The sequence below is a fragment of the Salvia splendens genome, chromosome 10 (genome assembly GCF_004379255.2).
Source record: "Salvia splendens isolate huo1 chromosome 10, SspV2, whole genome shotgun sequence".
Classification (NCBI taxonomy): domain Eukaryota; kingdom Viridiplantae; phylum Streptophyta; class Magnoliopsida; order Lamiales; family Lamiaceae; genus Salvia; species Salvia splendens.
The window spans coordinates 20,050,451-20,111,398 of record NC_056041.1 but is presented as its reverse complement, the minus strand read 5'-3'; the positions used below and the strand labels follow the sequence as shown (position 1 = coordinate 20,111,398).

The 60,948-nt window shown below is 37.2% G+C and overlaps 5 protein-coding genes across 11 annotated transcripts; 4 read left to right on the top strand and 1 right to left on the bottom strand.

Annotated features, from left to right (window-relative positions):
• Positions 1-13,736: 13,736 nt before the first annotated feature.
• Positions 13,737-19,695, top strand: LOC121753140 (stomatal closure-related actin-binding protein 1-like). 4 transcript variants are annotated; one of them, XM_042148331.1, is made up of 13 exons: positions 13,737-13,862; positions 14,852-15,145; positions 15,332-15,460; positions 15,597-15,689; positions 15,775-15,915; positions 16,436-16,504; positions 16,837-16,920; positions 17,707-17,887; positions 18,165-18,281; positions 18,362-18,420; positions 18,766-18,900; positions 19,142-19,291; positions 19,355-19,695. In XM_042148331.1, the coding sequence occupies exons 2-13, from the start codon at positions 14,864-14,866 to the stop codon at positions 19,385-19,387; spliced, it is 1,473 nt and encodes a 490-aa protein (XP_042004265.1). In that variant the 5' UTR covers positions 13,737-13,862; positions 14,852-14,863; the 3' UTR covers positions 19,388-19,695. The 4 variants fall into 4 exon arrangements, with proteins under 4 accessions (XP_042004265.1, XP_042004264.1, XP_042004266.1 ...); XM_042148330.1 differs by lacking the exon at positions 13,737-13,862 and adding an exon at positions 13,910-14,141; XM_042148329.1 differs by lacking the exon at positions 13,737-13,862 and adding an exon at positions 13,911-14,145.
• Positions 19,696-24,199: 4,504 nt separating this feature from the next.
• On the top strand, positions 24,200-26,149 carry LOC121750172 (probable serine/threonine-protein kinase PBL3). The gene is made up of 5 exons (XM_042144652.1): positions 24,200-24,389; positions 24,608-24,891; positions 25,084-25,219; positions 25,300-25,436; positions 25,514-26,149. The coding sequence occupies exons 1-5, from the start codon at positions 24,326-24,328 to the stop codon at positions 26,021-26,023; spliced, it is 1,131 nt and encodes a 376-aa protein (XP_042000586.1). The 5' UTR covers positions 24,200-24,325; the 3' UTR covers positions 26,024-26,149.
• Positions 26,150-27,348: 1,199 nt separating this feature from the next.
• LOC121751419 (protein MAIN-LIKE 2-like) lies at positions 27,349-28,592 on the top strand. The gene is made up of 2 exons (XM_042146156.1): positions 27,349-27,399; positions 27,878-28,592. The coding sequence occupies exon 2, from the start codon at positions 27,878-27,880 to the stop codon at positions 28,580-28,582; it is 705 nt and encodes a 234-aa protein (XP_042002090.1). The 5' UTR covers positions 27,349-27,399; the 3' UTR covers positions 28,583-28,592.
• Positions 28,593-28,704: 112 nt separating this feature from the next.
• LOC121751481 (serine/threonine-protein phosphatase 7 long form homolog) lies at positions 28,705-30,192 on the top strand. 2 transcript variants are annotated; one of them, XM_042146231.1, is made up of 4 exons: positions 28,705-28,737; positions 28,813-28,900; positions 28,987-29,430; positions 29,525-30,192. In XM_042146231.1, exons 1-4 carry the CDS (start codon positions 28,706-28,708, stop codon positions 29,870-29,872), a joined length of 912 nt encoding a protein of 303 aa, XP_042002165.1. In that variant the 5' UTR covers position 28,705; the 3' UTR covers positions 29,873-30,192. The 2 variants fall into 2 exon arrangements, with proteins under 2 accessions (XP_042002165.1, XP_042002164.1); XM_042146230.1 differs by having other exon boundaries at positions 28,987-29,433.
• A 6,158-nt stretch (positions 30,193-36,350) lies between these two features.
• LOC121752106 (CBL-interacting serine/threonine-protein kinase 3-like) lies at positions 36,351-42,090 on the bottom strand. Of its 3 annotated transcripts, none has more exons than XM_042147002.1 (15): positions 41,923-42,090; positions 40,667-40,889; positions 40,444-40,506; positions 40,105-40,176; positions 39,594-39,701; positions 39,441-39,521; positions 38,958-39,011; positions 38,754-38,879; positions 38,566-38,655; positions 38,253-38,375; positions 38,050-38,157; positions 37,439-37,552; positions 37,247-37,303; positions 37,069-37,143; positions 36,351-36,670 (listed from the first exon to the last, which is right to left on the bottom strand). In XM_042147002.1, exons 2-15 carry the CDS (start codon positions 40,835-40,837, stop codon positions 36,596-36,598), a joined length of 1,317 nt encoding a protein of 438 aa, XP_042002936.1. In that variant the 5' UTR covers positions 40,838-40,889; positions 41,923-42,090; the 3' UTR covers positions 36,351-36,595. The 3 variants fall into 3 exon arrangements, with proteins under 3 accessions (XP_042002936.1, XP_042002937.1, XP_042002935.1); XM_042147003.1 differs by lacking the exon at positions 41,923-42,090 and adding an exon at positions 41,703-41,849; XM_042147001.1 differs by lacking the exon at positions 41,923-42,090 and adding an exon at positions 41,267-41,344.
• Positions 42,091-60,948: the final 18,858 nt, after the last annotated feature.

Here is a 60,948-nt window from a genome sequence, read left to right as displayed (position 1 = left end):
GCTGCAGAAATGTACTACAGCAATCCGTCAGCTTGCGACTGGATAAACGACCGACATGTTCGACGAATACCTCCAAACTGGGCGCACGTGCTTGCTCAAATTCTGCAAAGGCGTCCGGGCAGCCTTCACCGACGAATTTCTCCGGAGGCCAAGCACGACCGACTGTCAGTTTCTCCTCAACCTGCACGAACAAGTGCACGGATTCCCCGGGATGCTTGGCAGTGTCGATTGCATGCACTGACAATGAAAGAATTGTCTGGTGGCTTGGAGGGGGTCATACACGAGCGGCCACAAAGGCACCCACCCAACCGTTGTACTCGAGGTCATTGCCGACTACCGGCTTTGGATCTGGCACGCGTACTTCGGGGTCCCTGGCTCGAACAACGACGTAAACGTGCTCCACCAGTCCGACCTCTTCGTCGAAGTTTTGGATGGTAAAGCGTCGGCCATCAACTTCATCGCTAACAACCGGCGGTATAAAATGGGGTACTATCTCGCCGACGGCATCTACCCGAAGTGGCCGACCTTCGCGAAGACATGCAGCAGGCCTGCGAACCCAAAGCAGACTCTTTTTGCGCAGAAGCAGGAGGCTGCTCGCAAGGATGTGGAGAGGGCGTTCAGGGTTCTCCAAGCGCACTTCAACATCATCAAAGCCCCGGCTCGTTCGTGGTTCATGGAGAGCATGGTCGACATCATGTATACGTGCATAATCTTGCACAATATGATTGTCCGAGACGAAGGACCCAATGCGGGAAATTGGTTCGACCCCGAATCCCCCGGAAGCTCAACCGCAAGTAGTCCGCCGCGAAGTGGAGCGCATCCGTCTATACAAGAACGGTTGGCTATTCGGACAAGGACACGCGACTCTAGCGCCCACGCCCAACTCCAAGAGGATCTAATTGAGCACATTTGGGAAAACTTTGGCGGAGAAGATTAAATTATGTCATTTTTATTTTTTTAGGATTTTAATTATGTATTTTTTCTATTTTTTTAGTTTTAAGTTGTAATGTTGTTTTACTTTTAATGAAGTGTGTTTTTTAATTGAATTGGGTTGGAAATAAAAATAAAAAATGAAATTGAATGAATAGTAATTTAAGAGACGGTTTAAGGGACGGTTAAGGGACGGAGCGTTGCAGGTTCCGTCCCTTAGTTAAGGGATGTAGTAAAAAAGTATAGTGGGGCCCTCAAATAGTAGTTTAAGGGACGGTTAAGGGACGATATGGAGACAACGTAGTGGATGCTCTTACGTTACTCCCTCCGTCTTCCAAATTTTGTCACGGTTTGATCAGACACGAGTTTTAAAAAATATAATGGAAAGTGGATTGAAAAAGTTGATAGGATGTGGGTCCTACTTTTAAAGTATTAGTTTTATAATAAAATGTAAGTGAGAACAAGTTAGTGGAATATGAGGTCTATTATAAAAATTGGTAAAAAGTGAAATGTGACAAATTTTATGGGACGGTCAAAAATGAAAAAATGTGACAAAATTTCAGATACGGACGGAGTATTTCGTAATATCATATTATCTCGTATAAGTGCTTACTTATATTTATATCCTCACTCATGTTCTGCAAATAATATTTCCTTATTTCTCGCACATATTATATTCATTAATTATCATACATAATTTTTTGGACATCCAAATTTATAGCTTATGATAGTAGTTACAAATTAATGTTACGATGTACCGATAATGCCGAAAATGTTCTGTAGGTCAGAATAATTTAAAATTAGCATGGTGCTTTCAAATCAAATTGAGTAGTCAAAACATTGCTAATCGCTATGCCACAATGTACGATGGATTGTAGCCATTCTACGTTATTTAAAAAAATAATTTATTATGTTTCTAGGGTTATTTTTATATATTTATTTATTTGTATTCATAAGATTTTCTCGCTGCTTATAAATAGCGGATTTTTCTTATTATTCACCAATTCAGTAATTTTTTATACGTCTCTGCATTATGTTGTATTTTTGTTGATCAAACGCTATATGGTATTGAAGGGCAGCATAAGCGATGTTACTTTTACTAATTTTGATATGTAATTACATGGTTTGAAATTTTTTTAGTAAAAATGTATATTGCACAAACAAAATAGTCGAACAAGTTTTTAGTTAATATGGTTGTATTTAGAGAAAGTAATATCCAAAATACCTTTAATAACGAAAGTGTACTAAATATATTAATTTTCTTCATTTCAAAAAAGGGGTAAACAAAACTGTACTATAAGTTTAGAATCGGCAAGAAATATATGACGAAATTTTTATTTGCGTTTTAACTTTTCCTACCAGATCTCAGTTCAGTACTGTTTAGTAAAGTTGCACTTGTATTTATTTTTTACTCCATAAATTAAGATTTTTGTCTTTGTATTATTCTTTTATATACTCTCCCGTCCAATAAAAATATGTGCACCTATCATTTTCAGTCCGTCCCACAAAAATATGTGTATTCCATTTTTGAAAAGTAAATGTCAATTTAATAATATAGGTCCCACTATCGACGAACTCTACTTTAACTATCATTCTCATCATCTCTCTTACTTTACCATACTATTCTCTTTCTCTCTCTTACTTTACCAATTTTGTCTTAATTCTCGTGCTATCTCATCCGCCCATATTTTTATGAGACGGGGGGAGTATAAACGAATGGGAATAATACTATCATCACCATCTCCAAGAATATATACTCTATCTTTATTTACAGTAGAATATATACTCCGTCTCCTATCATCTACTCTATTTTATAGCATAAAATGAATATTACGGAATATTTATTTGTTTGTTTAATGACATCTAAAACTCAAGTAAAACTGATTTTATATAGAACATTAACTGAAGCTATTTTTTGGGATTAAAAATATTAATATTAGAAATTTGTGAAATTAAAAAAGTTGTTGATGCAAAGGTGGCCTCATAGTCGGCAAGGCGTTGAAAGTATATGTTTATATCACATTATTCACATATATAATGCACAAAAAATCACCTAAGATATATTTGACACAGACATGTCATCTTCTTTGAATTTGCTAGTTTATAGAAATTGCACTTCTCCAAAAAAAGTAATTACACGGGGACAGTCATGAATTAGTCATAAAACATACAACAATGGAATAAACTTTGTGCAAACACATCATTAGAGATTTAGAGCACAAGAATGAAGAGAAATACCGCCCTCCGTTCCTTTTAAAATGTCCACCTTTCCTTTTGAGTTTGTCCTAATTAAAATGTTCACTTTCTATTTTTATAAATAAATTCCTCTCTCTTTTATCCTTACTAAAATATTCAACTAAGGTACTTTTTTTTATCTATTTACTCCACCTAACAACTACTCTTAAAATCTCGTGTCATTCAAGAATGTGGACATCTTGAGTGGAACAGAGGTAGTACCTGTCAAAGACCTCGACTTTGATGGGATATATGAAGTTGGAGGGAGTTAGTTAAAACTTCAAGAACAAGAACGCCACTTTCAACCGAGAGCAAGAAAAGCATGCTCCAATCAAGCTTTTATGAGAGCTATTTTCTTCCAGTGTAGTAGCCGTTTCTTCGTGGTTTTTCCAAATAATTCTATCTTTTTGTAATTTCTTGGTTGCTTGTATCCTTTCAATTAAGGATCACCATTTTGCCCATGGATGTAGGCATTACTGCCAAACCATGTAAACAAATTGTGTTAGAGCATCCATAATGGTTTTCGCCCAGCCATATCCCAGCCATAGCCTAGCCACAAACTCCTCCTGCCACATCATCTGCACTAAAAATCCTCCTGGCATATCATCAAAACAAGCAAATAGCCCAGCCATAGCCCAGCCACATCACTCAAAATTATATAAAACAAATAATGAACAATCACACAAAATACGGAATTAAATTTACGCCACAGATACGGGAAAATGCAACAATTTTATTTAAATTTTAAAAAAATTACATTTTAAAAAATTACATTAATAAAAAAAACTAACTTCGAGTTAATAATAGAGATAGTACTCGTTAATACAAGTGATGCGAATGAAAATGAAGTGCAAATCGCGTATATATAGTGTTTCAAAAATTAAAAAAAAAAAACCGCTAGGCTATGCGCTGGGCGATCCGGGCGCTGCAATGGCGCCGAGCGGATCGCCCAGCGCATAGCCCAGCGGATTTTGACCGCCTAGCGCTAGGCGAAATTCATTTCCGAAAAACCGCTCGGCGGTTTTCGGCTCCTGCAATGGTTCGCCTAGCGACCGCCTAGCGCCGACGCTCGGCTAGGCGGTGCGCTAGGCGCCATTGTGGATGCTCTTATTGATTGTTTCTTTTACAAGGGAGGTGTTGAGTCAGATCAAAAGTAAGGGATAGAGTTCGAGATGAATGCTCAGACGACACCCGCTATGACATGTATACAGAAAGATGAATTTGTTTTTGGGGTAATGGTAATGAGGTTTTGTAAGGTCAATGGCGGACACAGGATTTTGGTACTGGGGGTCCAAATTACTACTCCCTCGGTCCATAGAAAATAGTCTTATTCTTCCATTTTCGTCCGTCCAAAAAAAAATAGTCTCATCTTTCCATTTTCATTCGTCTAAAAAAAATCTAATCTTTCCATTTTTTTCGTTAACCAGATTGGATAGTCACTCCCTAATTATCATTCACTTTTTAAGTAATATTGTAGATAAATGAATTAGCTATGAGAAATTTTTTTAAAAAAAAAGTAGTTATGAAAATCAATAAACCACAAAACTCAATCCACAAGAAAATAGTCTTATTCTCCCATTTTCGTTTGTCTAAAAAAAAGTCTCATCTTTCCATTTTCATTCGTCTAAAAAACTAGTCTAATCTTTTCATTTTTGTTTGTTAACCAAAATGGATAGTGGATAATCACTCCCAAATTATCGTTCACGTTTTAAGTAATAATATAGATAAATGAACTAACTATGAGAAAATCTCTAAACACAATAATTATGAAAATCAATAAATCCACAAAACTGGGGGCTAAGGATATTGATCCCATATTTTGCTAGTTTTCAGTCCGCTTCTGTAACCAACTGAGCTAGCGATAATTTGTAATGTATTAGTTGAAACTCAAATGGTTGGGGTGCCAAGGATACCTCATACCTCAACGTAGGTCTGCCTTTGTCTAAGGCGATCTACGAATTGGATTGTCATACACTAGCTCATATAACGAGTTCTTTAGTCTATAGGAAAGTATTGGTTGAACTGAGTTCTACTTCTCATTTGTAATGCACTCCCTCTGTCCACTAAAATCGTCTCATTTTGCTATTTTCGTCCGTCCATCAATAAATGTTTCATTTACTTTTGTACTACTTTTGGTAATGGATCTAATAAGGCTAATTTCATGCATCGGTTATGGGGCTAAATTATGTGATTTCGGTGATCTAACAAGTGTTTGTAAGTTCAGGAAATGCAGGCAAATCAACCGGGCAGACAAAAAATGAGGAAAAGTGAAGTGAAAAGCGCCAGCGATCTACCTGACCGAGGAAATGACGAAAACGCTGGCAGGAAGCAAAAGTGGAACAAGGAGCAATTTCTAAAGGATCATTTTTCGGAGGGTAAAAATGACAAATCATGAAGAAGGAGAGCCCTAGGGATTCGTGCCTCCACTATATAAAGGGACAACAACTTTGAAGAAAGACACTTTTACTTCTATTCAGCTTCATCACTCTCCTAGTTTCATTTAGTTTTAGCTCACTTCACACATATCTCACGCACTTGGTTTCAATGGGGTAATTCTGGGCACTGTGGCAATTTAGTTTAGTTCTGTTGTGTAACACCGTCCCTAAGGGGGCGAGGATACAATCGTTTTTACATTTCTGCTGTTTTTGGTCTAGCCGTGAACTTCTTTGCTGGAAGCTCGGCGACTGCTATTCTGTTAAACCTATTTTCAGTAGCTATGGAAGTTTATGTTTTTCTGTTTTATTTTGGTTTGATGCTTGGTGTTGGTTTTTACTGATTTGGATGCTTTTCGCAATTGGTATTTGAATCGGAGTTGAGATCGGTTGAATTGGAGTTGTTTTTGTTGTTGAATCAGTTAAATCGGAGTTGATGGATGTGGATCTGGTATGAATTGTGGTTTGTAGTTGTGAATCTGATACGTACCGATTGGGATCTGCATGGTTATGGTTGTTTTTACTGTTGCTTTCGATTTGCTCGACCTGATAGTTTAGATCTGGTAGTTTCAGCTTAATCGTAGTGTTCGAAGTCTGATCTGAGTTTGCTCTGTTTCTCTGTGTTTGATGTTCTGTTTCGTTCATGTTCATGTTAATTTGCTGAAGAAGATGAAGATCGTTGGTAGTTAGATTCAAATACGTTTATTTGTTTGCTTTTGCAGCTTTATCTATCGCAGTAGCTAAATCGGGAAATCTGTCACATAGCCTTTTTCTTGCTTATTTTTCTAACTATTTTGGGAAACAATTTACTTGACCTGGTAGTTCGTTTAAACTTTCCTTTGTTAATTCATTTCTCGAGTCATGCATGCGTACATGGTTTTCTTGTTTCCTAGGTCTAGTAGTTAGTTTAGTATCTTCAATTTTCTTACGTCTAATATTTTTAAAAAATCTTAACCCATGAGTTGTGTGGCAGCAGCCGACCCCATTTTTCCAAATCCTTTGAATACTTGCTAACACCTCCGTCTCTGTGGGATCGATCCTTACTTCCATATACTAGCCAATAGTATGATGGGTTAAGGTTTTGAAGCAGTAAAAGGTGTATCCAACGACCATTTCTGATAGATTCATTATCTCCTACACCTTGTGATCTAGTGAATCATCTGGACCTGTTGGATTGAGATTTACCTAGTGCACACACTTTTCTCAGCTACTTCAGGATCCTACAATCCACTATCTTTATCTCACTCACATTTTATTATAAAACAATTATATAAAAGTATGAACCACCTTCCACTAGCATTACATTTCTTAAAATTTGTATCCAGTCAAACTTGACCTTATAATCGTGGATAGATGAAGTAATTATTTTGGATTTGTTAATGACATAGCTAAAATTACATTATATTGCAAGGTGAAATGTGATCCCATTTGTTTAAAATTTGAATTTAATACTACATTGAGAGTCGTTTGAAATTTAAAATCGGGTATTTAGCATCCGGCGACTTTGTTCGTTCATATTATCGCGGATTTCCAATGTTATCACCCATTTAGGTTTAAATGTGTGAAGCCGTTATTAATTGTGTGTCTGTTTCTTTAATATTCCATCACAATTAAAATTCAAATCATGATCGGAGACTCAACCGGACAAAGAGAGTAGCAGCAACCCCAAAATAGAGTGATTTTCCTATCACAACAATGACTAAATCCAGCCGCAGCAAACCATAGGGAGAATCAGTGCCTTGCATTCAACCTGAACCTCATGTATGATTTAACCTTGAATCATCAAATAACAAGTTATACATCGAGTTATGGAGAGTAATTAAGTTACTGAATGAATTTGGTTGCTTTAATTTGATTGTTTAGTTTGAGAATTTAGGATATTTTATGTGAACTAAAAATTATATAAATTTCATGTATTCGTGTAACAATTGGTTTCACTCACATGAGTAACAAAGTGCCCACCTATTGTTCTGTCATATTCTTTGATGTTCTTGTGGCTCGTCTTGTTTTCAATCATTATAACTGCTATAGGTTGGGTTTAATTGGATGGAACCCTACCTTGATGGCTATACATGACACATTAAGTCAATACAATAGAGTGAGTTTGACAGACATGTTGATACCAATGTTATGGTCATATTAAAATGGATATACTATCCAATCCACAACTAAGACTAATGTTACACCATTAGATCTTAAAATGCGTGGATGAGATTAAAGCTCACGTATTTCAATAAATATATAAAATATCAACAAAGGGTAAAATAATAAATTTGTCATAACATAATAATTTTCACAGTTTTTTATATTAACATAGTGACATGAAAATCTCAACACAGTTTTATTGATATTGTAAATGTATTATATTGAGATTGTTTGATGCATTTATTGATATAAAATTTTATTATCAACATTACGAAAATTGAAATAAAAATTATAAAATTTCATCATCCAATCATCGTCTGAACATATGCAATTGAGATCTAGTTAGAATCCTTATGAAATTACCTTTAATTTGATATATTTTTTACGAAAAAATAATTTAAATCAAGAAAGTTACATAAATTTCAAGTTTTGAGATGATCTTGAGGAGGGAGAAAGTGGTTAGTTTTAATGACCATATATAAAAATTGACCTATATACTTTAAGTGTATTTAATAATTTTTTTTAATTCTAAATATAATCCACGTGACATCATTTCAACCATTAGATCTTCTAATCTAATGGCTAAAATTTGGTCTTAATTTGGAATTGATAATTAGTCAGCAATTGATTACCACCCACCAATGTTAAATATAAAGATCAAGAAGTGAGCAAGTTCCGTTTAAGTGTCATTGGCAGGCTGTTGAATGCGAAGCAGTCAATGTCAACGGTGCTATACATTATTTCCTTGCCCGTCAGATAGAGGGCAAATTCATAACCGCCAATGAGAGGTGATTCTCTATTGGTGGGCAAATTGTTAAATTCATCACAAAAGTATATGCAATGATAATTGGACTCAAGTTTGGAACACGAAAGATCGACGGGACTGAAAGTCCACCTGAAGATTGAGATTTTATGTCACCATTTCGATGGTATACATCTAGCACAATAATGGTACAAAACAAGTATAAGGATAAGGGGTTTGGAACTGAATCTAGTACAAAGTCGCAAATTTGATTATAGTTCACACAATACTTCTTGAGCTTAGACAAAACGCAATGAGGTCATGGCTGTGGAATTTGGCTGAGGATGAAGAGGCCAAGTCCTATATAAAACTTAATCCTAATACAAAAATGCAGAATCAAGTGTACGGAAGTCATTGTTAGGTTATTTTTAGGTCATTATAGTAAAGATGACCTAAATTGATCTTAACATAACCTCAAATCCGAATTTTATAATATGACCTATAATTGTTTAACAATGACCCTCCGTGTTTTGGGTGCATTATTAACCGTTAGATTGACAAATCTCATGGTCAGGATTTGGTATTGAGATGCATTTTTGTGGCGATCATTTTCCTATATAAAAAACTTAATCTTAATACAAAAACAAAGGACCAAGCATACGGAGGTCATTTTTATGTCATTGTTAGTGTATTTTTAAGTCATTATAGTAAGGATGACCTAAAATGATCTTAACATGACCTTAAATCCGAATTTTACAATATGACCTAAAACTGCTTAATAATGACTCTCCGTATTTTTGGTGTATTATTGACCATTAGATTGACAAATCTCATGGTTAGGATTTGGTCTGGATTTTTGGTATGCATTATTAGTATTTCATAATTAACATATACTTGTTTTTCGATGAATATTTTCGATTGATGTAATATATCATTATGTGGGAGAGAATCCATGATGGTTGTTATCTTGGTGCGAAAGTCGAATGCATATCCAAGCCAATAACATTTGTGACCAATGAGAAAATAATCTGTAATAAATCCAACTGATTTAGCGATAATTAAATACAATCATAGTTATAGAAATCAATACTAACCCATTTCGCCATTCGTGATTTGGGCCCAAAGACTGTATTTTTCATAGTTGACACTCCATATTATTTATTTTACCATGTAATATAGAATAAACATAAATTTTCTTGGATATAAGCATTAAAATAAGTTAACTATATTTGAGCTGTGCCGTTTGGAATGGACAAACAATAAACTTATTCTAACTCCTTCATATTTCACTCATAATTGAATAGCATTCTAATAGCGTCTATGCTCTGCGCAAAATGGGAAAGTAATAAAAAATTATAATTTAAACATGTTTCATCATACTAGTTATATATAGTAGTTAATATTATTTTATAAAATTGGACATTCACACATTAGAACAAAACTCTGCCACGTTTTTCAATGACAAGCGTAGGTTGGGCAGTACTATTATGTTCTTGCATTCATCCGTCTTATATTTATCCCTGTTGAGCTCACGGGTGCCCTTATTTTTATCTCTGTTAAACTCATTGGTGCCCCTTTCATAAGGTTCTCTGTATTTACAACAAACCCGTGTTTGTTTCTATCTTTTACCTGCCCGATCACCACCAATACACATCACCCAAACCTTATCATCGGCATCAGCATCCTCTAATGATCTCATATATAATCAGTTGACTCTTCTTCATCCGATGGAATTAAATCTAATATCCTTAGCTACATTATAACGTTTTAAACATGTAATGTCAATATTACGATAAAGTTATACTGAAATCATTTACATTAAATGTATATTCGTACTGTCATAGAATGTTGTGTAGTCATGACTCTTATCTAATATCACGTTCCACCTCTCACAACGTGGAAGTGCAGTTTCAATGGTTTTCAATGCACAGGACTAGGCCAAATCAGGTATGAGTTTAATGAGCCATAATTTCAAAGTCCACACAACGCCTTTCATGTGGTATTTCGGGTTTTCCTTAATTTGATTTACCCAAGTTGGTAATATATTTGCTCAAAACATAATATAGTGAACCCCAAGTGAAGTTCTCCCATGCCTCTTCATCTTCAATTAAATTCCACAGCCATGGCTTCATTCCGTTTTGTCCACACCCTAGAAGTATTGTGTGAACTTTAATCAAGTTTGTCACCTTCAAATATGTTCTAGATTTAGTTCCAAACCCCTTATCCTTAAACTTGTTTTTTACCATTATTATGCTAGATATATACCATCGAAATGCTAACATAAAATTCCATCTTCAGGTGGACTTTCACTCACGTCAATCTTTCGTGTTCCACACTTGAGTCCAGTTATCATTGCATACATTTTTGGAGTGAATTTAACCATCTGTCCACCAATAAAAAATCACCTCTTATTGGTGGGTAGAGATTTGCCCTCTATCTGTGGGGCAAGGAAATAGTGTATAGCACTGGATGACATTGACTGCTTCATATTCAACAGCATGCCAATGACACTTAAATAGAACTTGCTCACTTCGTTTGTACTGCACTTCAGATTTAACACCAGCATCAACATGTCGGGCAAACGCACTCTATTGTATTGACTTAATGTGCCTAGTATAGTCATCAAGGCAGGTTTCATCTAATTAAACCATACCTATTTTCATCCAATTAATGCACCAAAAACACAGATGATCATTATGAAGCAGTTTTAGGTCATATTATAAAATTCGGATTTGAGGTCATGTTAAGCTAATTTTAGGTCATCCTTACTATAATGACCTAAAAATTAAATAAACAATGACTTAAAAATGACCTCTGTATGTTTGGTTCTGCGTTATTGAGATTGAGTTTTATATATGACCAAGCATGCAAAGGTCATTTTTAGGTCATTGTAAGTGAATTTTTAAGTCATTATAATAAGGATGACCTAAAATGATCTTAACACGACCTCAAATCCAATTTTATAATATGACCTAAAACTGCTTAATAATGGTCCTCCGTGTTTCTTTGCATTATTGACCATGAGATTGATTTGGTCTGGACTTTGTATTGAGATGCATTTTTGTATTGATCAATACTTAATACAAAAACGCAGAACCAATCATACAAATGTCATTTTTAGGTCATTGTTAGTTTATTTTTAGGTCATTGTAGTAAGGATGACCTAAATTGATCTTAACTTGACCTCAAATCCGATTTTTATAATATGACTTAAAACTGCTTAACAATTGCCCTCCGTGTTTTGGTGCATTATTAATCATCAGATTGACAAATCTCATGGTTAGGATTTGGTCTGGATTATGTATTGAAATTTAACAATGGCGGGTATAGATTTGCCTCTATCTGTCGGGCAATGAAATCATGTATAGCACTGGTTGACATTGACTGCTTCACAATCAACAGTTTCCCAATGACACTTAAACAGAACTTGCTTACTTCTTGTGTACTGCACTTTAGATTTAACATCGACATCAACATGTCAGCCAAACTCACTCTATTGTATTGACGTAATGTGCCAAGTATAGTCATCAAGGCAGGTTTCATCCAATTAAACCAACCTATAATAGTTAAAATGATTTTAAACCAGACGAGCCACATGAACATCATAGAATATGACAAAATAGTAGGTGGACACTTTGTTACTCGTGTGAGTGAAACCAATTGTTACAAGATGGCATGGCCTTTAAATAATTTTTAGTTAACATAAAATATGTGTGTGATCAAATACTAATTTTTTTATAGTAATAACTAATAACTAAATATCAATTTTGTATGTTAAAAATATCAACACAAAGACATAAATTTATCAATCTTCTTGTGTTGATAAACTTTTGTCTTTGTGTTGATATTTAAATTTACATGTTGTATTGATATAATTATATCTTTGTGTTGATAATTTTAATACACAGAATCGAAAGTTATTAGTTATTACTGTAAATTAGTTAGCACACTAACGCAACCCACATAAAATATCCTAAATTATCTTCCAAGTTCAAACTAAACAATCAAATTAAAGCAACTAAATTCATTAAGTAACTTAATTCCTCTTCATAACTCGATTTAAAACTTGTTATTTGATGATTCAAGGTTAAATCATACCGGTGGTTCAAGTTGAATGCAATGCATTGATTCTCCCTCTGTTTTGCTTTGGTTGGATTACGTCATTGTTGTGATCGGAAAATCTCTCTATTTAAGGGTTGTTGCTCTATTTGTCCGGTTGAATCTCTAATAAGGTTTTAAATTTTAATTATGATGGAATTTTATAGAACAGATACGCGGCTAATAACCGCTTCGAATAACATGTTACAAAGAGTAAAAAATCTAGTGATAGGAAGTTATGACGTGAGGGTAAGTGGATTAGTATAACAATAAATTCAAGTTATTCGTGGAATAATGCGATACTTATTTATCGAGCTTACTATTGAGTTACGAATATTTATTGCTCAACCGTGGAATTCCAAATTAACTTTAAATTACGTTAAGCTTTTGGGGAGTAATTCCTCTATAAATATCTTATGCAACTTATATTTTACATCACACACTTTAATGTTTCATACGTTATTTTTAAAATAATATAGTAAGTACTTGTAATTGTTTATGTGATTATGTCTATATGGTTATTTTCTTGATTCTTTTAATACCAGTCGGTATTTGTTTAACAATAGCGGTATTTGATTCGTCACTATTTTCCTGATTAAGAATATTAAGCAGCGTATTAGGTATATTTTAAAACTAACTTAAATGGATACAAAATTGATTCAGTCCCTAAATCAATGTACCTTTAATCATCCATATGTCAACTAAAATATTTACATCTTTTACTTTACTTGATAAAACTACATGAAATTTTAATACTCCATGCTATCCACTCGCCAATATATTAATACAATCAAATGCAGACATCTAACTATAGTAACAAAATACATAAATAATTATAGAGCAAATCATCCCATTTTTTCATCGCTCTTACACCACCCATTTTAATACTAGTATATTTCATTTTGAACCTATATTTTGTACACCTACTCTACAAACAATATGTGTACAATAAAATAAGATGCATGTATTAAAGTAAATAAGTAATCAAAATATTATGCTTGCACGACAAATGAGCCGATTCCGAGCAACCTCAAATACCAATCACAATTTCAATAGTAATTAAAATTCTACTAATAAAAATTCATTATTAGTAGAATTCATTTTGTCCCTATCGTATAGTTGACAAACTATAATTTTAATTTATTCTCGTTATCTTTTGGAATCTTGAAACACTCTTAACCAAGAAAAAATTTCAACTTTCTTTCATCTGCTTCATCACTATCACATATGTTTACATTTTAAGTTGATAACTAAACAAAGATCAAATTTTTGGTTGATGGGTAAGCTTTTCCGGTGGCAGTATATATATGTCAACATATGTTTGTATAATTAGGGCGGCTTTTTCTTTGTTTCAGTTTGGACTTTTAAAAAGCAAACAAGAAGCCATTATTTCTAATTGCCTTTTTCTTTCTTCTCTCAGTTTCTGCCCCTTCTTCCTACATTCATACACTTTGTCCATCTACATTCAAAAACTAGTGCTATTTAAACACCAAAGCTGTTGTTTATTTCTACTTTTTGGGGTCAAACATCCTATCCAGTTTCTTCTACTGACATGATCTGTGGGTAAATTCTTGCATTGTTTTGGTCTACCTTTGCTAATTAGCATCCGTGTTCAGTGTTCCTCTTTTACTCTTTGATTCTCCTTTTTTATTTGTGCTTATTCTGAATCAACATCATTTCCTTTCTCATGTCCTCCTAGAACTGGACAATTTTTTTAGTGTTTTCAACGCTCTGTGGGGACTGATCATCACATTTGGGTTCTATATCATCATATGAGTAGTATATTTCGGTTGTTAGTTTTTCCTTTACCTAATGTATTTTTTTTTCTTTTGGACCTTGTCCTCTATTTTTTGAATGGTTGAATTGAAAATGGTGTCAGAATTCAGATTAATGTGTGGATTCATGTGCTGTAGGTGTAAAATACATAAGATAGAATCAGTCTGGTTAGAAAACAAAACAGAACAAAACAAAGAAAAGAGTTTATCTTGAAAAGCCTAAATGTATGTGTGTGTGTGTGTATCATTTGAATTGCTTGCAAGACTCTTTTCTTTTCTCATTTTGCTTGGTTTCACATTTTGCTCTCAAGTTTTAGATTGACTGGTTATTGGTTAATGTGTTCGTGTTTGGCCGTTAACCTGAGGTATAAAAGTTCGATATGTAATTCTAAATGCATTCCCTACTATTGGGAGCATGTTTCTAGTGAAGTTCCTTTATAATTTACCAAGATAATGTATTACCGCTGAAACGGTGTTCTCTGTGCTGCATCTAGGATTATTCAATCATGACGAGGTTAACCCATGGTTATAGCTATGCAACGCAAAAGGATGCAGTCTCTCCAGTTTCTACTGATGTGTTTTTTGCCTCAAGTCGCTTTCCACATTACAAAATTGGTGCCAACAATCAAATCGTAGAGGTGAAAGAAGACGCTGAGATGTCCTCTATGAAAGACATGGTTGCACGAGAAACTGCCCTGTTGCTGGAGCAGCAGAAACGCCTCTCAGTGCGCGACCTTGCTAGCAAATTTGAGAAGGGTTTGGCTGCTGCTGCAAAGCTATCTGATGAGGTCCTCTCTTGTTTGAACTGGTCTTACTTAGTAATCTATGTTTTGAATTGTCTGATCTTTAAGCGGCTCTCTGTCAAAGGCATATCTTATATCTGTGTTTCATTTTAGTACTTCCAAGTTCAAAACTGTGATGCTGTCTTTAAATGGATGTCAAGTATTGTAAATTTGATTGCTTTTGGATTCCAGGCAAGGCTCAAAGAGGCAGTCTCACTAGAGAAGCATGTGCTTCTAAAGAAACTCAGGGACACACTTGAAGCTCTGAGAGGGCGCGTAGCTGGCACAAACAAAGATGACGTGGAAGAAGCTATAGCTATGGTTAGTTATTCTCAATCTCCAAATGATTGCTTCTATATTGGTCCTTTACTGTCTTTTATCTACCTTACTTTGATGTAATTACATCATACGTGTCTTCCTCAATGGTACCATTCGTCGATTTTTTTGATATTTATAGGTTGAAGCTATAGCAGTTCATTTAACTCAGAGAGAAGGAGAGCTCATTCAAGAGAAGGCAGAAGTGAAAAAGCTTGCAACTTTTTTGAAACAGGTGGAATTGCTGCATATGTGTGTTCTATAATGAACTTGTTTCTTTCCATTACAAAAGGAGAAAAGCTGAAAAGTACCATTTTTAGGCTTCTAACGATGCTAAGAAACTTGTTGATGAAGAGAGAGCTTTTGCTCTGGCTGAAATTGAGAATGCTAGAAAAGCAGTCCAGCGAGTAGAAGAGGCTCTTCAGGAACATGAGCGAATGTCACAAGCTTCAGGAAAACAGGTTCCAATAGATATTCTTTGTCCTAGATCCAAAAAATACCACAACTATATATGTGGCTTTGTACTTCTGTTATGGTGCTTTAAATCTTCAATGAGTATTCATTCAACTGAAATGAACTTAAAACAAGACTTTTCTGTTAGATCTTTCCTCACAGCTAGGTTTCTTCTTTATGTTCTTGAACGTATTCTCCAACTTGTGGTTTATATATGCATATAATAAGGTTAAGATGGCTTTCAGTGCATAAGCATAACTTGGGTTTACTGTTATTCATGAATTGTACGACTTTTGTGATAGCCTTTTGCTCACACTTCTGTAAGCATGCATAGTGGAGTCCGATTGTTAAGCATTAGATGTTTGTTGAGACTTGAGAAGTAATTTAACGGGCTTGCATATCAAATAATAAGAAAAGCTGACCGGTAGAAGTTTGTATCGTTCGCTTTTACAAGATATCATGGTCTATTATAAATCCCAAAGTAGCGTTATTGATTTGTGCTGTCTATTTTTCTTTTTCCATGACCAGGACTTGGATGAATTGATGAAGGAGGTTCAAGAAGCTAGACGAATAAAAATGCTACATCAACCTAGTAGGGTATTACATCTGTTTCACTTATTCTTGCTATCATGGAGTTTCAGTCAATACAACACTATAGTTAGCTCAGCACCAATCAAGAAGTATAATTTAAAAGGAATCATGGTGTTATTCCTATAATCTATAGAATTCAAAAATAATATCGTAATCTATAAGACATTTAATATTATAGCAGTCACATGGTTTAAATACTTAAGCATTTACTTTTGGAGTATTTTCTCGGGAAGACTTTTAGATTATGAAATCAGTACTTTTTTCTTTAACATATAATCATAGAAATTGTGCGTGTATGTCTGTACTCTGTATCTCACTCAAGAGACATGCCCGTTAAGGTCATGGATATGGAACATGAGCTTCGAGCGTTGAGGATCCAACTTGCTGAAAAGTCAAAGCATTCGCTACAGCTTCAGAAGGAGGTGTTTTTTAAAAATTTTACCTTTTTATTTTAGTACATCCTTTTGTTAATGTTCTATTTCTAGTTATCAGTTAGGAATGGTTGGTTTTGCCTATTGGTGGGTTTTGTTCATTAATGCAAAAATTTGATGGCTTAACTCATCTCAGTTTGGGTAAAATATTACTGCTAGAAGGAAATATTAAAGACTATCTGTAGCAGCTTAATTGGGTAAGTTGCGCCAATCATGGGCCTGTAAAAGAAGAAATTAAAGTACGACTCAAGTGCATATAGGTTGTAATTTGCTTCAATTTCATTTGTTTTCACGCTTAAGATCCTTGCGAACAATAAGCTTGCCTTCCGTGACACAAAAGGAAAATCACAGTGATAAAACACAGATAAACTGAAAGTACAATATTCAGCACAGGCTATCACCCTCAAATTGCAAAAGACCTCTTACCTTTTAGGATAGAAGGTTTGCTAAGGAGTCCCTTATTAGGAAATGGAGCCATACAGGCAATTCCAATTCCAAAAGTAAAAAACTAGAGTCTTCAGTTTTGGGCTAAGTGAATATGACATTCTTCTGCCAATACTCTGTTTGTCAGTATTTTATTCTTTAATGTCTAAAATATCAAAAGTATCCTTCAAATTTCCTTTGTTTTTGATTGCCAAATGAACATAAATTTTAAAGACCGCGCCATGGTGGACTGGAACCCGTAATCTTTGTCCTGGGCATCAACCACTCTACCGCTTCACCAACACACGCACACAAATTTCCTTCTTAAATTTTCTTTTGGTTGACTATTTGCAGCTTGCAATAACCAGGAAAGGCGATAAAAACACACCCCATTTGTATGACATAGATGGCACTGAGGCATTAGGTTCAATTTTGTTTATATATCAATGTTCTGATAGTGCTCCAGAACTTTCGGAATGTGCAATTCAATGGTATCGTTTAATGCCTGAGAGTGGCAAGAAGGAGCTTATATCAGGTATGTGCTCTGCTTAACTGTTTGCTGTCTTCCTTGTTTGCACATTAATAAGTCATTTGTATTAGTGAATCAGCCAATTAGTAAAGATGTCAGTGTGCTGTTATAAGCAAAATTTGCTATCTAAATATTTATATGTTCACCACTTGAATTTCTGTTTGCATTTGTTCTAATGTACACCACTTTTCAACTACCACTCTATGCATTGATGTGCTCGAAATGATTATGCTTTGCAGTTTTATGATGTATGTTGATTATAACTGGCTTTTTACGATGATAGGAGCTACAAAATCTGTATATGCTCCCGAGCCTTGTGATGTTGGACGAATACTTCAAGCTGAGATTTCGGCTAATGATCAAACAACTACAGTAGCAACCTCTGGACCTGTCGATCCTGGTTTGTCAGTATTACCTTTTGTGTTCTTAAAATTTGGTGATTTTCGACTATTGGAAACTTACCTTTTTTTCTGATTACAGCAGCAGGATTGGGAAGCTATGTAGAAGCACTCGTGCGAAGGCATGACACTGAGTTCAATGTATGTAATTCCTGCATTTCCATTGTGAAATTTGGTAGTCAACTGCTGTTTGTTTGTTTGATTTCTGTGGTGGCTGTAACCTCTCTTTTGGGAACATTTCTACTCTTGAATTTTAATATATTTCAGTACTTCAATATACCTGAAAGTTCCAAAAATAATAGATCTGTACAAAAACACACTCAAATTCTGTAGTCTGTGAATAGCATGTCTTATAAAAAAAATATAAATATTCGGCTTTCGTATTGTTGATAAGAAGATGGATTGTTCTTTTACTTTAACAGACAACAATGCGCATGCTCTCTCTTTTCCCACAGCTGCTCACGTTATTCATGAAAAGCCTTGCAGGTAGTCGTCATCCAGATGAATGGGGCAGATCATGACTCGCACGCCATCCATGTACTGCATATCGGTAAGCTGAGAATGAAACTTTGCCGAGCGAATACAACAATGGTGAAGGAATATTATTCCAATTCAATGCAGGTATTCATCTCGCCCTTGTTTGATTCGTGTTTCTGGCATTCGTCTCAACTCATAGAGAACCAAATATTTTTTCTTATATTAAGTTGTCTAACAAAATGTACTGTCAAAATAATCATATCCTTCAAAGACTAAAATGAATTAACCAAATGACTACCGCTTCTTAGTTTGAAGTAGCAATCTGTCTAATCCTCGTTGAAGTTTGATGAAAACAATCTCGACACAATTTTCTTGGTGTGCTTAGCTATGTGGAGTTAGAGGCGGCGGGAATGCTGCAGCCCAGGCCGTATACTGGCAGGCGAAAGCAGGACATTCCTTCGTATTAGCATTTGAGTCGGAGAGAGAAAGAAACGCAGCTATCATGCTTGCAAGAAGATTTGCGTTCGACTGTAATGTAAGTTTCACATTCTTGAATTTTCTTCACAGGGAACACATTGTGATGCTCTCGTTTTAACAGATTACGCTAGCTGGGCCGGATGCAGGGGCTTGATCGAGCGAGCTGACGATATTTCAGGGAATGTAACAGTAGAGAGATAGGCCTTGATGCAATATTTGGTGGTGACTTGTTGTGGAATTGGCTCCTCCTTTTTTGGTTTGGTGTCAGTTGCCTTGAGATCTAATTTTCTTGCTATTTTTTCTGTTTTCTTGATTTGTAATTGTCTTTCCATTTGGAGGGGTGATTGTGTGGTCTGAATAATTTATGTAACAACGAACTCTGCATTGTAAATAAACAGGTTTTGAGTTTTGTATTGTGGTGAAAATTGAGTTCCCAAAATAGTAATGAGAATTTTATATTTATTTCTCATCTCAATTTTATCTCACAAAATAAAAAATGGCACAGTGCAGTAAGAGAGTAATGGAAGCATGGATAAAATAATTTGATCAAAGTAGTTTTGGCCATCAAATTTAATGTCACTTTCACTTTTAGAGGACCAAAATAGGCCAAATTTATAATGTTTAGAATTAAAAAATATTAAACATAATATTTTAGACCAAAATATAATAATTATATGTTTTGAAACTAAAAATAGACTTTAGTCTATATTTGAACATTATGTTCTTGCCCACCTATTTTTATACTGAATGACAATGTACAATACAATATACTACTCACTTATTGCATTGAATAACTGTGTAACAATTCCTTTTCAAATACGGAAGATGGTGGGATTTGAACTTTAAAATTATATTACATATTATAAACAAGAGTAAAGGCCAAAATTGGTCCTGAACATATAGCCATTTTACGATTTTGGTCCTAAACATTATCTTTTGGATTTTTTGGTCCTGCACATATGGACATTTGATCATTTTGGTCCTGCACATATGGAATTTTGATCATTTTGGTCCTCCGTCAACATTTTCGTTAAAAACTAACGGTCAACGGCCGATTTTTGACTAAAACAATGGGTTGGGTCGGGTCGTGTTTGGGTCGGGTTTGGGTTATACGTTAAGAAAAAAATAATATTTTCTTAAAATCTAAGCATAATATTTTCGTTAAAATCTAAGCATAATATTCTTAAAAAATTAATTAATATTTTTTAATTAATAAAATTAAAGTATAGTATTTTTTAATTAATTTTTTCATGAATTTGAAGAAAATATTATGCTTAGATTTTATTAAAAATAATTTTTTAATTATTTAATTTTATTATATAGATTTAATATTAATATACTTTAATTTTATTATTTTGATTAAAAAATGATTATTTTAATTTGGTAATATTTTATTTTATTGTGTAATATCATGTTTAAATCGTATAATAACATCATGTTTTAGTCGTTATAATATTTTTAATCAACAAAAATAACTAAAAATTAAAGTTTTATAATTTTTTAATTAATAAAAAATAATTATTTTTTTTCTTAACGTGTAACCCAAACCCGACCCAAACACGACCCGACCCAACCCATTGTTTTAGTCAAAAATCGGCCGTTTGACCGTTAGTTTTTTAACGAAAATGTTGACGGAGGACCAAAATGATCAAAATTCCATATGTGCAGGACCAAAATGATCAAATATCCATATGTGCAGGACCAAAAAATCCAAAAGATAATGTTGACCGTTAGTTTTTAACGAAAATGTTGACGGGGGACCAAAATGATCAAATTTCCATATGTGCAGGACCAAAATGATCAAATGTCCATATGTGCAGGACCAAAAAATCCAAAAGATAATGTTTAGGACCAAAATCGTAAAATGACTATATGTTCAGGACCAATTTTGGCCTTTACTCTATAAACAAAAGTCATACATTTGATTTTCCTAAGAATGCTAGATTTACTCATTGATTATTTATTACTAATTCTTAGATAACAGTACATAAAAGTCTTAATTTAGAAAATAACAAAAATACAACAAAATTAAAGGTTGATCTTTTCAAGCTCGATTGTATGGGCATTTTTCATTATAAAGAAAGTGGGACATGAGATAATGATTATTTTATACTACTCTCATTCAAAGATGGGATGTCTCTAATAGGTCATATCCATTTCAATTCTCATTTAGATTCATCGAATTCACCCTCATAAATTTATACTCCTCGTTTTCGTTGACAACGACATAATTTTTTCGTTTTTTAAAAGATTTTTTAGATTTTCTTTTGTTTCATTTTGGGAAAAAAAAGAGGAAAATAATTTAAATCTAAATAAAATAAATCAAAAAAAATTCTAACAACTTATAGAAATAAATATGGAAAATAGTAGTAATATACTATTTTATAGAATCATGAAGAAAATTTGTATAAAGTGAAAAGATATCCATATTACATCGTCATAGAATAATCAAACGATTGAGGAACATAAAATATTAATTGGCTAAATATGGTCACATCAGAAAATAAATTTTTGTTTTTCTAGCTATTTATACAAAGCATCCTTTTTGCCTAATTTTCTTGGACATAAATTTTCGAAAGGTATATATATATACTTCTCCAAAAGGAAAATGCAACTTCTCCTTTTGTGGCAAATGAGTCTATGTCATCCTAATTAAACAGATTAAAAATATTCAAATTCAATTTGAATAAAGCAAACAAGAAATGTGCAAAAACTACGAAATGTGTTTGAAGCTTCCTTATTCGAAACTGACATTAACCAAAATGGAGAAAGTTCAAAGAGATGTTTGACAAATCAATTTCGATTTTGGTCAGTGACATCTATATGAACTTATTTTTTGTTGGGAGAATTGAATAAGGCTGGTGGGAATTGAATTATTGATATATGTTCTTAACATAAACAATCTTCAACGTTTTGATAATAAAATACAACTGGACTGATAATGCATTTTTCGTTCATTTAATAAGTTAAATATTTATATATATTTTATATTAATTAATTCACATTGTCGGGTGCCTTGCATTTCTCATTAATTAAATTTTAATAAAATATTTTGATGTTTAATTAAATTTTAAACTAAAATTAGTAAATCATAATTATATTTAATTAAATATTATCATAGAAAATTTTTTTTTAAAAATAATATTGAAAAAAGTCTTACCACCTCAAACAATTCAGATGCATCAATAATTAGGTCAATATTGACGTTCTCTAAAAATAGAAATATTCATTTAGAAAGGGAATTTAAAAACAAATCTTATCAACCAAACTATATATAATAATCAGTATATGCACATGTTATATTTGGAAATTTACATTTATGAAGAACTGTTCAATATAATCAAAGTCGTATATACATTAAATATTTCATTAATTGGTATAGTTGACACTGTTCGAGGGTGAAAAAACTGAGATAGGTCAATTATTACTATTTCTCATGTTTATCTACGAATAAACCATCCATTCTTTAATTAATTTTTATAAATCTCGTTAAGTTGTTAAATCCGATAAAATGAACCCTGGACACATAAAAATAGACAGGTGAAGAAATGGCAGGAAATATGCAGTAAATGAAGAATGATGGTATTAATTTCCATGGATATTTGTTTGAAAATCATAAATGATGGTATTAATTTCTATGGACATTGGTTTTAAAATCATAAACTTTGGAATTTTTGTATTTCTCATGAATTTTTAAAATTGTCTTAAAAATCACAAATTTTAAGAGTGTCAATTTCTTATGGTAGGTTATTCTCCAAACTCGACAGAGATAAATAGGTATAAAAAATTATAAACTTGGGCAAATTCAGGTATTTCTAACGAATTTTGAAAGGTGGTAAAATCACAAATTTTAAGATTTGTGTCGATTTCTCATGATAGATCATTCTTCAAACCCGACAAATCTATGAGACATATTTTATCCTATTACAGTCAGACATAGTATTCAACATCAAATTCAATAATTAGATATCAAAACTAGGGATGTCAATGCAGCCCGCAACCCGTGGGCTGACCCGAATAACCCGCCAAATTTATAGGGTTAGGGTTGAAAATTTATAGCTCGATAAAATTACAACCCGATTAGCCCGCACCCGATTAACCCGCAACCCGTTAGGGTCAGACCCGAAAACCCGATGGGCTGACCCGAAAACCCGATAAAATTTCTATTGTTCTATTTGTTTGACTCCTAATTGGACAATTTCATTGATTATTTTTATAATATAGATAACTAAAAAAATAACATTCAAATTTATATTAAATATATAAATTATATATTAAATTTTTATTAATATAATAATAAATAAATAAATTATAAACTTCTAATTCATCAATATTAAATATTTAAATTTGTAAAACATGTTTTAAAACATGCTTTAAAATATTTAAATTTATGTTTTATTTTCACAAATCTCAAATATTAGTATTTGATCATGTTTGTGTTTGAGTTTATGTATATATCTCAAATTTATCATAATTAAATATTTATATTTTATAAATATAACTAATTTTCGTCATTACTTATTGGATTGATCGCATGTTAATTTTATAGGTAGCAACTCGATTAACCCGTTGGGCCAGCCCGAAACCCGAGCGTTTAGGGTTAGGGTTGGACTTTTATAACCCGAAAAAATCTCAACCCGATTAGCCCGCACCCGATTGACCCGCAACCCGAGTAGGGTTGGCCCGAAACCCGGTGGGCCGGCCCGATTGACATCCCTGATCAAAACTAACACGGTTTAATGTACTATTAGTATAATTCAAACTTGTAACTTACCCAATGTTTAAAATTTTGTAAGATCAATATTCTTAACTGTTTTATACTAGTAGTATAATTGAGGATAGAGTAGATTGGTCAAAGTTTTGGAAAATGAGAATTCCATTAAAAATAGTATCAGTTAAACAATGTAAATTGCATTAATAAAAAAAAGTTGTCCAATACTGTACAATTACAATGTGAGTCAATGTCATCATTTTCAAAGTAGATTTTCTTCATCCTTGACTAAACTACATGCCTTTGTGAATAAGGGGGAGAGGATGGCCATGGCCTCACTTTCCTTTCCTCCATCTCTTCATTCACTCTCATTCATCTGCGATGGGTCTCTGCCTCGCTAAATCCTCTGCTAAGCTTGCCCACGCTTCATCTGGCCAATTCTCAGGTATCACGCTTTGAATTTGATGATGACGATGATAGGATTGTGATCAATACCAAATCAGTTTTAAACCACAACTAACGAGCATCATTATAATGATTTTTAAATTATACTAGATGATTTCATTATTTTTAAATATTTAAATTCACTATAATGAACTACAAATAAAATTGTAATGAAGTGTTTAGCGTTTAAAACTAGTTTGGTCTATACCCATGATACAGGCGGGGGCGCGGAGGAGAAGCAATCAGGGGTGGTGTGCAGCAGCAGCAGCAGCAGCATGTTGTTGGGTGAGAAAAGCAACCTCAAATCCTTCGCCTTCTCTGATCTCAAGAATGCCACTCGCAACTTCCGCTCCGACAGCCTCCTCGGCGAGGGCGGCTTCGGCTACGTCTTCAAAGGCTGGATTGACGACCACACCTTCGCCCCCTGCCGCCCCGGCACCGGCCTCGTCGTTGCCGTCAAGAAGCTCAAGCCGGAGAGCGCTCAAGGCCACCGAGAATGGCTTGTATATCTATTTTTTTTTATTTTATTTATTTTATTTTATTTTATTTTATTTTATTGTCGGTCATTTTTTCAATTTCAGTCCAGATATATTTACTGTTGGGTCAGTCAATATTCGCTGTGGTTTGAATTTTCTAGTTTTTTTTTGTTTTTCCTTATACAATTGTAACATTAATAATGAGTGATGATTTTGCAGGCAGAAGTGAACTGTTTGGGGCTGCTGCACCATGAGAATCTGGTGAAGTTGATTGGGTATTGCTCAGAGGCAGAGAAGAAGCTTCTGGTGTATGAATACATGCCAAAAGGGAGCTTAGAGAATCATTTGTTTAGAAGTGAGTGATGAGTTTTTGTTGGTCAAGAATGCACATATATATGGCTAGTTTAATTTACTTAGTAAGTCTTCCATTGACAGAGGGAGTGCAGCTGATGCCGTGGGCTACTCGGATGAGGATCGCGGTGGACGTGGCGAGGGGGCTGGCCTTCCTGCACAGTCTCGACGCCAATGTCATCTACCGAGACCTCAAGGCGTCCAACGTGCTTCTCGACTCGGTGCATCCTCTTTTCTCATCTCACTCCACTCTTGTGTGCGGTGCATTCGACCTAATATGGACTTATGATCAATGCAGGAGTTCAACGCAAAACTGTCTGATTTCGGCCTTGCGAGGGAGGGGCCCAAGGGGGACAGGACCCACGTCTCGACCCGGGTTGTGGGCACGAGGGGGTACGCTGCGCCAGAGTACGTGGCCACGGGCCACTTGAACCACAAGAGCGACGTGTACAGCTTTGGAGTGGTGCTGCTGGAGCTTCTGTCTGGGAAACGGGCGGCGGGGGACGAGAACGCCGGGGGTGCGGAGGAGACGTTGGTGGACTGGACGAAGCCGTTCCTCACGGACACTAGGAAGGTGTTGAGGATCATGGATTCGAGGCTGGGAGGGCAGTACTCTAAGAAGGCGGCGCAGGCGGCTGCGGCCGTGGCCTTGCGTTGCACTGACACGGATCCCAGGAGCCGGCCGGTCATGACGGAGGTCTTGGCCGCCCTCCTCGAAATCCACAAATCCACCGCTGCTCCAAGAGCCTCGGCTCGAGCTATGAATCACCAGCTCAGTCCTCAGGAGATTGAGGTAGGTGTTTTATAAATAATACACACACACCTATAGTAGTAGTAGATGTATTTTTTATTGGTGTATTTGGAAATATGTTGGGAGATACTGTGAATACAATGCAGAAACCTGTCACTTTTATATTCCATGTAGTTTCTGATAGTTATGAGTTGTGAATTAAATTTGGCACTAAAAGATGATGTCTCTTTTTTGGAACTTCAATTTTTATCAAGAGAGGCACTATATACAGTTAAGATTGGATTTTCCTAATCAAAAGCCACATCTCATCTCATAAATCTCGTAACAACATCAAAACTAGGGCTGGGAAAACATACCGAAATACCGCACTTACCTTACCGAAAAATACTGAAAATACCGAATTTTTGGTATACCGTACTTTTCGGTACGGTATCATACCGTACCGACAGTTTTAGATACGGTAAAGGTATGCATTTTGTATATACCACGGTATACCGCATCATACCGCAATTGCGGTATATACCGCAAATTTATGGTATATACCGCATATTTGCGGTATATACCGTAAATTTACGTTATATACTGGTATAACACGATATACCGCAAATATGGTATATACCGTAATTGGCGGTATATACCGCAGATATACCATATTTAACATATTTATTATTTATAAAATATATTATTATATAATTTTATTAAACATAAGTGAAACTTAAAGGGAGGAATTCTTGCAACCCTAGAACATTATCTCTGCCGTACCCCCGCACAGTACCCCCACACTACACCCCCGCACCCACGACACACACAGAGGCTCCGCAGACGCAGTCGACAGCCACTCTACCACCACCGTCCGTCGGTACCGTAAGCTACCTCATTCATTGATTTTTTTTCTAGTTACTTGATTTTCTGTAGTTTGTTGTTTTCATGAGAGCGTAGATTTCCTCCATGACCTAATAAGGTAGGAATCCTGCTGGATCAATTCTTTTTTTGGTAAAGGACTTTAATTGAATTCCATTTTAATGAAGAGCATTACTTGTATTCCGCCCCAGGGAGTGACGCATAAGAGTTATGCGTCACTAACAGAAAGACGCATAATAATTATGCGTCGTTAGTTATTGACGCATAATCGTTATGCGTCGCTAATAAACGACGCATAAGGGTTATGCGTCGCTAATAAACAACGCATAAGGGTTATGCGTCGTTAGATATTGACGCATAACCATTGTGCGTCGTTTATTAACGACGCATAACTCTTATGCGTCTTTATTTAGGGACGCATAATTCTTATGCGTCGTTCGTTGAGTTTTAAACCGGACAGAAGGCAGAACCAGCCAGAAACGAACGCGCAGAAGCAGGGGACGAAATCAAGCGATTTCCAACGAATCCGAGCAAAATCCGGCGAATTTCCACCATTTTGCAACCATATTCCGGTAATTGTTCTTCAATTTGGCTAAATACATCCTTTAATGTTTAATTTGGGCAGGTTTTCCGTAATTTAGTAAAAGTAGGGTTTTTGATTAAATTGATGGATTTTTGGTATATTTTTATTGTTTTGTTGTATATAATTAGGGATTATGATGAAATTATGGGTTATGATGAAATTGATGGAATTTTTGGTCGACTTTCCGTAATTTGTGTATTTCATATGGATTTAATTTAGCAAAATTAGGGTTTATGATGAAATTGTTGGATTTGTTGATTGATTTTCCGTAATTTGGGTATTTCATACGCATATAATTGAATGGGTAGAAGCAATTGATTAAGTTTTTGTAATTGTGCCCCTTTTGGTGTGCGATTTTATGTAATTTGGGTATTTCATATGCATATATTGCGCCCCTAAGTTGCAATTTAGTTAGCTTGTTGAGTTGTTATGAAAAAATTGAATCATGGGTGAATGTTTTGAAGTAGATGGCATCTGCAAGTTCCGAACAACAGTTATGCTATGGACCTGAGGATCCATCACTACTGTTTCATCAGAACGAACATATTTCAGGCTCCTTGTTGGCGAATGGCACAACAAATGTGTTGAGAAGTCGTAGGATGGAGAGTAAGGTGTGGGCATTGCCAATACATGAAAATGTGATGTATTGGCTAGATGTATGGGGGTTCAGAGGCGTGGTTGAATGTGGAAGGCCGATGAGGATGGACAATGAGCTAATAACGGCCTTGATCGAGCGCTGGAGGCCTGAGACACACTGTTTCTACCTTCCAGTTGGTGAAGTTACTGTAACCTTACAGGATGTGCAAAGCCTGTGGGGTTTGAGAGCAGACGGTCGTGTTTTCACTGGCCGTGACTACCCTATTGGATTTAAAGATTGGTCCAGCAAGTGTAGAGATTTGTTGGGATGGATACCTGATGCAGAAACCGAAACGAAGCACGGTGGTTTGTTGATGACGTCTCTGATCCACCAAGCGACGATGTCGTTGGGTGATGGGCTGCCTGAGTATGCATACATTCAAAGAGCACGTATACATGCTCTGATCTTGTTAGGGGGGCTTATTTTACCGGACACCACAGGGTGCAAGGTCCCCTTTATGTGGTTAAATGCCTTAGACGATCCGGAAGATGTGGCTAATATCAGTTGGGGTAGTGCTGCTTTAGCATACCTGTAACATTATTTGTGCGAGGCTTCTATAGGCAGACAGAGAAGAGATGTGGGTGGACCTATGGTTCTCTTGCAGCTGTGGGCCTGGGAAAGAATGCCTACATTGAGGCCAGCCTTCTTGATATCGCCTATGCACACGCCGTATACCCCGTGTGGAGCCAAGTAATGTTTTTGTTTAAATTAACTCACATAATTATGTATTTTGTTGATAACTTTTGACATTAATATTATGTATAGGTGGCACGGAGTTACTGAAATTGGAAATGCTCCCCGACATTCAGTAGCTCATTATCGTGATCAGTTATCACTGATCCGTCCTGGCCAGGTGAAATTTATTTGTGTTGTCTTAGTTAATGAATTTACTTACTATAGTATGAAATTAATTGTGTTTTTTATTTTATTTGTTTGTAGTTTATGTGGACACCCTATGCAGACTGTATCCTCCCTGAGTACTGCATTGATTCGACTGCATCCTACTTGTGCGATACTTATTTGGTGTGCTGGTCATTTGTCGAGGCACACGAGGCTGGACGCGTTTCCCGACAATTTAACCGCTACCAGCGTATTCCTCAGTACTGTGATAGGATGCTACATAGCTCCGGCCATTTGAGTAAAAGTCACCGCCGTGGGAGGAAGGGCGCTGATTGGGCTAAGGTACATAAGTTCTTCATTGATGAGTGGGACTTGCGGCACGACAGGTTCCAAGCAACTTTTGACCATGTAACGGCGACAATGGATGGTCGCATTAATCCGGGCTATATGGCGTGGTACAATAGGATCACCGTGTCGTACCTAGTTCAACCTGGGACACAGTCAACTCAAGGGATGAACGAGGCAGCCCCTTCTAATTTATTGGTTGTATGTGATGTTTTTGTATATAAAAATGTCTTTAGTTTAAAGTTTGTATTGCTCACCGTGGTATGATGTCATTTGTATTTGTGTTATCTAGGTTGAGACCCTTCAGGGGATATGGCATTTGACCTCTGAATATGACACAGACCCTCGTTTACGGCAGATTCGAGAAATGGCTGATTCGGCACTTCGTGCTATGAACCATGCTGATGCGATGGATTATCCATCTTCTCAACGGCGAAATGTGGTCATGCCGCCACGGCCACCAACTTCTCTTCGTCATGGACTGCCGGGTGTCCGGACGGGTGGGCACGGGATTACGCGACAGCATAGGTTGTCGCAGCAGCAGCAGCCGCAACCTGAGTATGCGGTACCAGAGCCCTTGAGTCCGGAGTACGATCCACCAGGATGGTCTCAGCTGAGTGGTGCAAGCCACGAGCCCTAGCAATGGGGAGCACGTGCGTCATGTGATTCATTCTTTGGCGGTGTGTCTGATTGAGATGCAGCTCAACCAGGACGTGATACGTACTTTCAGAATTATCAATTTATGGATCCGGTGGGGGAAGAAGATGGTCAGGAAGAAGAGGGTCCGGAAGAAGAGGGCGGGGAGGAACATGACGAAGTAATATTCCGACCACCGACCGCGGGATCCTCACGACCATCAAGTACGATTGGGAGGGCTATGCAGAATGTATTCAGGGGATTTTCAACAAGGAAGAACAAAAGGAAAGCTCCGACAAAGTTCACGCCTCCATCTAGATAGATTTCGGTCATATGTTGGTATTTGTGTCTATTGAAACAGGTTGTGACCGTAAGTTGATTTTTGAACATTTTTGATATGATGAAACACAAATAGTGTGGAATGTTTTCTATGGTGGAATGAACAATATTATGATTTTGATAAACAAATATAAACAAATATCGTCATATGCCCGAAACATGTTTCAAAAATCAACATACGACCACACCGGGCGAAGTGGCTGGACTCGATACAAATTTACATAAAATCACCCGACCGGGCGTTTTAGAAAAATAAAATCGCCCGGCCGGGCGAAGTTTCTGGACTGAATAGTGCGTGATGAAATTCACCCGGTGACGCATAACCCTTATGCGTCGTTCTTTGGTGACGCATAACGATTATGCGTCGTTCCGTGGTGACGCATAACAAGTATGCGTCGTTCATTGGTGACGCATAATTGTTATGCGTCACTGGTTGAATGTCGTCACGCACTGTTGAGTCCAGAAACTTCGCCCGGTCGGGCGATTTTATTTTTCTAAAACGCCCGGCCGGGCGTTTTTATGTAAATTTGTATCGACTCCAGCCACTTCGCCCGGTGTGGTCGTATGTTGAAATTTGAACATTTTGACATCACTGTTGACATCATGTAGTGCTCGACGTCTTCTGGAAAATTTACGTTCCTGAGAACTGACCCCCAACTTCCATATAATGGCCTTCACATTGGGGCCCTTGTGCTTCTTCAACACATTTGCCCTCACATGAAGCAAACAAAATTTGTGGTGTATCTACGGGGCCCTTGTCATGATTTCAGACTCCATTGCATTCAAGAGTCCTTTATGCCTATCTGATATAATGCACACCTCCCTCTCGTATTTCACCACATGAGTTCTGACATGATCCAAAAACCACGACCAACTGTCATTGGTTTCTTCATCCACCACAGCATATGCAATAGGCAAGCATGTCTTGTTAGCATCAAAACCACAAGCAACAAGCAACTTACCTTTAAATCTTCCTCGGAGGTGAGTCCCGTCCACTGTTAACACCGGTGCAGCCTTCTGGAACGCATGTATTGCAGGCCCAAATGCCTAGAAAATATAGTTGAACACCATTGTACGCCTCCGACTCAACAGCTCGTTATGCTTCCACTCAACAATTGTGCCCGTATTCTGTGACTGGAGTTCAAACATGTAGCTTGGCAACTGCCTAAATGATTCCTTCCATCCACCGTACACAAACTCTTTAGCCTTTCTCTTTGCATACCATGCCTTTTTATAACTGATTAACACACCAAATCTGTCTTGAACATCAGCTATTATTGAGAAGACCTTGAAATCGGCACATTGTCGCACATGATGTCGAATCAACAGAGCTATCATTGGGGATGAAAAGTTAGCATGATCTCTATTAGCCCGATGGCCTACACAAGTATGTCGATCCTTCCACTTCCTAACTTCCCACATATCGTCATGCGACCTTTGTGTAACTGAAACCTCCCACTTACATTCCCTCGCCTTTTCAGCATCGGTGGTGCTGATGATGCCTGCCCCTGTTACTGTCGTTCCTGCTGGAAATTTGCATACAGCATGCCACCTTCTTAATTTGCTCTCGACAACCTTAAACTGTTTTTCATTCCACAAACTCCACATAGTTATAGCAGTCTTCACGTGTAGCTTGGAATCAAATTTTGTTCCCAACACAATCTGATGCGGCTCATTCTCATTCCAATACAAAAGGCTGTGTTCATTACGACCCACATCATCCGATACTCCAGAAGGACGACTTGGTAATTCACGAAAGAATCAAAACCCACTAGGATTGTATTCTGGAAGTGGTTGTTCACCTTGCATAACAGGTTTACATGGTACTATCTCATCATCAGAACTAGCACCTACATCATCAGCACCATCACCATCACTGACATCGGGGTCTGGCTCTGTCTCAGATAGTGGCCTTGGCTCATCAAGATCATCTGCAACATCTACCTCATCATTCAATCCAACACCAACATCAGCAACATCTACAACATCTACAACATCTCTCTGCTCATTCATACTACGATCAAAGCTCATTTGATCCACCCTCGCAGATGATCCAACACCACAGTCATAACTCATTTGTTCAAACCTCGCAGATGCTCCAATACCATAATCAACAACTGGTGGGATTTCTGCACTCCTCACCAGTGAATACTCAACAAATAATTCAATACACCCACTTGAATTTTGAGCATTGTTGAACATAAACATTACACTTTCATCATTGCAAATCACATAACATGTATAACTCATACCGGAAGCATAGACTATACATTGTCTCCATAATAATTCAATTGTGTGTTGATTCATATCTATTCCCATCGCATCACAGATCATTGCTACCAACCCAGAATAGGAAACACCTGAATTTAATATGATGGAGCTCCTCGCACGAGGTGGTTCATAACCAATACCCATATGTGGTAGTTGAACTACTCTACCACCCCAATACAAACTCACAAATACTTGCATGATTTCTGCATAAAAAATATTTAAAACAACGACAATTAGGGACATTTTTCCTACAAGCCCTAATTTGTATAAATTGGGTAAAACTAACAAATGAAAGCACAATAAACATGAATACTGATGAATGTAGCTAAATTGATTAACAAATTACCGGATCTTATGGAGAAATCACCGAAAATCACCGAGAGAGGAAATGAAAGTGTGTGAAAGTGCGTTCTGTGAGCTGCGTCTGCCTGGAGGGCGTTAAAAGCCGCCTTAACGACGCATAACCATTATGCGTCGTTCTTTAATGACGCATAACCCTTATGCGTCGTTAAGCGACGCATAATCATTGTGCGTCATTAAAGAACGACGCATAAGGGTTGTGCGTTTCATTAAGAACGACGCACAACCATTATGCGTCACTCCCTCAATTAGAATGAATCTATTCTCCTTCATTAATTTGGAATTCAACTATTTTTAAGCACAAAAGAAGAAAGAAGTCTCTGCTTTACCTTGCTGAGATGCCTTAGATGACGACCGTAATTAATAGAGATAGCGTATGTATGCAGATGAGGTAGCGTATGTATGCAGATGCAATTTAGGTAATTCATGATCATCTGCTTCTTGCTTGGAGAAGTAATGATTTTTATTGAGCGCATTTGCATTTTGGAATGGCGATTTAAAATTGTTGTAAACATGACTTGCATACTTGCCATTGATTTCTTAATTTAACACAGCAGCCTTCTCTGTGCCTTTCGGAAGAACAAAGCAAAATGTACACCTATTCTTAATTTAACACAACAGCCTTCTCTGTGCCTTTGAGAAGAACTATGACTAATTAAAATATTTTGTCTTTTCAGGATGGAATCCGAAGATTCTCATACTCTCAGTGACCCCAGTCTGCCTATTTCAGAATCACCAAATACTTCATGAGAGCGTAGATTTCCTCCATGACCTAAAAAGGTAGGAATCCTGCTTTACCTTGTTGAGATGCCTTAGATGACGACCGTAGTTAATAGAGATAGCGTATGTATGCAGATGAGGTAGCGTATGTATGCAGATGCAATTTAGGTAATTCATGATCATCTGCTTCTTGCTTGGAGAAGTAATGATTTTTATTGAGCGCATTTGCATTTTGGAATGGCGATTTAAAATTGTTGTAAACATGACTTGCATACTTGCCATTGATTTCTTAATTTAACACAGCAGCCTTCTCTGTGCCTTTCGGAAGAACAAAGCAAAATGTACACCTATTCTTAATTTAACACAACAGCCTTCTCTGTGCCTTTGAGAAGAACTATGACTAATTAAAATATTTTGTCTTTTCAGGATGGAATCCGAAGATTCTCATACTCTCAGTGACCCCAGTCTGCCTATTTCAGAATCACCAAATACTTCAACAAATGATGATGGTTCTAGTCGAAAACGACCAATAGAAGTAGAAGGTGCAGCAGACAAACCTCCTCTGCCTCCTACAAAAAGAAGCAGAAGTCCATATTGGGAGCATTGCAAAAAAGAGACAAAGGATACGAGTAGCGGCAAGATACAAATAGGGGTATGTAATTACTGCAAAACTGAAATACCAGCTATTCGTGGGAGTATTTGCATTTAAGATGTGCTTTCCATATACTTAACTTGATTGTTAAAGATGGTTTGAAAGAGCTCAAATCTTCAATTAAGCCTATAAGGAATGCAGTTTTGTTTCTTCATTCTTCACCTAGAAGATTGAACAAATTTAGAGGGTTTGCTATACTAACTAAGTTTTCTAGTACATCAACAGTGCCCATTGATGTGAAAACTAGGTGGAATTCTACCTATAAAATGCTTGATATTGCATTAAAGTATAGAATTGTGTTTGAGAGAATGGCTGAAGAATGTGTTCCTTTCATAAAATACTTTCGTGAGAATGATGAAAAGGGTAGGGCAATGATGCTTCCAAGTGCAGAAGATTGGGATAATGCAAAAGCTTTTGTACACTTTCTCAAAAATTTCTATGATCTGACTTTACAGTTAAGTACTTCAAAAACTCCTACGTCCCATATGATTTCACTTTCGATGTTTGCTTTACAAATTGAGATTGAGAAAAAGTGTACTGATTCGGATTTGACTCTCTCAAAGGTTGCAAAAGCAATGAAACTGAAATTTGACAAATATTGGGGGGATTGGAGTATAGTGAATCCACTTATTTTTATTGCTAATGTCTTGGATCCGAGGAACAAACTGCAAATGCTTAAAGTTAGTGTAAAAAAACTGAAAGTCGGAAGCTTAGCAAATGTTGATCAAGTTCAACAGGTTCAACACTTGTGTGATCGATTTAAAGATGACTTGGTAAGTTTGTGGGTAGAGTACAAGGGAGTAAATGATGTTGTGTTGAATCAGACGCCACTTCTAGAATGCGAGGATGTTGGAGACAGCAGTAACAAAGGTGATTTGCATCTTTTTGATGAATTGTACGATGGGGTGCATGAGGAAATTGAACAAGACCAATTGAATCAAATATCAAATGAAGTGGATAAGTACCTAGCTGATGAGATGGAGAAGAGGTCTAATCCTAATTATGATCTTTTGGAATGGTGGAAATTAAATGCATCTAGGTATCCAATCCTTTCACTAATTGCGAAGGATATCTTTGCAATGTCAAGCTCAACGGTCGCAAGTGAGTCGGCTTTTAGCTTAGGTGAAAGGGTTGTGGATCCTTTTAGAATGTGTTTGAGTCCAAAAATGGTGGAGGCATTGGTGTGCACTAATGATTGGCTTAGAGTTGAAAATTTCAGCTTATATAAGGATCCTACTAATGATGACCTTGAATTTTATAGAGAAATTGAAGAAATTGAAAAGAGTATGTTGCTTTACTCTTTAGTATAAATTATTATATTTATATCCTTATAGATGTTAATTATTCTTTTGTGATTCTTTTGTAGATCCAAACATGAGCCAAGATGCTTTTAAAGCAATACCTCCTACTTGAGCTAATCCTTTACACTTATGGTTTGCCAAGGTATGTCATGGCAAAACTTTTATTTCTTCATTGGTGTATATTAATCTGTTATAAAATTTGCTTTGCATATAATTGTTTATCAATCTGTGAGCTTTGAATCATATAGTTGTAATTTGTGTATGTACTACTGCTAATTTCTTATTGAAATAGTGGTACTAGACTTGGAGAACTAGTATGGTTTGTTGTTGTCTAGGAACATATATTCAAATTAATTTTAGATGTAACTGGAAAAATATAGCACATGCACGTAATAAGTAATTATACAACTAAAACAATTATGACAGAGTATATTCAATATCTAATCAAACAGATGTCTTTCAAGTTTTTTTGTTAGGTAGTAGTATTTGTTAATTGTTTAGATATTATAGTTTGTTAGTAGTCTTTTACTGTTATGTTTTAGATTATTATATTTATTAGTTGTTATAAATCGGGTTTTTATATTCGGTAGAAAAACTGTTCAGAATTACATATGTTCTGTATCTAACCAATACCACGGCTAATGTTTCCCCTTCTTTGTCATCTCAGGTGTTGATGATGATTGATGTCATCTCAGGTCGCTCCCTATTGGCTCTGCCCTGCTCCTCCCCGTATCGGTTCTTTGGATTAGTGACATCTTTTTTGAAGTTGAATGGATTTTGAATGTCATGAACTATGTTTGCTTTGTGGTGGATTTTTATCACTTTGGATATTTCCTAGATGTTTAAAATGATATTTTTGCTATTTAATGCATGAATGTTAGGTTTTGACATGCGGTATTCGGTACGGTATGCGGTATGGTAATTTCGGCACGGTATACCGTACCGTTCCAACCCTAATTTCAAAACCACTTACATTCAAATATCTAGCCGTGCAAAAAATGTCCGGTGAGAGAAATCAAGAATGAAGAAACAACAACACACTTATAAGAGACTTCTGCTGCGGCTTTCTGTCGGAGAGACACTGCTACTTTTTGCGTGGGGCGTCATCTTCGGATTTCCATACCACATCTTCAAGGCTGGTGGAGAGGTTCTTGTAGAACTGCATGCATAAATACGACAGAAATGAGCGCATAGAGCACGATATATCTCTTAATTACGTTCCAAATAGTCACTGGCTCTACTTCTTTTACTTGTAAAATGCACACGTATATATAAAGAAGATAACTATGTAGTAGAGCAATGATGGGCACTAAATATTGCCACAATTCAGGATCCGATTTCACGAGCTTCTATTGTAATTTCAACAAACAAGATTGCATATGCAGCAATGGCGTCACTTAGTTTAGTTAAAAACTCGAACAATAAAAAGACGATCATGTTAGGAATTAGGATGTTGCTGACAGCAAAAGCAGATATATTCATGTAATCTATTGCATAATATAATAAGTAAACTAATCAAAATATTTTTAGACAAAGACTTCCAAAGAAGTAGGATACCTTGTGGAACTCCAAAGTATCTCCCTTAGCTTTTCTAACCTCAACCATATGCAAAGAAGGGGCCACTTGAAAAACCTGATTAAAGCACCCAATAAAAATTAATTATACCTTGTATTTACAAAAAACTGTCAAATACTTGGGTCAAGAGTCACAATTTTCATCAGATATGTATATATACCTCCGTGGCGATATTTAGATTGCCTTTTCTTCCAGCCTTTGAATTTTCAAGCCTCATCTGAGACGGAAAAAGAGAAGTACTATTACCATGATGACCAACACGTGAGATCATATGGTGTAGAACAAATCTAACTTTATTACATTATGGGTCCGGACACACAGCAGAAGTAACTGCATTTAAGACTCAATATACCTTGTAATTCTTCTTCTGGACATCAAAACCGAGAGGTTTTGCAGCTTCTTCAATTTTACTAATTATATCCTTTGCTGAGGATTTAGATGTGAACCTCGTTTCTCTCTTGAATCCCTGCAATCAGTGCGCCAGGGAAAGCAAAAGTGCACGAGGTAAGAAAATAGTTCCACCATGTAATAAGAGCTTGAACACCCACAATAACTTTTACCACTACTTTCCTAAACAATAATGAGGTCATGAACAGTCACTTTCCAGCGGTTAGCATTTGACATTAGCCACTCACTTGTGAATTTGAGATTTGTTTTTAATACAGAGAAGCTAATAGGATTATTCTATACAGCATTGAAATAACTAAATACGGTTAAACAGTGATATTTGTAACAAATACAACTAACTCTCAGCGAAGATCTGTACACATTTCACTTAAATATCATCGACTATAGGATTTCTGAAGTTTTAGCACCTAATTACTTCTAATTCTCCACCTCTGCCTTCTTAGACCTCTGCTATTCGATAAATTGGCTAGTAAGTTTCCACTGTAATTCTTTTGTCAACTTCTGTAATCAATAACTATAATTCTTGGAAAACGAAAAAGATAAAGGGACTCATACCTGTTCATCAAATAGATTCCCAAGATCCAGACCTTTTGACATTGAAATCAACTCAAAGGCATTCATGGCAGCTGGCTTCACCTCCCGTTTCTCAGTTACATGATATTCCTGTATGCGAAAAATATATGAGACGTTTCCACAGCTATATATTTTGGCCTATGGGTTTGAAGAAACTAATTATTCCATGCGCTTGCAAGAAATACCTCAGAATCCTTAAATACAGCTTCCACGTCATCTAAATTTGCATCTTCCTTTTCATCAAAAGATGGTGACTTGTAATCCTTTTTAAACCATTCATCCTCCAAAATATCGGGAATCGTAATACGCTGCATAAATGCAAAAGTTATAGAGCTTACATTTCAATACATACAAAAAGTGTACCAATTATTTCAAATTAAACAGATAAATGCAGGATTTCCTTGAGAAAAATGTCACACCACAATGGGTGGTACAAATTAAGAAAACAATAACGACAATTCTAAGAATTAGTATTCCATCAATAGATAATAGTCTTACTTTCTCCGGATTTGGCTCCAGGATCCGAGTTATCAATTTCATGGCACCAAAGGAAATCCAAGGGGGACAGGTGAATTCAGCTGAGCATATCTGGAAGTAATGCGGTAGAAGGTGAGAACAACATTAAAGGATTTAATATAAATGAGATATATGATTAACACTGCACTGGGGAAATCTCAAGTGCTCACTTTTTTATATAGGTTGATAAGATTAGAATCATCAAAAGGCAAGTAACCTGCGAGCAACACAAACAGTATGACTCCACATGACCACAAGTCTGCAGTTGCTCCATTGTAACCTCGATCATTAAGGACCTAAGAAGATCATAATCTCGTCAATCAATTCCTAGAAGAATAATAAGAAAACGAAGAAGTACATATTCAGTAACCAACCTCAGGAGCAACATAGTTCGGTGTCCCACAGGTAGTATGCAGCAAACCATCATCCTGCCAAAGTAATGTTTACAGTTTTTATTTTAGCCCACTGATTCTGTTTGAACTTAAATATGTAAACTGACAGGTAGCCCATGAACAGAGTTTTAGGAATAGTACTTATTTAAGAGTTCGCATACATGCATATACTTTTTATTTATGTAAACTGTGAGAACTCTTGCACAATATCTATAAAGTAACTGCACTGAACTCCACCTTCAGCAAATATCGCAAATTACTTACAGGTCCAGCTCAGTTATTCTATAGGTTCGCTGCACGAGTTCTCACAATATGAAGTTTTTTTAATGAACCACTCCATATAACTAGGCAAGCAGTTGAGAAATTTCATTTACAAATTAATAAATAGATTCAGTGAAACAAGTGAACAAAATAAAGCATGACATTTGGACAGGTGCAAGTTTCTTAAACTAGACCGAGATATACCCTGACTTGTTGAGACAAAGCACTTAATCCAAAATCAGAAACTTTAAGGTTCCCCGCAGCATCCAGCAGTAGGTTTTCTGGCTGCAGCAGTTGCAATGCAACATAAGCATAATAAAGTAACATCAATGGAAAAGTTTAAAGCAAGTCAAATACCTTGAGGTCTCTGTGAAAGACTCCCCTACTATGGCAATAATCAACAGCATTAACAAGCTGCTGAAAATACCTTCTGGCTTCTTCTTCTCGCATCCTTCCATGATTTACCTTCACAGTCACATATCTCAAATTCAAACCACACAATCGACAAACAGTAACTGCTAGTACACTTTCCAACTAAAACATGAGAGTTATGTCATGGTTTGCAAGAAAATGACAGAATCAAAGTTCTAGGAGCTGAAGATTTGATCTCCACTTGGTGCATGTGAATAATGTCCAAGCTTTAACCTGTACAGTTTGATATGGATTGCTTTATTGAAGTACTATATTGATTACATTATCAATTTCTTAAATATATATGATCATAATTATTATTGTACATGCATAAAAACACAACATTAGCCACATTAAATGTTAGGAAACAATATGCTAAAGTCCAAAATCATGAAGTACAGTCTTTCTCGCGCTTCAAAAACATAATATCAGTGTGAGTAGGAAGTTCACATCGTACAATTTTGTCAAAGAGCTCTCCGCCAGTGACAAACTCCAAAACAATAAATATCTTGGTCTTGCTGGCCATCACCTGAAGAGATGATTGTAAAATATGAGAATTTTCAGTAATTGAAAGCTAGTCACAATCAAGAAACTGAGGTGATGTAAGCACAGCTAGAACCAAATCGACAGGTTTCTAGCAAATACTACTACTATATTTTGGCAGAATGACTGATATATGTGGATATACATGGATAGAAATACAATTTTTTCTCAAACACAGAACAGAGACTCCCAGAAAACTCTGCAGCTAAACAAGCATATTACAGAAATCAAATTTTGGAGGAGAGAGAGAGACCTCATATATGCTGACCACATTGGGATGTTTGATCAATTTCATCGTTGCTATCTCACGCTTAATCTGCAAAAAATTTTTGAGGGATATGTTAGAGTAATCCATAACCAGATGGATAAGGCCATTTCACCGTAAGGAATTACAGTAACAGAGGCATGACTACAAGGTGAATCAGATATACTAGGTAGAAGAACATGATTTATAATGGAATAAAATAAGAAGTAACCTGTTCAGCCATTTTGTGCTTTAGAACGGCATCCTTGTCAAGAATCTTGAGAGCCACAGCATCTCCAGTCTCAGAATTTCTGGCAAATTTAACTTTGGCAAATGTTCCCTCACCAATTGTTCTTCCGACCTCATACTTCCCAATTCTACGCTTAATTTTGGGTTGATTCATTTGCAACCGAGTGTCTGGTGGGTTGATATTGCGAGCAGTCCTAGTCAATCTCCTGCATAGAAGCAGTACTGCAATCTTCAGGGATCCCAAATACTAAAAGAACTACACCTTTCAACTTTTCAAAAGAATGCTTAAAATATCCAAAGCCTTCATTTTTCTTAATTTTTAGGCTGCAGAAACTAAACTTTGTGATGACACACTCACATGAAAAAGACATACACCTACAGTTAGGAATTGAAAAGATCAATCATTGATATTATCTTTGAAACATCCAACATCATAAGATGAGACCACGCTTCATTACAACCAAACATTAAGAATTAATAAGGTAACAGCAGCTCCAAATCAAAATGAGAATGTACAAGAAGATAGAATTCTTTGGATCAGGGTTGGGGGAGGGAGGTTGAGTGGTTCTCTCTTAAGTCTTACCCCATAATTAGCAGCAACAGAAACAGATCAAATTCAAATGCAACAAAATTCTGGTAATAGACTGGGGAGGAATGTCTCAGTTAGAAAGCAATGATTGCTAATTATAGCAGCAGATTAAGGATAATTATTATCCAAAACGTACTTACTAGACAACTTCTGTTATTTTATTTAATTATTATTATCGGCTGAACTTGCAGCGTGGTCAAGAAAAATAAAATAAGCATCATCTGGATATACTAATCACATCCAATAATTAAAAAAATGAAGAATAATGCCAATCATGAGAGGAGAGAGAGAGAGAGAGAGAGAGAGAGAGAGAGAGAGAGAGAGAGAGAGAGAGATCACAAGCACAAAGCCAGCATCTACTGTAAAATATCTTAACCAGAATTTAACGGTCACCTAAAATCAAAATTAGGAGAAAAGCAGAGGACTTTACCAACCAAATCCCAACAATAATGAAAAAAATCTCCTGCCTACTTCGTGAAAAACTCAATCACGACTCGCAACATCAACCAAATCGATAAATAGTTGAAAGAAGATAGCAACTAAGTAGAGCAAAATTGGATCACGCAAGCGAATTGGAGAGCAAAACTCCTAAATCGGGGATGCAATCACTTAAATTAAAGTAGGTATACGAGAATGAAACGGAGATATACTTGCAATTGAAATCGGCGTGATGATCAGCTGAATGAGTCGAGCACCACAAAAGATATGAAATGGACAAAAGTGGAAGTAAAGGTAACTAAGAAGAGTGGGGATTAGCCACCCGCTGCTTCAATTGGAGTAACACAGCTTTTAACCGCTGCGAAGACTACAATTTGTGGGAAACTTCGGAGAAATGATGCAGTTTTTAACATGAAAGTGACGAAAATACTATTGCATTTTAGAGTGTTACTAGTAAATACAGTATACAAGTTTTTTTTTTAATTCCAGAAATGGGTAAAATGCTTTTTTGAAAAATACTATGATTAGAAGTGAATATGTTCTTAATTTAAAATTCTCTCTCAATTTAATTTTTTTGGACACGTATTTCATGCATGCATGTGTCAAAATGAAACGTTTCTAAATCCATTTTTTTTTATTATCTTTGTGATTCTAGTATTTATTTTAATTGACGATTAAAAAATCTTACTATAGCACATTAGGGCATCCACAATGGGACGCCGGATGGCACGCCCATGCCATCGTCCGCCCCATTGTGGGTGCCCGCCATCGTTCGTGCCCTACGCCCACGCCCGATGCATCGTCCGCAGTTGAAGCACGGACGATGGCCTATCATCCGCGCCATTGTGGGCTCGGCGGACGATGGGCTATCGTCCGCGCCATCGGAAGCCGGATTGCAGGATCGGCGGGTGATGGTCGCGGACGATGCCACACGTTTTTTTATTTTTGTATAAATACTCGTACCGCACCTTCATTTGTAACATTTCATACTCACGATTTCACTACCACCCGGATGAAACCCTCGTATTGACGAGGTGTTGGGTGGATATATCGCAGGACCCGATATTCGTGAACAACCAGAGGCAACAGGCGTACTGGGAGCGCATCACCGGGCACTACAATGCGGCGAAGCCGCCGAGCGCGTACAAGCGCCAACGGGAGCAGCTCCGCAAGCACTGGGACCAGGTGAAAACTGGTGGTTACACGAGCAGCGAAAGAGGAACTCGTCCGGTGGACCTCAACCGGACGTACATGGAGGACGATAGTACCGGCACACCGATGTCCTCCCTGCGTCCCATAGGAGTCAAGGCTGCGAAGGCCCAGGGGAAGGCGGCGGCAACATCATCCTCGACCGCCGCCGCGCTATCGCCGATCCCGGCCCCGAGCGCGACGGCCGCCGCGTATGAGTCGTTGGCAGCAGCCTCGATGGCGAAGACGTTGTTGCAGACGCACAAGGCCCTCAAGAAGTGTACGGACCCCGCCGAAGTCGAAAATCTCCGGAGGGTTGATCGATGAGTTGCGCCGGAAGTTGGGAATTGCGTAGATTAGCCAACTTGAATCTTGTAATTTTTGTGTATTTATTAATGCAATATTCGCCGATTTTTGGTTACTCATTGTGTTTTTAAATTAGTTTGCATTATATATTTAAAAATATTTAAATTACTTAACAAAAAATATTAAAATATATAGTGCGCGTCTTAGGGTGTCCCATTGCAAGTAGGAGGGTAAGAGGATAAAACTGTTGAGATGGCGCGTCACATTTTGAATGCCCTTAGCAATAATTGTGAGTAAATAAGTTGATCAGAATATATGTGTGACGGCAGTATGTCTGTTACACGTGTTGTACGCGGTGGGATGGGGCGTGGGGCCCTTGCCCCCGACACCCTTGACCATCCGTGCTGCCACCTCATCAACCATTTAATTACCCTGTTTTTTTTCTCTATAATTTCTCACATGCAGCTTCTACATATGCCTCATTCCATTATAAATATAACATTAATGAGATATACGTACAAGAAATGTATACTCATAAATTAATAATAATTATATTTTGATATTCATGAGTTGTTAAATTCGTTTATGATCGTCAGTATTATGTGCAAAGGTAAATATACTAGGTAATAGTATAAAGTATAAACCATATCCCAAATTTCATTTTTAGTGTTAGAAAACTTTTTCGATCATACAAAAACCCAAATTTATTTATGTACTTTTGTATAGAACAATATAAAATATGAATGTGTACTGCAGCAAAAATTTTATAAGACGTATATTAAAAATTTATGTAAAATTTAAACTTTATATAAATGATTCGAGTATAAAAGTATTCAATCCATCTCATGTTACTCGCACTTTTCATTTTAGACTGTAAATTAATTTGGGATTAATTTTTCAGTATAATTAAATTAGAATTTGAAGTGTAATGAGACATAACTTAATGAAGGGCTTCTTAACTTAATCTAACATATTAATTAAATACATTAATTCTAACTTAAACTAGAAATAATGTAAGTAGTTTGAGACGAGCCGAAATGAAATAGTGCAAGTAACATGGGACAAATGGGTATATTTTTAGTGTGATATACATTTAAAAAAAATATGCATTCTTTTTTTTAGTCCGTCCCATAAGAATATACACTTTCTAATTTTAGAAAGTTTTTTCTCTCTAATGAGGTGTGACTCATTCTTCATTAATAATATTTTATTTACTTTTTCTCTCTACTTCTCTCTTACTTCACCAATTTTACATTAAAACTCGTGCTGACCTTAGAGTGTATATTTTTTGGGAACCGAGAGAGTATTTGTTAGTGGTAGGTGATGCATGTAAGGGTTCGTTTGATTAGATGAGTAGCAAATACAAATTTTTGAAGGGTTGTGTTGATAACTTAATGTTTGTGGTAGTGTATATTATGCATAATGGAGTTTGGTTCGTTGAGTTGTGTTGGAACATGTGGGCAACATCAGTGTTTGGTTGGATTAGTTGGAAGCATGTTTTATTGGTTTGCATGACATATTTATCCCTAACACATTACATTAATTTCCAATTTGCCCTTTATCAAAAGTAGCATTTATAATTTGGATCTACCCCAAATTTTTCACTACCGCCTTCTCTAAAATCTGCTTAGCAGTCCCGCCAAAAGGAGACGCCCAACACCTCTTGGCCGGCAAATAATTACCGTCGAGCACAAGCCGACGTCTTTGACTGGGCACACGACCAAGGTAAATTTGCTTACTAATTCTCGTTGCATTTTTGTATTGCTTAATCAGTCATCGTCGGCTCCGGCGTATGTTCATAAATCGTCACGCCTTCCAAAGTCGTTTATGATTCATTGTCGACTACTGATTACCTTGTGCTCCCTCTGCTATTACTTCAATTTTGTCACATTATTTTTGTTTTTTGTTGGAGATTTTGTAGTCTTAGATCAAATATTCTTGTGTGAATGATGTCTGACTCTCACATACTGCCGGAATCAAAAAGCTACAACCCAAATGGTTAGTTTATGCACTGCAATTAACATGAACTTTAAGGATTAGTAATTGATGAACCCTTTATTGTTGTGAAGGTGGTGTTATTCGTGGTAAATCTGGTGGACTGAAGCCCGACAGGTCTAGGCGCTCATGGTCTCCTCGTGAGGAGGAAGTCCTCATACTAGCATTGAAGGACCTTGTGACTAACCGTTGGAAGGCCGATAATGGGTTCCGAGCAGGATTCCTCACTCGCGTTGAAGAATTTGTCCGTCGAGAAATCCCTACAACAACTGTGAGAGCCCAACCTCATATTTCCTCCAAGATCAACACTTGGAACAGGTTGCCATGTTTTAGCTGCTTTTGTGGTAATGTATGACTATGATCTGAATTAGTACATTTGGATGGCTAAGTCCATTGATATTTTGGCGAAATGTATGAAACTTAATTGTATGTAATGTATGACTTGTCAAATCATTTTTAATCGAAGTTTAGGATGAAAAAGCTATTTATCCGCTTAGATTATCATTTTATAAGGTAAAAGTATCATTTTATTAAACAAAAATGTCATTTTATACACCAAAAATACATATCATTCTATCGGCTGAAAGTATCATTCTATAGGCTGAAAGTATCATTCTATCGGGCAAAAGTATCATTTTATCAGTTTTATGTCATTTTGTCACGTTAAAGTATCATTTTTCAGCTTATATGCAATTTCTCCAGCTAAACTATCATTTTTATAAGCTAACTGTCATTTTATCCGCTTAGATTATCATTTTATAAGGTAAAAGTATCATTTTATTAAACAAAAATGTCATTTTATACACCAAAAATACCTATCATTCTATCGGCTGAAAGTATCATTCTATCGGCTGAAAGTATCATTCTATAGGCTGAAAGTATCATTCTATCGGGCAAAAGTATCATTTTATCAGTTTTATGTCATTTTGTCACGTTAAAGTATCATTTTGTCACGTTAAAGTATCATTCTATCGGCTGAAAGTATCATTCTATCGGCTTAAGAGCATAGACACTTGCTCCTCAACGCTTACAAATTTTCGATCTTTCAAACCCATGCGCTCACGTAGTAGTAGACACAGCTGTCCAAAGCAGTTACGGTCCATCCGGAGATTGTTCACACGGTCCGTGTCAGATAAACGTATTAGCCTATCCATACGCCGAATTTGCTCCGGTATCTTCCACAACAAGTCAGTAACCATAGTTGTATCATCTTCGTCATCACTACTCCTCCGCCGACTAAAATACTCAGCCAAACTGAGCAGAAGAAAAGATTGTTGGCGCTGCCGACGGACCAAATCTTCAACTACAACCAATACATTTTCAATCTCCTTTCGTTTTTTATTTTCCCTGTCCATGCCTGTACACAACTACAACACAGAGCAACCAACAACACTTAAGCATAACTACTTGCATTCATTTGTAACTGTTAGCTTATGCCTTTTATCTACTGGGAGATTCTCATCAAAATTCGAAGTCCTAAAAAATGAAATTTACCACATATTATACACTGCGACTAATCAAACCGCTTTAATGAACATACATTACGCAAACATACTGAGTTATCAACCTTCAAAACATCTTCCTACTAGTCAAATTTTCCCATTCAACCAAGATACAAACCAGATCGGAAAAAATTGCTAATGAAAACGGAAAAATTATTCATTTTATGTACAAATCACAAATAGGCATCAAAAACGGGAATAACATAATAGAATTTAGTAACAATCCTAATTACAATTGAACTGTAGAACCTGCACCAAATAAAACACCATATAATTCAAATCTAATCTCATTTGCATGTCTAATCAAATTGGGGGTCATTCATAGATGTTGCAGACAACAACCATCTACCCACGACGGAGAGCGTCGAGCTCGAATGTCTACGCAACAACAAAAATGGTTGGATTTACTGACCTGTATGGAGTTTTCTTTGCAGCTATGGCGTATTTGCTGCGTTTTTGCAGTGGCCTTCGAGCAACAATGAGGATGGAGAGAGAGGGTAAAAGGGGAAGAAGAGGGGGAGTCTTTTTCAAACAATGAAACTCTGTCTCACTAAACCTTCTTTTTTGGGGGTTAGAGTTACCAATTGAATATGGGTAGCTAACATTAATTTCAAACGGGCCGTGTTTTTTCAAACGGGCTTGATAAAAAACAACAAATGCAAACAAACGATGGTTAGAAAGGTCCACGTCAGCATTTTCCATCCTTTTCCTACTCTACTCATCTAATCAAACGAGCCCTAAGTATGTAACTTATATTAGTATTGTATTGAATAACATAAATAACATAAACAATATCATGAATAAAGGTTTATTTTGCATATTCATAAAAAAATCAATGTTTGCCAACCAAAAATTTACTGTCATCGGAAAATACAGACCACATCTAATGGTGGTCAACAATATAAAAAACTGGTAGGTTAATTTGCGAGCAAAACGAGCACGATCAACGTGCTCGGCTTGACAATTAGTTAGGGCACTATGGCGCACACTGAATGTGCTCGCCTTGTGAATATTTTCACCAATATATGCGAACACCATATAAGTGCTCAGAAAATGGCAAGATGGAGAAAAAAAAACAAAATGGAAGAAGGCAATATTTGGAATAATATCAGTCACCAGATTCAATATTAGTGCAAGTAGTTTGAAATAATATTAGATTGAAAAGGTGATATTGTGAATGGAAATTCACATCTCACTTTTGAGGGCATTTTCGGGAGAAATTGTCATAAAAAGTGCAAAAGGACCGCTGATGAATAAATCTTTAATTCATAGACCATTGAAAATATCTTTTTAAAGTCCAGAGACTATTGGTGAGTTGGATTATTTTTGTAGTTCACTCTTTTTATAAAATCAAGTAACAAAGGCCATAATCCTCCTCTTTCTTCTGAACAATGATCAACACTAAATTAAACAATGTAAGAAGATGTAACGCAATAAATCTCATACTATTCAAATCAGTGTCGCTTCAGCTTTAGGGACTACTATAAATTTAAAGTTTTAATGAAACTAACCTATAATAGTAATGATCATGACCACCACCGTGGTCCATCGAATAGAATATGCCTTCGAATATACAGTATTTATATCTTTTCTAAAAATAAAAAAAATATATCTCGAGTTATATATACAGATTGAGTAATTACTAATTATTGATTGGATGTGAGTCCTGCTTAAGCTCGCCACATAATTCTAATGAATATTGTGTTGAACAAGTGAAATAAATGGCTCAGAGCTTCAATAGTTTCTATATTTGAAATTTACAATATATGCCATCTTTAAAATTTTGATATTTTAAATTCATAATTCAAAATTTATAATATATTGCTCGTACCAAAATAAATTTCTACACTCAACCTCTGATTTTACTTGACCATTTTTGATTGATCGAAGACATACATTAGAGGATTCAAAAATTAGTGTGGGCGTAAAATTTGATCGTCTAAGAAATACTATCTCTGCTAAAACTCATTTAAACTCTGTTATAAGAAGGACAAGCTTAAACATATTTTTCATGACTCGTTTAAATAGACTCGAAACATAATAGTATATTCAATTAAATCAATTTCCGCCTTTTTATTGCCCCGCAAAATAAATTAAAAAAAGAAACAAACATTTAATAGCAAGTACTACAACATCTAATTATTCAAATACTTCAAAGCGTAAATATTGCATATACTTGTAAAGCATATGTAATGTGACAACAGCGTTTAAATACTAGTATGATTTTAGAATATGAATTAGTACAATATTTTATTTGTGGTGGCTGCAAATTAGGTTGACGCTGTGAAATGCAAAATATTAAAATATACGTTTTGAACAGCCATAGTTTAGGTTAATTTAGGCAATAATTTATGTCAATTATTCATATTTATTAATTAGTATGTCTCTGTCGACAGATACTATATTTTGGATGAGATTAATGATCAATAATAACACTTATCGCATCCATGATTTTATGGAATATTATTTTTGAGTTTAATAGTAATTATTTTGTTTGATTGAAATTATAATACAACTGAAGGTGTCTTGTTGCATTATAGGTTGGACTAGTACGGTATGAGTATCTCCAACATTTTTTTTATATACAATAAAGTACTAGTAATATCATATAATGAATTAATCATGGTGAATTCGTTTGAGATGATGGATTATATATTCTCAAAAATAATAACTTCATAGTATTTATATTTACAGCGAGTGTGTCCGATAATTAGAACATTTTCTGTCATAAAATAAGTTGACGAAAATGACTCGGGAAAATTATTTTATTGTTTATATGGTGATCTACAATTTAGTTCAAACTATAGATTTTAGCAAACACATTCATATTATGTACTACTATGGATTTTGATCGCTTAAATCTTTGGACTGATTTCAACTTATTTATTTGAAGCCCATTGGCTTTAGACATCCATACATATTTATAATTGGGCCGATGATGGTGGATTAAATTACAATGTTTTAATTAATATATTTATACTTCTTTTTAATTTTTATATTCATAATTAATATTCTTCGATTTTGTTCTCTTTATACGGGTACAAATAAAATAGATCATGAAACAAATTCTTTCAAATTCAAGAAATCCGTACCCTCTTTTTTTACAAAGGAAGTACGTGGACATAAATGAAGTGAATGGATACATAAGTAAAATAAAAATATCAATAAATGAAGTACATATAGTAACTTAGTAACCCAGTCAAATGGAATATATAACAACATCCGTAATGGGGCGGACGATGGGCCGCCCGAGGCATAAAAATATCAATAAATGAAGTACATATAGTAACTTAGTAACCCAGTCAAATGGAATATATAAGAGCATCCGCAATGGGGCGGACGATAGGCCGCCCAAGGCGACATCGTCCGCCCACTGTGGGTGCGCGGACGATACCCGATATCGTCCGCGCCCTATAGATCGCCCGCGGACGATAGGGCATCGTCCGCCCACTATGGGTGCGCGGACGATGCCCGATATCGTCCGCGCCCTATAGATCGCCCGCGGACGATACGCGGACGATAGGGCATCGTCCGCCCACTATGGGCGACGCGGACGATGGCGCAAACGATGCAACGCTTTTTTGTTTTTTTTTTTATTTTTTAATTCTGAAAAATTTATTTATATAAATACCACCTATCCCACCTTCATTTGTAACCTTTCCATTCAGTTTTCCACACTCAAATTACACTATAAAATGGATTCCGGTGAATACCCAAGTCCGAATAGTCCGATGTTTGGGGGTGGTGCACGTTGGCCGGGTACAGACCCTGACAAACATCGGCCGTTCGACTCCAACAAGCAGTACAATCCCGAATTCAGTACGGATTCGTACGGTCTGTCAGACATGGATTCGTCTCCAACTCGCCCCGCCGCCCCTTCCCGTCGCGCCGCCAGAAAGAAGCGGAACCGGCACCGGGCGTACAAGGTGCCACCTCCGGAAACAAATGAAGAGTACACCCCCGGGAGGACGAACTACCAACAGGATGAAACCCTATTCTTGGCGAGGTGTTGGGTGGATATTTCGGAGGACCCGGTATTCGCGAACAACCAAAAGTATGTTGCGTACTGGGAGCGCATCGCCGAGCGCTACATGAGGCGAAGCCGCCGAGCGCGTACAAGCGCCATAGGGAGCAGCTCCGCAAGTACTTGGATCAGGTGAAGAAGCAAGCCAACCTGTTCTCGGCGGAGTACGAGAAGTGCTCGAGGGAGCAGGGAAGCGGCGAGAGCTTGAGCGATGTGCGCGATAGAGCGTTGTTGTCGTACCAGTCAATGTACGGCGACTTCAAGCATTTCAACATTTGGGTGCTCTTGAATGACAAGCAGAAGTTCCAGAGTGGGATTCTGCCATCGGCTGCGCCAAAGAGGACGAGGACCACCGAAGTCGGTGCTTACACAAGCAGCGAAAGCGGTGCATATTCGGTGGACCTCAACCGGACGATGTACGAGGAGGAGGAGAGTCCTGCACACTGGTGTCTTCTCGACGTCCCATTGGCGTCAAGGCTGTGAAGAACAAGGGGAAGGCGAAGGCGACATCCTCCTCGCAAGCCGCGGCCTCCCCCCATCGCCGATCCAGACCCCGACCCCGGCGGCACTTGCCTACGCGGAGTTGGCAGCGGCCGCAACCGGAGGACGTTGTTGGACACGCACAATGCCCTCATGCAATGTCAGGACCCGGCCAAAGCCGAATACCTCTAGGGGATGATCGATGAGCTGTGTCGCAAGTTGGGACTTTTGTAGAGTAGTCAACTTTTTTCATTTCTAACTCGTGTAAAAAAAAATTAATCAATGTAGGATTTGCCGTTTTTAATTAATCATGGTATTTTTTTAATTATTTTGCATTGACATATTTGAAAACATTTAAATTAATTAACAAAACAAAAGTGATACCTATTGGGCGGCCTATAGGGCTTATAGGGCGCCCACTGCAGGTGGAAGGGTAGGAGGATAAAATGCTGATGTGGCGGTGCATAGGGCGTCCCATAGGGCGCCCCACTGCTAATGCTCTACATAGATACAAAGGGAAATGATCAAAGTATAACTAATATTAAGTATATAACTAGAGAACAAATCTTAGTCATTATATCAAAATGATCTAGTTCACTATATGGGCGATTTAGTTCACTATAAGTGTGATTTAGTTCACTACAGGAAGGAGCTGTAACAACCCCCACCCGATCGTCCGCCGACCGAGTAGGCGATGTCACAATTCCGGTACCATAAAGTATTGCAATTTAAAATTTTCACTTTCTGAATCATTCAAAACCAAATCTTTAAATCAATAATTATTTCTATAATTACAGCTAAAGTAATTTAACATAATATTTAGTGCTAACATGCCACAACTAACAATTCGAAACATCTGTTTCTAGCTGCGCTCAGTGACCCGCCAAGGATGCAGCGCTGAGACGAACATAACAAACATTGACCGATACCCTCCAATGCTTACTAACCTGTAGCACACCCAACACTTTAGCCAAAATTCTCTACAAGCAATACTCATACAACTTAAAATTCTTTAAATTTGTATTATTTTATTTACCAATCATTGCCACACATATCATATTATTATTGTCTTATCAATTTCTAACATAAATTGGGCAGCATCTCCTCTATAACCAACACATGTCCAGAATCCAACCAGTAGGCAAAGTCAATCCCAGAACATATCAACAGTCATTAATATTCATATATAACATCAAATATTTCACATGATATCCACACATTAACATAGACAAATCACAGACGTCATTACACGTATCAACATACCTGTACCAGTAGTCAAATCTTCATTTACAACTTCACATTTCCAACTATGTCATCAGAAGGGTATAATAATACAAGAATTCCCATATGTCATAACTATGTCTGCAAGTCTCCGATTCTCAATATTTATATCAAAATTCAACAGAACCATGTAACATAATCCATTTTCATAATATAGCAGATGTTTCACCTAATCTCATATTATAACTTATATATTATCATACACGTATTGTCACATATATCATCACGAATATTTTGATCGACACTATCACATAATTTTCACATATGGCCCCATAATGTGCTTAGTGACAGACTAGGGTACGCGGACTAGATCAGAATCAGATACAGACGCGGATTTTGTCCTCGAGATGACTCCGCACAGACCACCCAATTAGGGTGCAGACAGATAATCAGACCATCCATTTCGGATGCAGACAGATAATCCCGGGAACAGACCACCCATAGGGTGCAGATCAGACAGATCAGATAACAGACGATCCTCGCTTCGATTATCCAGAAGACGAGAGATCACAGATGATGCAGCGCTGCTGTCCTATGGCATGCCAATTTACCCACAGAACACACTCAAGCACGGGGCGTAAACACAGTCAAATATACTCATTTTCATATCAATATTTATTCTCAATAATTACTAACATAACACATCAGTATCTTCTTTTCATACCATATCAGATTAGATAAACAGATAAATTTCCAGCTCTTTCAATACCATCACATATCCAAATTTACATTTTTCGTGTCGGAAGCAACATATACAGATCACATACTGCAATTACATATTCGTATACATCTCATCAAGGCGTAAGCACAGTCACGCATACATATACTTTATTTCAGACAATTCTCAACAGAACACAACACATCAGACATCATCACAGATAGAGCACACATCATCACATGTAATCATATTCGTATATATCTTATCAGCCTATATCAGATACCACATTTACCTTAATGCACATTTACATATTTACCTCCAACTTTACAAACATAATCATATCCATTTCCTTATCAAATTCATATAATCATTTCTCACACCAACACATATATTTCCAAATCATTCAACAATTCATCATTTTCTCATATTTTACTCCACAAGTCTTTTATCACATAATTAATCATAATTTACTAAGACAATAGGTCACATAATAATCACATAAAAGCACATGAGAATTAGGCCATTTAAGTGTTGAGCATGCTACCTGGATGACGTTATTTCCAAACCTTTCCATTCGACATTTCTTCTTTCGCCGATCCTTTTTCCTTTCATTTGCTAACATTTGGGTGTAGCTACCTCATAGAATTATAACACAAATTAATTTATCGAGAAATAGTATTACTATAAGCTAAACTCTCCCCTTTATCCTCATCTAATATCCTAGATGAAAGTAATTCCATGATCTACCAATTTACTTTTAATATATCAACTCCATTGGACTGTTTTCTCGTTAATGTTATGTAATCATTTAAATGGCTTTAGAGGTGCAACCTAGTATTTTCAAATACCATTGGAAGTCTAGTTTACAAAGCAACAAGATTCACTCGAAAATTCTAATGGTTTAAGAGATATTCTCGTTTTCCCACAGACTACCAAAAATCAGACCATTTCTGGCAGCAGTTTCTAAACAATTTTTATAAATGGTATTTGTACAATTTAATTCGTCATAAAATTTAGAGAACAACTAAACACCTTATATTCAATTTAGAAATTATACAACCAAGTTTTCATAGACCTTAACTGCCCTGAATATTTCGGATAACACATACCAAAATATGACATTTTATCAGAATTTTGACAGTTTCTGGCGGTATTGTTTTAACAATTTATAAATATAGTAAATAAACTTACTAAATTCTAAAGAAAATTCAGAGATTTCTAGACTTGTCAAAGTCATTTTTAAAATTATTAAACCACATATTTCACTCTTGTACACGTGCCAAACAATTCAGATCAGGTCACCGAGAGATGGGAGATTTAAACCTCTTTAATCAAATTTTGTTTCAAATCACGTTTAAATCATCCCATAAAGGCATAAACTAAAAATTTCATCTAGCTTGTACATCCAACTACTGAAACTAGAAACCTAAGGTATATTTTTCCATTTTTATTTTAGAGCTCAAAAGCTTCTAACTAATAGATCAAAACTAGCCATAATATATCTAAAACTCATACTATAATCTATCTAAAAGTCACATATAAATCACAAATCAAATAACATCCGAACTACACTTACGGAGCTCGAAATTATCAGATTTCTAACCTTAAAATTCCGAATTCGTGCTATATAAAAAATAAGCTATAATCGAAGGCATACATTGATAACGTACCGGTTATGCGATTACTTCGAAGAATGAATGATCAAATGTAAGAAATTTGAAGAAATGAAGCTTGGAGCCTCCTCTCCCATAGCCGATCCATTTTGATGAAGAAAATTAGGTGAATAGTGATTGGGAATGCAATTTATAGTAGGCTTTTAGGCATTATTTTATTTTATTCCATAGCAAAGTGCCAAATGGCACCATTTAAATCATTCTAACTATTCTAGACTATTCTTCACTATTCCTACCATTATATTATTGACATTCATTCTCAGCTAAATTGAAGAGAGAACAAAACGTCCATGACAAGAACTTCTAGAAGGAGTTTTGGTTATTTGAAATAAAAGACACAAATTATTTGGTGTTTTAGTTATTTGAAAACGTCTATGCAAGCTGATAATTAATTGATTATTCCCCACCACATGTCCAAACCTTTCATTGAGCCCTATAATTCGGGATGTTACAGGAGCGAACCAAAATACCATTATAGTGAAATATTTACTTCGTGAAGGATTTAGTTCACTGTAAATGCGTTTTGGTTCACTCCTTCCTGTAGTGAACTAAATCACTCTTATAGTGAACTAAATCGCTCTTATAGTGAACTAAATTCGTGTTCTCTAGTTATGCATTTAAGGTGTGTGGAAGGCCTCGAGAGGGGCGCGAATTCGGACCAAGTTATATTGAAAATAACTGTACCGATTGGATCAGTTAGCAAATGTCGTTGCCACTTGATTGATTCAAACTCGCTCTCTCTCGTTTCCTACCAATGTAATTTGTAAACTCCCAATTTTGTACTACTTTAACAGTAAAGCGGCAAGTTCGGGGTCGATCCCACAGAGAAGTTGGTGTGTCGAGAGTGTGTGTAGTGAACAGGGGGTTGGCTACTGGCATGCTTTAACTTGGGAGTTTTTAACTATTGTTTTTACTCTAGGCAGAATTAAACTTACTAACTTGATCAAGGTAAATTTAACTACTGGGTCAAGTGAATTGCAGGTGAAAACGTAACGGTAAATGCGAGGATGAAAACGTAATAACTTTGATTAAACTAAACTGAGAGCAGTACAGCGTGAAATTGAAACTAAGCTAATACTTCGGAAATTAAGAAAGCAAGTAAAACCGAGAAGAATCTCGGCGGGTAATTTAGGAATACGCCGACAGATAACAAGTATTCTGCAGTGCTTCTTTAATTCCCCTTTCTAACTACGCATTACTTTATCTAAGCTAAGCTATTCTAGAGAACTGGACTAAGTTAGAGAACTAAACTAAGCTAAACTAGACGGAAAGTAAAAGATCGGATCCTTTCTTGTGATGGCACATCATCTATTTATAGGCTCGACTTCGACCTCCAGCTGGATAACGATCTTGACAGGGAATATTCGCTTATGCTGAGAGTGAGCGACTCATTGACTGCTACGTGTTTCCCTTCTAGAATGACGACGCTTTTCAGTAACAAATTCGTGACTCGGCCTCGTCCTTGCGTCTCTTATGCCAGCACATGTCCCCTTCTAAAACGTCGTCCTTGATAACTGAATGGTGCGCCTCATCCAGCTCATTTCCTCACGTGTTCTTCTTCTAGAAGCCAGCGGTCCCTGCCTAACTGCTTGATTACTCCCCCTTGATCAACCCCCCCCCCCGATTTTTGGCATTTTATCGCTTTTTGTACTTAATTTAATCAGTTCGGCCTTGCTACCTTGGTCAAGCGGTATTTCTGCACCATTAACACTTGTTTTGCGCGATAAACCAATCAAATAGCACACATTTTACCCATAAATCGATGCATGAAATAGGCCTTATCAGTGTGATTTCCCTAAATCACTACTCTTGAAGCTTGAAATTATTGAAGAAACACATTAAGTGTTTAAAACATGATGAAAGATGATCAACCTTAATTCGGACATGTTGAAGATTTGAAAATTTCGCAGTTCAAGGAAAAAGTGTGATGATGTGGCGAATTTTTGATGGGAATAAATGCAAGTAATAAATGATCACAACACGGAAAATTACGTGGTTCGATTTACTGAGGTAAATCTACGTCCACGGGAAGAAGAGAGGGCAAATTTGTATTGCTTGGTCTCGCTTACAGATTACAATACTGATTTGCTATAAGATTCAGGATCTAGAGAGCTTAACCTGGTCTATCTGATCTAAGTTCTATTTATACATTCGAACTAAGATCGTGGTTTGCAGCCCTGGTAGTGGGGTTGATAACTGCTTAATACCACTAAATAGATCGTGGGTGTAATGGAGGTCGTGGAGATCCTGCATGGGTCCACTATCTCCTTGTTCGGTCGAATACTGAGACCGAACTGCTGAACTTTGCCGATCAGCTTTTGCCGATCTGAGAGTTGAGCTCGATTGGTCGGCTTTTACCGAGCTATAGGCTGTGACCGAACTCTTTGGTTGTGCCGAACTGATACTCTTTCCGAGCTATAGGCTGTGACCGAACTCTTTGGTTGTGCCGAACTGATACTCTTTCTTGGGTTTTGGGCTGATGGGCCGTCACTGCTATTGGGCTCGCAATTATTGTTTAGTTGTTTAGTCCGTATCCCATCACCACCCCCCCCGAAAAGCGAAGTGAATCACTTCGGCATTTTGGATAAGTGTAAGGGGGAGGCTGACGTCAGGGGACGTGCTCCGCACGTGTCTGCATTAAATGTGACAGCAAATCCGGCCAGAGAATCCGGAAAAAGTGGGATTTGAAACGGTGCGACGAATTTGAAATGCCTCTGCGAATCTGATAAATATTTCCTTTCTTCATCATTGGAACACTTTTGCGATTATTTCTTCGGCATTCTCTCTCTTTTTCGTAAAATTTTCTTCCGCTTCTTCAAGAATTTCTTCAGAGACTTTCGACCATCAAAGAGTAAGAATCATGTCTTCTTCTTCTGAAACTGTTTCTGAATCAGGTAGTGGTAGGAAGGGGGGTGAGGGGTCTTCTGGCCGGAAAAGGTCCGGGGAGAAGACGGTAGAATATTTTCACAGCATTTTGAGTAAGGATACTGTGATATCCTTACACGGAAAATATTTTCTTCCTGGGGGGTTAGTGGTGATTCCCGACGACATTCATAGGGCTAACTCGCCGCCGGAGGGTTATGCCACCGTTTACGAAGCCTGCTTAGAATGCGGGCTTCGTTTCCCTCTTCCCCCTGCCTTTGTAGAGCTTCTTGATTTTTTTCAACTTCCTTTAGGTCAGGTGACTCCAAATTCTTGGAGGCACTTATCGGCCTTTGCTGCCGAGCTGCGTAGACTAGAAAAGGATCTGTCTCTGAGGGCAATCCTTAATTTCTTTCAGTTTAAGAGAAAGGGATCCTGGTTTTACTTGATCCCTTTACAGCCCTTCAGAGCATTCTGTAAAACCAAATGGCCGAAGTGGCAAAATCGTTTCTTTTTTTACAATAGGACAGCGGCTCCGGACTTTTCCTGGAGAGGGCCGAAGTCCGTAATTCCTCATCCTCGGGTAGAACCGTTGGACGAGCTCGAGGGCGAGCTCAATAAGATTCCCATGATTAGGAAACAGTATTCGGAATCTGAGCTCGTCAAGGGTGACTTCGTGTTCGATTCCTCGTCTTCGGACGAAGAGACTGAGGGTGAGGATTTCTTTTTTATGCTTTACTGCTTTAGCGGCGAAAACTAACTTTGTTTTCTCGTTTTTTGGCAGTGAACATGCTAAGCAGGCTAGGTCGCAAATCCTCCGAATCCAAGGAGCCGGAGAAACAGAAAGCCACCGGCTCGGCGTCTGATGCCGAGAAGAATCCGAAAAGGCAGAAGACCTCTTCTTCGGATCCAAAAAGCCGGAGTCGACTTTGGCAAAGGGGAAGGGGAAGATTCAGAAACCCCCAAGAGCGCCGGAGAAAGACATTGTCTTGGCGGCCCCTTCGGAACATGTCTGTGAGCCTTTTGCATGGCCAACGGACTTTGTAGAGGTGAATTCTCTTCTTGATTTTCTGGCCTTGCTTTTTTCCTATATTTTTTGTGGCCCCTCTGTTGACTTTTTCATTTTTTCCATTTTCAGAGGAACAATATGCTCTCCAAGCTCGTCGCCGTTGAACTCTCCAAAGCGTCCAACGATTATGCTGAGATGCAGAGGAAGTTGAATGCTGCTCGTCACCAGGCCGAACAGGCTCGGGCAGACTTTGAGAAGGCAAGGGCCGCTAGGATCTCGGCTCAGGATGAAGCTCAGCGTGCCAAAAACCAGCTCATCATCCAGAGAGAGCAATCTAAACAGAGGGAGGCTGCCGCCGTGGTTGCTCAGGGGGAGGCTCTCCGTGTTTTCGCGGAGAAACTCTTTTTGAGCAATCAATTTTCGGCCTTTATCGGTGATCTGCTGAAATTGATGACCGATAACGCTGAGCAGGGACCCGAAGTCGTCCTGCCGCTGTATGGCCGAGAGATTTCAGCTCGTCTCCAGAGTCTGCCGCTCCTTGAGGAGCTTGCTTCTTCCTCGGTCCTGCTCTCTGCTGAAAGAGTCCGTAACTGCCGCGCTGACCGGGACGAGAACATGGAGGCCATCTTTGCCTCCTTGGGACCTGGTTCACCCGCTTCAATCTTTAACGAAGAGGGTGGGCAGGAAAACGAGGCCGGCAAGGAGACCGAGCAGACGGATCAGCAGGCCGGCGACGGGCATGCCGAGCAGGAGGTGCAGCAGATCGGCGATGGGGGCACCGAGCAGGCTGGAGGGAGTAGGGAGGCCGAGGCTGAAGCCGAAGTAGACAAGGAGAAGGAGGCTGAAACCCACAGAGGAGCCGGAGACGAAACTGGCGGAGTATGATTTCGTCTCCCTTCTCTTAGTTTAGTTTCTTTCTCTCCTTGTAAAATGGCCTTGAAGCCCTCCTTGTGTAAAAAATTTTTCTTGTGAATGAAAAAATTCTTCTTTCTACACTCGTGTCTTCTTTATAGCTTTTCGTAATCTCTTATACTCCTGTTGTGGTTTACTGCCTGCTCGGTAAACTGAAATGCCGAACTGACATAGCTGCTTTGTATTCTTAACTCTAAGGAGCTGGAGGTACTTCACTGGAAGCGGCTATACTCTTCGGCTTTAAACGAAGCTGAGAAAAAAGCCATAGATGACCAGGTGAAGTATGACGAACTCTTGGCTCGGTTAGTGGAGCTGGAGTCCAACAATAAGGACTTAAAGTCCATAAAGAAAGATCTGGAGGCCGAGCTGAACACTGTCATCGCTGAGAGGACTGCATATGAGGATTTCATCTGCGGGCGCGGGGGAATGACCATATCTGAAGTTCAGAATCAAGTTGATGAACTGTGGGAGGAGCTTCATGTACTCCGGAAGAACAATGCGCTGGAGAGCTCGGCTTGCCAACAAGTTGTGAAGTCATTGCGGCGCTTGGCTTCTCGGTACGACATCATTCTTTCCCGGCGTCCCTCAATCGAGAGATTCCTTAGGCGTTTCCCGCCAACAGATGCTCACACTCCAACTCAAACCTCTAATCCACTTGCTCAAGATTCTACTCCAAACCAACAACGGACTCAGGATGAACCGAAAACGTCAAGACGAGAACGTACTCCAAGTCAGCAACGGACTCCGGAGCAACCGGAAATGTCAAGACGAGAACGCCCTGAAGTTCGTAGAGGAGTTGTGATTATGAGTGAGCAAGATCAGCGGATGCTTCGTGAAGAGACTCTTCGCCGCCGAGGTGCTAGAACTTCCCGGACTCAGGGAAGGGGCGGTAGGTCGATCAGAGCATCTCGTCGACCTACTTATTCTTCAACTGTTCGGAACACCCGAACTCAGCATCATGAGGATTTTTTGGATAGGTGGCTCAACTTTAGCGACCGTGGACAGTAGAATAGTCCTTTGTAATGGTGTAACGCCTTCTCGTAGAGCAGCGAAATTGTATGCCGAACAAGACTTAATAAATGAAATTTTTTCATTTCGCTTCTATCACTGCGTATTTACAGTTCAGCGATTTTTTATTTCATTTATTGTACTCGTCCGCGGTCTTATGAAGAAAACTCTTCTTTGGCCGGCCTCGTCCTCAGTCTTATGAAGAAAACTCTTCTTTGACCGGACTCGTCTTCGGTCTTATGAAGAAAACTCTTCTTTGACCGGACTTAGTTTGTGTCCTTATTTGGCGAGTTTTATCGCTTGGATTGGACTTTCCCTTTGTGTCCTAATTTGGCGAGTT

Coding starts and splice junctions, on each gene's coding strand:
- LOC121752106 (XM_042147001.1), bottom strand. Junction 38,656..38,753: donor TTATCAACCTATATAAAAAA/GTGAGCACTTGA, acceptor CATTACTTCCAG/ATATGCTCAGCTGAATTCAC. Junction 37,553..38,049: donor GGAATCTATTTGATGAACAG/GTATGAGTCCCT, acceptor CACTGATTGCAG/GGATTCAAGAGAGAAACGAG.
- LOC121750172 (XM_042144652.1), top strand. CDS start 24,326: ATGGGTCTCTGCCTCGCTAAATCCTCTGCTAAGCTTGCCCACGCTTCA. Junction 25,220..25,299: donor AGAGAATCATTTGTTTAGAA/GTGAGTGATGAG, acceptor TTCCATTGACAG/AGGGAGTGCAGCTGATGCCG. Junction 25,437..25,513: donor CCAACGTGCTTCTCGACTCG/GTGCATCCTCTT, acceptor TGATCAATGCAG/GAGTTCAACGCAAAACTGTC.
- LOC121751481 (XM_042146230.1), top strand. CDS start 28,706: ATGCACACGCCGTATACCCCGTGTGGAGCCAA. Junction 28,738..28,812: donor TATACCCCGTGTGGAGCCAA/GTAATGTTTTTG, acceptor TATTATGTATAG/GTGGCACGGAGTTACTGAAA. Junction 28,901..28,986: donor CACTGATCCGTCCTGGCCAG/GTGAAATTTATT, acceptor ATTTGTTTGTAG/TTTATGTGGACACCCTATGC.
- LOC121753140 (XM_042148331.1), top strand. CDS start 14,864: ATGACGAGGTTAACCCATGGTTATAGCTATGCAACGCAAAAGGATGCA. Junction 15,146..15,331: donor CTGCAAAGCTATCTGATGAG/GTCCTCTCTTGT, acceptor TTTGGATTCCAG/GCAAGGCTCAAAGAGGCAGT. Junction 15,461..15,596: donor TGGAAGAAGCTATAGCTATG/GTTAGTTATTCT, acceptor TGATATTTATAG/GTTGAAGCTATAGCAGTTCA.
- LOC121751419 (XM_042146156.1), top strand. CDS start 27,878: ATGGCATCTGCAAGTTCCGAACAACAGTTATGCTATGGACCTGAGGAT.